The sequence below is a fragment of the Arachis ipaensis genome, chromosome B4, assembly GCF_059453495.1.
Source record: "Arachis ipaensis isolate K30076 ecotype BB chromosome B4, ASM5945349v1, whole genome shotgun sequence".
In the NCBI taxonomy this organism is placed as follows: Eukaryota; Viridiplantae; Streptophyta; class Magnoliopsida; order Fabales; family Fabaceae; genus Arachis; species Arachis ipaensis.
Genome location: NC_142439.1, coordinates 132610923 through 132682678, shown reverse-complemented (window position 1 = coordinate 132682678; position 71756 = coordinate 132610923). Strand labels below are relative to the sequence as shown.

At 38.8% G+C, this 71756-nt stretch overlaps 6 protein-coding genes and 1 pseudogene across 9 annotated transcripts in view; 2 read left to right on the top strand and 5 right to left on the bottom strand.

The window, feature by feature from the left end:
- Window positions 1–22878: 22878 nt before the first annotated feature.
- Window positions 22879–27012, bottom strand: LOC107634991 (cleavage stimulating factor 64-like). 2 transcript variants are annotated; one of them, XM_088485816.1, is made up of 7 exons: window positions 26580–27012; window positions 25528–25715; window positions 25191–25229; window positions 24578–25090; window positions 24398–24493; window positions 23310–23495; window positions 22879–23236 (listed from the first exon to the last, which is right to left on the bottom strand). In XM_088485816.1, coding segments are annotated over exons 1-7 (1149 nt in total). In that variant the 5' UTR covers window positions 26581–27012; the 3' UTR covers window positions 22879–23110. The 2 variants fall into 2 exon arrangements, with proteins under 2 accessions (XP_088341942.1, XP_016193827.1); XM_016338341.3 differs by lacking the exon at window positions 26580–27012 and having other exon boundaries at window positions 25528–25827.
- A 1698-nt stretch (window positions 27013–28710) lies between these two features.
- LOC107634992 (DEAD-box ATP-dependent RNA helicase 50-like) lies at window positions 28711–34482 on the bottom strand (annotated as a pseudogene). Its single transcript, XR_015881014.1, has 9 exons — window positions 34276–34482; window positions 33151–33343; window positions 32593–32921; window positions 31295–31489; window positions 30629–30816; window positions 29897–30110; window positions 29414–29545; window positions 29136–29311; window positions 28711–29049 (listed from the first exon to the last, which is right to left on the bottom strand). The product of XR_015881014.1 is annotated as a DEAD-box ATP-dependent RNA helicase 50-like (transcript).
- Window positions 34483–40183: 5701 nt separating this feature from the next.
- LOC148569278 (uncharacterized) lies at window positions 40184–40847 on the bottom strand. Its single transcript, XM_088484976.1, has 2 exons — window positions 40598–40847; window positions 40184–40407 (listed from the first exon to the last, which is right to left on the bottom strand). Exons 1-2 carry the CDS (start codon window positions 40845–40847, stop codon window positions 40184–40186), a joined length of 474 nt encoding a protein of 157 aa, XP_088341102.1.
- Window positions 40848–40952: 105 nt separating this feature from the next.
- On the bottom strand, window positions 40953–41852 carry LOC107637085 (uncharacterized). Its single transcript, XM_016340535.1, has one exon. It carries the CDS (start codon window positions 41850–41852, stop codon window positions 40953–40955), a length of 900 nt encoding a protein of 299 aa, XP_016196021.1.
- Window positions 41853–43603: 1751 nt separating this feature from the next.
- LOC107634993 (pyruvate dehydrogenase E1 component subunit beta-1, mitochondrial) lies at window positions 43604–48449 on the bottom strand. 2 transcript variants are annotated; one of them, XM_088483276.1, is made up of 15 exons: window positions 48255–48449; window positions 48045–48093; window positions 47894–47947; window positions 47371–47451; window positions 47213–47239; window positions 47071–47133; window positions 46699–46785; window positions 45975–46100; window positions 45698–45831; window positions 45280–45352; window positions 45099–45164; window positions 44777–44815; window positions 44575–44699; window positions 44380–44494; window positions 43604–44184 (listed from the first exon to the last, which is right to left on the bottom strand). In XM_088483276.1, exons 2-15 carry the CDS (start codon window positions 48066–48068, stop codon window positions 44116–44118), a joined length of 1083 nt encoding a protein of 360 aa, XP_088339402.1. In that variant the 5' UTR covers window positions 48069–48093; window positions 48255–48449; the 3' UTR covers window positions 43604–44115. The 2 variants fall into 2 exon arrangements, with proteins under 2 accessions (XP_088339402.1, XP_088339403.1); XM_088483277.1 differs by having other exon boundaries at window positions 43851–44184; window positions 48045–48107; window positions 48255–48403.
- A 2593-nt stretch (window positions 48450–51042) lies between these two features.
- LOC148569277 (uncharacterized) lies at window positions 51043–55391 on the top strand. The gene is made up of 4 exons (XM_088484975.1): window positions 51043–53669; window positions 53945–54350; window positions 54398–54604; window positions 54795–55391. The coding sequence occupies exons 1-4, from the start codon at window positions 51043–51045 to the stop codon at window positions 55389–55391; spliced, it is 3837 nt and encodes a 1278-aa protein (XP_088341101.1).
- Window positions 55392–69762: 14371 nt separating this feature from the next.
- Window positions 69763–71756, top strand: part of CXIP4 (CAX interacting protein 4) — a 3156-nt gene continuing 1162 nt past the window's right edge. The window contains exons 1-2 of the mRNA XM_016338339.3: window positions 69763–70141; window positions 71736–71756. The exon at window positions 71736–71756 is cut by the window's right edge and continues 1162 nt beyond it. The gene's annotated coding sequence lies outside the window, so the exon portion shown is untranslated. The remainder of the gene's footprint in view (window positions 70142–71735) is intronic.

Here is a 71756-nt window from a genome sequence, read left to right as displayed (position 1 = left end):
AGTTTTTGAAAAGAAAACATGTTGAAAACAGAAAAGTTTGTGTTGAAATTAAAAGGAAGCAATAAAATGCCTTTGACTGGATCAAAGGATCTTGAATTGGAAATCAACAATGCAAGAATGTAAATTGAACAACAACGAAGATAAAGAATACTTGGAAAATAAATTTACTTGAAATGTAAAGTTTACAAAAAGATAAATGGAAAGAATGAAAAGATGGAAGGAACTCTACAGAAAAGTTACTCGATTGCAGACTCAGAAATTTCCTAGGATGTGAGTGTGTTTGAGTGTTTTCTGAGTAAAAGTTCCAACCCTGATTTCCTAAGGTTTCCTAGTATTTATAATCAATATTTAATAACTAACAATTAATTATGATTAATTACAATAAATTACAATTTTGAACTTTTCAAAGGCTTTCCCCTTGGTAACTGCTCCCGCCACTTGACTGTAGACGTTTTCCATAATTTTTGCATGTGATAAAAGTCTTTAATTGTTCCACTACCGTGATTATTCGACCTACCTTTCGAATGCTTTATTCGATTCTCCATCTCGAATGACTTACTCGATTATTCCTATCAAATTAACAAGTCACTTGAAGTCCAATTGGCGTTCATTATTTCCAACCCACGCTTACGCGTACATCTTCTTAAGAAACTCTCCCTGACTCATTCCGAATCGATTTGCTTTTATCGAAAAATATTTTTCGATCAACAAATTGCCCTCTTGGATTAATGTGTTTGCCTTCGATAACATCATTAGAAGAAAAAATGCTTAATCCAAAACTGAAAGTGTAACAGCCCAGACCACCCGCTAGCACGATATTGTCCGCTTTGGCACACAAGCTCACGGTTTTGCCTTTGACGATAGAGATGATAGCCGAAGCCCCCCACACTCACTCGTCAAAACGCATCATGCTAGGGAGAGGTATCCACACCCTTATAAGGCATGCTTCGTTCCCCTCCCCAACCGATGTGAGACCTTACAATCCACCCCCTAAGGGAGCCCAGCGCCCTCGCTGGCACATCGATCTGGGCTCCGACTCTGATACCATCTGTAACAGCCCAGACCACCCGCTAGCACGATATTGTCCGCTTTGGCACACAAGGCCTCACGATTTTTTCTTTGACGATAGGGATGATAGCCGAAACTCCCCACACTCACTCGTCAAAACGCGTCATGCTAAGGAGAGGTATCCACACCCTTATAAGGCATGCTTCGTTCTCCTCTCCAACCGATGTGGGTCCTTACAATCCACCCCCCTAAGGGAGCCCAGCGCCCTCGCCGGCACATTGATCCGGGCTCCGGCTCTGATACCATCTGTAACAACCCAGACCACCCGCTAGCACGATATTGTCCGCTTTGGCACACAAGGCCGCACGGTTTTGCCTTTGACGATAAGGATGATAGACGAAGCCCCCACACTCACTCGTCAAAACGCGTCAAGCTAGGGAGAGGTATCCACACCCTTATAAGGCATGCTTCGTTTCCCTCCCCAATCGATGTGGGATCTTACAATTATCTATAACAGCCCAGACCATCCGCTAGCACGATATTGTCTGCTTTGGCACACAGGGCCTCACGGTTTTGCCTTTGACGATAGGGATGATAGTCGAAGCCCCCCACACTCACTTGTCAAAACGCGTCATGCTAGGGAGAGGTATCCACACCCTTATAAGGCATGCTTCGTTCCCCTCCCCAACCGATGTGGGACCTTACAATCCACCCCCCTAAGGGAGCCCAGCGCCCTCGCTGGCACATCGATCCGGGCTCCGTGATAAACCACTATTTTATGGTTTATCTTGTGCTCAATTGAGTGGATTTTATCAACTCTTTACCCACTTATTCATACTATTTGCATGAGTTTACATTCTCCTTCCTGTTTTTGTGCTATGATTGAAAACATGTTTCTTTGATCTTAATTTAGCTAATTTTAATCCTCTCTTATTACCATTCGATGCCTTGATATGTGTGTTAAGTGATTTCAGAGATTACAGGGCAGGAATGGCTCAGAAGATGGAAAGGAAGTATGCAAAAGTGGAAGGAATACAAGAAGTTAGAGAAATTGCTAAGCTGTCCAGCCTGACCTCTACGCACTAAAACAGCCATAACTTGAGCTACAGAGGTCCAAACGATGCGGTTCTAGTTGCGTTGGAAAGCTAACGTCCGGGGTTTCGATTTGATATATAATATGCTATAGTTTCTGTAACGATAAGTGACACAAACGCGTGCTCCACGCGGACGCGTCGCAGTGACGAAAAATCAGCGTGTTTGAATTCGCAACCAGCGAATTCTGGGCTATTTCTGACCCAGTTTGCGGCCCAGAAAACACATATTAGAGGCTATAAAGTGGGAGAATCCATTTATTCAAGAGAACAAGCTTTCATATTCACAATTTTAGGATTTAGATGTTGTTTTTAGAGAGAGAGGTTCTCTCCTCTCTCTTAGGATTAGGATTTTAGGATTTCTATTAGTTTAGTTCAACTCATCTTCAGTCACAGGTTCAATATTCCTTTTATTTTATTTCAATATTTCTCTTTTACTTTCAGATGCGTTAATGCTTGTATTAGTTATGTTGCCTAATTGGCTTATGAACCATCCATGTTAAGGATTCTTTTTATTTAATATTATTTGAGGTATTTCAAATTTAAGATTGTTTTGCTTTATTTATATTGATACTTTTAATTTAATTTAGATATTTTCTTCCTTTTGGCTTTGGTTAAGTAATTGGTAACGCTTGAGCTGTCAAATAAAGTAGTGGTTGAAATTGGGAGTTACTCCAATAACTCTAGTCTTTCCATAGGAATTGACTAGGACCTGAGGATTAAGCTAATTAATCCACTTGATTTACCTTCATAGTTAGAGGTTAACAAAGTGGGATTAAAATCCAATTCTCATCACAATTGATAAGGATAGGACTTCCGGTTCTAATACCTTGCCCAAGAGTTTATTTTATTATTACTATTTTATTTTTCTTATCATTTAACATACTGGTTCCTTACTTTCAAAACTCCCAATTTACAAGACTCATAACCAATAATAAGAACATACTTTCCTGCAATTCCTTGAGAAGACGACCCGAGGTTTAAATACTCGGTTATCAATTTTAAAGGGGTTTGTTACTTGTGACAACCAAAACGTTTGTAAGAAAGGTTGATTGCTTAGTTTAGTAACTATACTCGCAACGAGAATTTACTATAACTTCTAAACCATCAATCCTCAGTTCTTCAAAATGGCGCCGTTGTCGGGGAATTGCAAACGTGTGCCTTATTGTTGGTTATTGTAAATATTTGCTTTTTTCATTTGTTTTTATTTTTACTTTTTTCGTAAATTGAGAGGTTATTGGTTTTTATTTAGTTATTAAAAAAAAATTTTTCACAAAAATTTGTTCTTCGTGTTCATCTTAACCTTCAAATTGTTCTTAGTTGTTTTCTTCGTTTTGATCTAAAAATTTTATGTTAAGTATCATTTTATTATTTTTCTCTTTCTTCATTAAATTCAAAAATTCAAATTTAAAAAAATTTAAAATTCAAATCTTTTTCAAAATCTTATCTTATCTTATTTCAAAAAAAATCAAATTTCAAAATTCAAATTTCAAATTTCAAAATTTTAAATTTAAAAATTTAAAAATTCAATTAAAAATTTAATTTTTCAAATTCAAAAATTTTAATTTCAATAACCTTTTAATTTAAATTTATTTTTATTTTTATTTTTTATTTTATTTTTATTAGCTGCCATGAATTCTCACCCCTCTCGCTTTGAGTTTGGTTCTAAATCTGTTGAAAGGAGTGGAAGCTATAACAGGAATATGCATCAAGGTCTAAGCAATCAAAGATGGATGGAGCTAAGAGGATCTGATCAACCCTTTAGGCAACAACACCCTCCAAGATATCATGGACAAGGACCACTCTACAATGCATACCAAGCTGATAGATATGGTGGACCCCCTTGTAATTACCAACAAGCCCCACCCTGTGCTTATGAACCACCTCCCCAACATACCTTTGAACCACCAAACTCACAAGCCCCTTTACACCATTTACCACCATATGACCCTAACCCACATCCACCATACCAACCACCCTATGAACCGAATGAGCCATACATAGATCCACCCCAACCTCCATTGGATAACAATACACTCATCTCCAACATCATTGGTCTCACCTCTACACTCCAAAATCTTATATCCCGCATGAACCAACCCTCTACCTCCAATATTCAACCCTCAAGCTCTAATGCACTTTCTTTTCAACCACATAATGATCTTTTCATCCCATCACCACCCTCCATGGAAGAGCACCCACATCCATCAATCTAAGAGCAAGATGATCCCAATTATACTATTGATATGAAACAGGAAAGAAGGAATCATCTTCGCGAATCCATACTTCATAAAGAGCTAGAGGAGGCCCTACGAGTAAAGGTAGGAGAGACCCTTGAAGATGAAAGAGTAGTTAAAAGGAATTGTCATGGAAAGAAAATCATCGAGGATGAGTACGATTTCATACTTAAACAACTGGACAAAGCAGCAATTATTAAAAAGAAAGAAGTGGTTGCAGACTTAAGAGATGTTGTACCTCCATTGGAAAGTCCAGTCACAGAGCCTCCTTCCACGGTGTTTGATGTTGATGTTGAGGAGGGTGTACAACCTCCAAAGCATATCATAGTTGAAAACCTGGAAGAGGTTGATCAAGAGATGGAAATTAAAGAAGAAAAAGCACTACCTCCCATGCCCTTGGTAAGTAATGAAGAAGAGATTGAATTGGAAGAAATCTACTAAGAGGAAGAGGTTGAAATTAAAGAAGTTTGCAAAGAGGTGGAAGTTGTCAAAGAGCACAAGCAAGTGGAGCTTGAAATCACATTGCCAAAGTTATTGGAGACCCCTCCCCCTAAGTTGCCATCATCCTTCACAACATTCAAGTGGGTAAAATTCATATCCCTTAGCTTTCTAATCCCACTTGAATATGGGCTACTGGAGACGGATGGTCAACTTAGAGCTCTTTGTGGCATTAAAAGTAAGAGAAAGATGGCCAGTGGTAAGAATTGTCCTGCAAGGTTCATTATGGTTGGAAGCTTTAAGTTTAAACGCAAATGTTGGTGTAAAGCTCAACTGAATGGGTCTAGAAAGTTGTTTGACTGCTTTAGTGAGAATTCAGATTGCTTGCTACCCGGATGGAATCATAATGATCAACACAAAGACGGGTGTAAAAGCAAAGTTTGGGACCCCGGAATTCATTCCAGCAATCAACACTCATGGGGCCTTATCACTTGCTTCAACTTGCTTGAAGACTTTCTACGCCTAATTGGGGACCCCGGAGGTTACTGGAAGTACAAACATTGGTGGAGATTCCTGGATGAGTTCAAGCACAAGCCACCATAACAGGGAGCTTACCAAATGTCCAACTTAAGGACTTTAACTAAAAGTGCTAGGTGGGAGACAACCCACCATGGTATGATCGTTCCATTTTCAATTTTATTTAGTTTTGTTTGTTTTTGAATTTTATTTTATCTTATCCCATTGAACCTGGAATTACTCATAACATCCATATCATTTTGCATTCTGCATATTGCATAAAAAAAATAAAAAAAAACAAAATTTCGCACGCGACGCGGCAGCGTCGCTGACGCGTCCGCGTCACCAGTGCATTGGAAAGAAAAGACAGTAAACAGAAAGTCACGCGAAAGCGTGGCTGGAGGCGCGCCTTTAGCATAATTTGACCCCATGCGACCGCGTCGCTGACGCGTCCGCGTCATATGGCAAAAGAGCCTCCCACGCGTCCGCGTCACCCACGCGAACGCGTGGCTCTGTGAAATCGACGTAAATGGGTGTATGGCAGTAAGTTGGGCTAGAATGGGGCTGGACCCATGCTGGAAGCACAAGCCCACTCACGCAACCGCGTGCCCCAAGCGACCGCGTCGTTTTCAAAATATAGCGATCCACGCGATCGCGTCATCCATGCGATCACGTCACCTTAAAATTTGGCAATATGAGCTTCAAACAGAAAGTTGCGCGACCGCGAGGCTGCCCTCGCGCTAATGGAACAGATCGATCTACGCGACCACGTGGATGACGCGTCCGCGTCATTTCATAGAAGCGCTACTCGCGCGACCGCGTCACCCACGCGTCCGCGTCACATGCGGCGCACAGAATATCCAGATCAGCCAAAATATCTTATCTTTTCTTCTCCAAATCCTTATTTTTCTTATCTTTTCTTATTTCTTTCTTCTTTCTTTCTTATTTTCCTTCACTTCCATTTTATTTCATTTAATTTATTTGCATCATTTTCATTGGTGTTAGATATTTATTTACTTTGCTTGTGGATTGTTGACAAAATTGTTTGGCAATTACATGTTAATTTTTAAGGGTTGCTTGCATGTTCAATTTATTATTTTTATTAGCTTATTTACCATGCATGCTATGTGTTTGTGAAAACGCCCGTATGGCATTGTGCACTGTTTTGCAATATCTTTTATCCTACTACTCTAAAATGCTTGCTTTTCACAAAACCCTTTTTATATCATATTAATTCAACATAATTGTCATTACAAACAGATTGTTGGTATGAATAACTTGGTAATCTAACTTGGACATTAAATGCTTGATCTATGCTACTCATGCCTTTGCCTGCATGCCAATAAACACCTTGCATTTAATTGTCTTCATATGCACTGCTATATTCCCGTTTATGATTTTTCACATGTAGTCATGACCATGTGTCAACATCATTTATCTTTTCATGTGCATTAATTACCACCTTTCCTATTCTCTTCCTTGCTCTATCCCTTTGAATTCAAGTTACTTTCTTTTTTCCTTTTCAGGATGGCCACCAAGAAGGAAAGGAAAGGAACAGAAAAAAGCCCCAGCTGAGAAACCATAACCCCCGTCCACTTGCACATCTTAGCATGCACCGAGGACGGTGCAATCTTTAAATGTGGGAAGGTCGACAGTGACTTCCAAGGGTTAGTTACCTTCTTTTCAACACCAATAATCTTATTTTCTTTATTTGTTCATTGTTGCATCTGCATATTTGATTGCATGTTTATTTGATTTTGTGCATTTAGTTACTACTTGGTTAAAGTAATAAATTCTTTTTTAGGACTCTATTTTTGAAAAATTTCACTAATTTAAATTGAAAAATTTTTTTATGTTAAAACTTGTTTGGAAGTTGTATTTGGAACATGAATTATAGCTAAAGAACACACAACCTGTGAGATTTGAGCTTATTTATATGGTTATATTATTTAACCATAAATATTTTATTCTTGTGTGTTTACTTCTCTATAATTGTGATCTTTACTTTGTTTCAGTCTATATGTCCAATATTTAGTGTATTTACATGTTTGCATATGATTGAGGCCATTATTTGATTTTAGCTCACTTATCCCAAATAAGCCTACCCTTTACATCACCCTTGTTAGCCACCTTGAGCTTTTTAATCCCATTTGTTCTATATTTTACCACATCACTAGTCTTAAGCGGAAAACAAATTAATTATCCCAATTGAATCTTTGGTTAGTTTAAGGTAGTGTGTTAATTAAGTGTGAGAAAACTGTGGGAACATGGGTTAATAAGGGAATGTGTTATATTTTTAATTTGATAAAATATTTAGAATTTGGGTACCTACTCATGTGAGACTAGAAAAATTAAAAATCCATGTGCATTGATAAGTTATGTTTATTTTTCTATTTAAAAAAAAAAGAGAAAGAGAAAAAGAAAAGAAAAAGAGCAAATTAAATAAGGGGACAAAATTACCCCAATGTTAAGTTAATGAAAAAAAATCAATGCATATGTGATAAAATTAAAGAAAATTTGATACATGAGTATGTGATACAAAAGTGAGAATTTTGGGTAGCTAGGCATGAATTAGAATTATATAGAGTATATGTATGTTAGGTGAAAGTTTAGGTTAATTAAATATTCAATTTATAGCTCACTTAGCCATATATATACCATCACCCTTACCTTGGCCCCATTACAACCTTGAAAAGACCTCATGATGTTTGCATTAGTACATTAAATATTTGTTGATTGGTTAGATAAAAAACAAAGTTTAGAAAGCATGATTAGAGAAGAGTAGAGTGAATTACCCTATATACTTGAGTGATTAGAGTGCATATACACTACCAGTAAGGGTTCAATGCTTAATTCTATGTTCCCTGCTTTCATAAGCTGTCTTCTTACAAGTTTACTTGTCTTTTATTGTATGATTTAGATTAGTGGAATTTGATTTATATTTGTCTTGGAGAACTTATTTACTTTTGACCAAGTAGGTGGAAACATTTTTGCATTTAGTTGCATTCATATAGATAGGTTGCATTTCATATTAATCTACCATTCCTCTTCATCTTTATAGCTTCTCCTGAACTTAGCATGAGGACATGCTAATGTTTAAGTGTGGGGAGGTTGATAAACCACTATTTTATGGTTTATCTTGTGCTCAATTGGGTGGATTTTATCAACTCTTTACCCACTTATTCATACTATTTGCATGAGTTTACATTCTCTTTCCTGTTTTTGTGCTATGATTAAAAACATGTTTCTTTGATCTTAATTTAGCTAATTTTAATCCTCTCTTATTACCATTCGATGCTTTGATATGTGTGTTAATTGATTTCAGAGATTACATGACAGGAATGGCTCAGGGGATGGAAAGGAAGCATGCAAAAGTGGAAGGAATACAAGAAGTTGGAGAAATTGCTAAGCTGTCCAGCCTGACCTCTTCGCACTAAAACAGCCATAACTTGGGCTACAGAGATCCAAACGATGCGGTTCTAGTTGCGTTGGAAAGCTAACGTCCGGGGCTTCAATTAATATGCCATAGTTGCTCTGACGATAGGGGACGCGAACGCGTGCTCTACGCAGACGCGTCGTAGTGACAAAAAATTAGCGTGTTTGAATTCGCAACCAGCGAATTCTGGGCTGTTTCTGACCCAGTTTGCGGCTCAGAAAACACAAATTAGAGGCTATAAAGTGGGAAAATCCATTCATTCAAGAGAACAAGCTTTCATATTCACAATTTTAGGATTTAGATGTAGTTTTTAGAGAGAGAGGTTCTCTCCTCTCTCTTAGGATTAGGATTTTAGGATTTCTATTAGTTTAGTTCAACTCATCTTCAGTCACAGGTTCAATATTCTTTTTATTTTATATTTTTCTTTTACTTTCAGATGCGTTAATGCTTGTATTAGTTATGTTGCGTAATTGGCTTATGAACCATCCATGTTAAGGATTCTTTTTATTTAATATTATTTGAGGTATTTCAGATTTAAGATTGCTTTGCTTTATTTATATTGATGCTTTTAATTTAATTTAGATATTTTCTTCCTTTTGGCTTTGGTTAAGTAATTGGTAACTCTTGAGCTGTCAAATAAAGCAGTGGTTGAAATTGGGAGTTACTCCAATAACTCTAGTCTTTCCATAGGAATTGACTAGGACCTGAGGATTAAGCTAATTAATCCACTTGATTTACCTTCATAGTTAGAGGTTAACAAAGTGGGATTAAAATCCAATTCTCATCACAATTGATAAGGATAGGACTTCCAGTTCTAATACCTTGCCAAGAGTTTATTTTATTATTACTATTTTATTTTTCTTATCATTTAACATACTGGTTCCTTACTTTCAAAACCCCCAATTTACAAGACTCATAACCAATTATAAGAACATACTTCCCTGCAATTCCTTGAGAAGATGACCCGAGATTTAAATACTCGGTTATCAATTTTAAAGGGGTTTGTTACTTGTGACAACCAAAACGTTTGTAAGAAAGGTTGATTGCTTGGTTTAGTAACTATACTCGCAACGAGAATTTACTACAACTTCTAAACCATCAATCCTCAGTTCTTCACTCCGGCTCTGATACCATCTTATTGTATGGTCCCACATCAGTTGGGGAGGGGAACGAAGCATGCCTTATAAGGGTGTGGATACCTCTCCCTAGCATGACGCATTTTGACGAGTGAATGTGGGCGGCTTCAGCTATCATCCCTATCGTCAAAGGCAAAACCGTGAGGCCTTGTGTGCCAAAGCTGACAATGTCGTGCTAGCGTGTGGTCTGGGCTGTTACAAATGGTATCAGAGCCGGAGCCCGGATTGATGTGCCAGTGAGGGCGCTGGGCTCCCTTAGGGGGGTGGATTGTAAGGTCCCACATCGGTTGGGGAGGGAAACGAAGCATGCCTTATAAGGGTGTGGATACCTCTCCCTAGCATGACGTGTTTTGACGAGTGAGTGTGGGAGTCTTCGGCTAGCATCCCTATCGTCAAAGGAAAAACCGTGAGGTCTTGTGTGCCAAAGTGGAAAATATCGTGCTAGCGGGTGGTCTGGGATGTTACAGATGGTATCAGAGCCGGAGCCCGGATCGATGTGCCAACGAGGGCGCTGGGCTCCCTTAGGGAGGTGGATTGTAAGGTCTCACATCGGTTGGGGAGGGGAACGAAGCATGCCTTATAAGGGTGTGGATACCTCTCCCTAGCATAACGCGTTTTGACGAGTGAGTGTAGGGGGCTTCGGCTATCATCCCTATCGTCAAAGGTAAAACCGTGAGGCCTTGTGTGCCAAAGCAGACAATATCGTGCTAGCGGGTGGTCTGGGCTGTTACAGATGGTATCAGAGCCTGAGCCCGGATCGATGTCCCAGCGAGGGCGCTGGGCTCCCTTAGGGGGTAGATTGTAAGGTCCCACATCGGTTGGGGAGGGGAACGAAGCATGCTTTATAAGGGTGTGGATATCTCTCCCTAGCATGACACATTTTGACGAGTGAGTGTAGGGGGCTTCGGCTATTATCCCTATCGTCAAAGGCAAAACCGTGAGACCTTGTGTGCCAAAGCGGATAATATCGTGCTAGCGGGTGGTCTGAGCTGTTACAGAAAGCGTTAATTCTCAAATCAGTAATAATTACCATTTAAACTCCCCATTAATACTGACCCACTCGACACGTCTCCCAAGACTTCCGCATTCTCTTTCTACCACTTTGTCTTCTTCACTAAGTTACCTCTATTCGTATCCCTTACACAGTAACTGCTTACAGTAATACTTTAAATCCATCATTCCCTCCTTTGTTCAAAATCTTTCGAAACTCATTATCCCTTGAATTTTCTTTACATCAAGAACTTCTTCACAAAAAATCCTTAATGTTCCAGTCTCTTTTTCCTGCACTTAACCATGGCTGGTTCCTCTTCTTGTCCCACTACTCAAGATAAGGGTAAAGGCCCTGCGACAGCATCGCCATCTCCGCCTGTCCTTCGCATTCTTAATCAGGTCAATGATGAAGTCATTGACGATCCCCATTTGCAGGTCAATGACACCAGAATCCTAATCCCCTTCACAATCGGTGTAGATACACACTGTTTCCTTGGACCGATTGAAACTCTTGAGAGAGCAAACAAAAAACTTTCTTTCTTCCCTAATGCTGAAGGGAAAGATTTATTAATAAACCAAGCTTTTAATATCTCTCATTTCATCAACCAGAAACCCTTCAGAAATAATCCAAAAATAATCCTCGAGGGTTCGATTTCACAACTTGGTACCAACGCCTCGAACCCTCAAAGAGCACTATCTGGGGAGCCCTAGGAATACAAGAACTACTAAGACTTTCTCATTTCTCACTCACTACATACCCTTGGATGATTGGGGCGGTGACTTGTTTCTGGAATAGGACAACCAACAACTTCCACCTTCCTTGCGGAATGGTCGGAATGTCTCACCTCGATGTAGCTTCCATTACAGGACTCCCAATAAATTCTCCAGATTGTATCCCTGACATGAAATCTAAGCACCAGTACAATGTTGTCTTCAACACTTATTACAATGAATTTATTGCCCACAACATGGGTGAAGATGGTACAGAAATCACAGACAGTGAACATGTAGCCTTCTTGTTTTATTGGTTAACTGCAATCTTGTTCTGTTCTCGAAGCGTACAAATGTCAAAGCTCTTCCTTCCCCTGGCTACTCTTTTACATGAAGGGAAAGTTCTCAACTTGGCTAAGCTTCTTCTGGGGCACATTTTTGAAAAGCTTGGTCAATTTGTCTGTGACCTCCGAGACAATAAGATAATCAATACAGGAGGTCCACTCTGGCTCCTTCAATTATGGCTTAATGCCATTTTTTAAAATTTTACGACAAAACCTGAAGGTGGCAGTACTGATAAACAACATATCGAAGGTTTTCGATTGTCTAATTACAAACCCAATTTTCCAAACACCCAATCAGATGAAGCCAAATTCTGGGTTGTTTTCTCCCTTTTTCACTCTTGCAAGGATTTTGACAAAGATCAACTCAACTTCACCCCTTTTTTGCATCGTAATTGTGGCCCTGCCTGGCTTGATCGTTTGCTCTTTTCTAACACTAATAAGGAGAAAGAACTTGCAAATCGAACTTGGAAAAACCTGTTGGCTATTCAGGTAATACCAATAGGGTTACCACAGTATAGAAAAGAAAGGTTCAAGATAACCCTGTACGCTCCTCACTTAACTGCCAGACAACTGGGATTTTCTCAAGCTATCCCAACACCACAACCTCGACACAGTGATCCATTCTGCCACATTACTCTGTCATCTCAAGAAGATTTCAACACTTTTCTCTTAAAGAATAAAAAACGTATGGACCGCTTCAACTTCTTGATCTATGAACATAGTTCATTCATCACTAAGTCTTGTTTCGAATGGTGGACTACTTATTATTCAAGGTACACCCGTACCTTAGAAGAAATTCAACAAACTGCTATTTGAACGGCTGTCACTGAGAGTTCCCCAAAAAGAACTCACAAAAGGAAAGCTGACACTGCTCGACCACCACCACATAAAAGCAGAAGGACTCCTACCAGAACCTCTCGAAAAGTACCTAGTTTACTCATAACTTTTCCTTTTAACTTGAGATGATTTAAATTGTAATTTCTTAACCATACTTAATTCTGAACTTTTTATCAGCTACTGCTGCCATCATCAAGCGAAAGCGCTGATGAAAGTGAACCAACCAATAAGGACACTCTTGCTGCCTCCCCCCAATCAGAAGATGCAGCCGATTCTGACCCTGGCTCTCAGCTAGTACGAAGATCCAGACTTCCTCAGGTAACACAATTATCTCTACACACATTTTTCTTGGTTTAAAATAAATTTTAAACTCATAACTATGTACCTTTTATACTAGCCTATCAATGTTGCCCATTCAATTTCATCTACTGGGGCTCTTGATCAACCAATTCTGCAACAACAAAATGACCCAGAGCACTCCACATCACATGATTCAATCCAATTCACAGGGCCCATTCAGCCAATTCCAGCTGTTTTTCCACCTTCTCTTCATACAACACAGGTGGTTGATCTGACAACAGATCCCTTGCAGCACTCTCCAGAAGATACTCATATACTTGAGTCAATTTCACCAAACAATCAAGCTGCATTGTCTGCAGAAAATCAGGTGGCCCTAGACTCTGACTCTGCTTCTAGAATTGCTAACACCACCAATTCAGATTCTTTTCGATCCAGGGTCTTAGAAACTCCTCCCAAACTGCCTAGTCTTTCACTCAAAGTTGATCTTCAAACTTCTCCTGGACCAAGACCTGGAACATGGAGTGCTTCTACTACCCCTACAAGTGCTACCCTGGTCGATTTAATTTCTGTTTTAAAAAAATTTATCCAAGAAAATAAAGTACCAGTGCCTGTGCCAGCAATCTCGAGACCTGCTACATCAAGGCCTTCACTTGAATTAGATCCTGGCACTCGAGAACAGCTCCGATCACTCATCAAGCTCTTAGATCATCTACCTACCACATGGGTTAATGACCCAATTCTTAACCAACTCCTGGCTGATCTCTTGAATTCTTCTTTTGAACTCCCAGCTAACACCAAATTCTGCCTCAATTCAAGAATTCAAACAACTTCTTGATGAGAGCGTTGCATCTCAATTTCAACTCCAAGAAACTGAGACTGAAGAAGCCAATATCAAAACTAATATAGAAAATTATTTTGCAACCGCTCAACCAATCTAAGCTTCTTGTGAGGAATTTGATCTGAGAATTTTCCATGCTATTTCTATTCAAGCTTTTCATGACCAAGAAGAAGCAAGACTTGAAGTAGAATTAGCTCAGATTAAAGAACAGCTTGCCACAATACACCAAAATCGAGCTACCATAGCCATACCTCTGGCAGCATCCCAACAAGAACAACACCACCTTATTCAAGAACTTATTTCAATTGATACCAAGCGAGGAGAATATGAAAAACAACTTGAAAAAGTCTATGCTGACAAGTTCAAACAAATCGAAATACTTTCAATTCTGGACAATAAAAGGGCAAAGCTACACTCCGATTTGGCAAAACTAGTGGCACCTTGAATTTCTTTTCATCTCAAGTTTTATTTATATATATTTTGTAATAGTTTCCATCTTTTCTAGACATATGCATGTTGAAATTCTACTTTTGCCAACAATAGTATTGCTTCAAGTATTTTCCATTAACCGAAGTAATTACTCTTTCTGATTCAATATCTTTAATCTGGTAAGCATTTCCTGAATACGTTCCCATCACTTGGAACGGACCTTCCCAAGTATGGGACCATTTACTAAGAAATTTCGATTTCTTTTCCATTGGCAAGATAACCTTCAAAACCAATTCACCTACATTAAAATACTTTCCTTTGATTCGACGATTATAACTTCGAGCAATACTTTCTTTTTGTCGAATCATATTATCGAGTGCCAAAATTCATTCTGAGTCTAATTCATTTAACTCATCAAACATTGCATTCTAATAATCATCAACTGGCAAATCATTCTGTCTTGATACTCTTAAAGTATTCAAATTAATTTCTAATGGTAGTATTGCATCATGACCATATTCCAATTTATATGGCGAAGTACCTGTCGAACCCCTTGGTGAATTTCGATAAGCCCATGACACTTGGCTTAAAGTTTCATGCCATGTTCGGGGCTTATTTCCGATATACTTTTTAATCAAACTTATTAAAATTTTATTTGCTGCTTCTACTTGCCCATTAGCCTGTGCATAATAGGGAGTCGATGTAACCATACTAATATTTCTCGAAGCTGCAAAATTTTTAATCCGCTGACCAGTAAACATTATTCCTTGATCAGTACTTAATGTTTGAGAAATTCCGAATTGATGGATAATATGTTCCTCAACAAAATCTATTATCTCACTTTGACTTACTTCTATCAGGGGAATTGCTTCAACCCATTTTGTAAAATAATCAATTGCTACTAAGATAAACTTATATTGTTTTGATGAAGGAGGATGAATCAACCCAATTAAATCCAGAGCCCAACCTCTAAATGGCCATGGCTTTATTATCGAATATAATTCGGATGCTGGGATTTGTTGAATCAAACCATGTTTCTGACATTCTAGACATGCTATTGCATAATCAATACAATCTTTAATTATAGATGGCCAATATACATGATTGCAATATAACACCCATCTCATTTTCTTTCCAGCCTGATGAGCACCACATATCCCACTGTGAACTTCACCCAAAGCAATATTTTGGTCATTTTGACCTAAACATCTCGATAGACTCCCATTGATACCTTTCTTATACAATTCATCAGCCATTAAAACAAAATTCATTGCTCGCAATTTTATTTTTCTATCAACTGAAATGCTAGAATTTTTCAAGTACTGAGCAATAAGCTTCCTCCAATCAATGTCCTCCCATTCATCAACACACAAAACTTCCCTCTGACTTGCAGGTACTAAAATCTGATGAATACCTACCAAAGATTCAAGGGTTCCTGGGCCAATTTTATACTTCGAAGCAATTTGGGCTAATTCATTAGCCATTTCATTCCGAATCCTTGGAATATGAACTAGGGAAACTCTTCGAAAAGAAGTTAACAACTCCCAAGCAGTTGTTAAATACTTCTGTAACCTCTCATTATTACATTTAAATTCTTTGGACAACTGCTTCAAAACCAACTGGGAATCCCATAATATCTGAACTTCTGAAACTCCCTTATTAATTAAGATTTCAAGGCCCAAAATCAATGCTTCATACTCTGCCTCATTATTCGAACAATGATACTTTATTTCAAATAGAAATTTTGATAAAATTCCTTCTGGTGAAACAATTAAAATCCCAACTCCTGCACCATCTTTATGTTTCGATCCATCAAAATACAACTTCCAATAGTCGATTTTTACTTCGACCACATTTGCCCCCTGGTCATTCAGATCTTTTGAATTATCCACAAGAAAATCTGCAATGACCTGTCCTTTCACAGCCTTGGCTGGGACATATTGTAAATCAAATTCTGTCAACGCCAGCATCCATTTCCCTAATCGTCCCCTTAACATAGGGAAACTCAACATATACTTGATTAGATCAGTTTGCGCTATAACTTTCACCGACTTAGCCACCATATAATACTTTAATTTCATACAGGCATGATATAAAGATAAACACAATTTTTCGATTGGAGAATACCTTGTTTCGATATTAGTTAAAACTCGACTAAGGTAATAAACTGCTCGTTCTTGCCCATTTTTATCATCTTGGGCTAACATACACCCTATAGTATCTTCAGATGCTGCAATATATAATTTTAAAGGTTCAAATGGTCGAACATTTACCATAATCGGAGCTTTAGACAAATAAGTCTTAATCGAATCGAACGCCGACTGATGCTCAGCTGTCCATTCGAAATGTGAATTATTTTTTAATTTCACTAAAGGTGCAAACACCCTGGTTCGATCTGAAAGATTTGAAATGAATCTTCGAAGATAATTCACCTTAACCAAAAATGATTGTACCTCTTTCTTCGATTTTGGCGCAGACAATGCCAATATCGCATCTGCTTTATTTTTATCGATGGCAATCCCTTTTTTATGAACAACAAAACCCAAAAAATTTCCAGTCGACACACCAAAAGCACATTTTAAAGGATTCATCTTTAAACCCTTCTTTCTCATAGTAAGGAATGCTTTCCTTAAATGATCAATGTGCTGACTTACCAAAATCGATTTAACCATAACATTATCGATATATACCTCCATAAATTTCCCAATAAACTCATGAAAAATAGCATTCATTGCCCGTTGATATGTTGCTCCAACATTTTTCAAACCAAAAGGCATAACTACCCATTCATACATACCCAATGCCCCAGGACAACAAAAAGCAGTTTTAGCCACATCATCTTCTGCAATAAAAATTTGGTTATACCCAGAATAACCATCCATAAAACTAAGTATTTCATTTCCTGCTGCAGAATCGATCAACATATCTGCAATAGGCATGAAATATTCATCTTTTGGAGTAGCATTATTTAAATCTCGAAAATCGATGCATACTCTCAACTTCCCATTCTTCTTCATAACAGGTACGATATTCGACATCCACTCAACATAGCGTGCATTTCAAATAAATTTTGCTTTAATCAAGCGTTCGATCTCTTCTTTAATCTTTACATTAATTTCAGGAGCAAAACGTCGTGGGGTTTGCTTCACAGGTCGAGCATTGGGTTTCAATGCTAATCGATGTTCCACCAATGAACGATTGAGACCAGGCATCTCATGATAATCCCAAGCAAAACAATCTTTAAACTCATGTAAAAGATCAAAGAGTTTAGTTCGAAAAGGATCAACAAGGTTTTTACAAATATATGTAATTCGAACATCATCGAGAGTTCCCAAATTAATTTCCTCTAAGGGATCTTGAGATTCAAACCCTTTATAATAATCACCATCATTCACTGAGCATTTCTCAAAACCCAATGGTTCAAGATCATAAATGCAATCAAAAGTGAAATCAATAGAATTATCAGAAACAGAAGAGACTTGATCATGAATAAAAACATCATTACTTTCATTTTCTACATAATGAGCCTCTGATATTAAATCGGCAGTCTGGCTTGCATCATTATTTATATTACAAGAAATGGGGAAATCATAACTAAATTCGACATGTCGAATTGGACACATTATAACTACTAAGATTACTAACCCTATGTGATTCAACTTCATCAGAAGAACCAACTTTATTTTTTAACAACTAAAAATCATTTAAATAATTATATAATGTTACCAGGTAGTCGGAAACTTCCTCAACCTGGTCCATAGAGCAGTTCCTTCAAGGTCTTCAAGAAAGACAGTCCCAACCAGTTGGCTCTAAACCCAACTCTGGATAGCGTAACTTTACCGAGAGACCTTCCGAGGACAAGTAGCACCCTTCACAATTATAAGGGCTCAGTGATCGATCAACATTTAAGGGCTTCAACTTACGATTATATATCCTGAAATCGACATGCATTTGTTCGACATATAAATTCGAATCTGCCTTGACGATTTTAGGTTTTCCCTCCTTAGTCCATAGGAGCACGCTCTGATGCACAGTAGAAGGTACGGCTCCCACACCGTGGATACAATCTCGCCCCAACAAAGCATTATAACTTGCTCTTGAGGAAACCACCACAAAGACAGTATTACGCTCAGACGAGCCGACCTTCACAGTCAAAGTAACCAATCCTCTAGTTGGGGTCGAAGTCCAACTGAAATCTGTCACAGCAATGTTTGTAGGGACTAAATCGTCAGGATACTTTTCCACCTTGATTAACATCCTCTCCGGCAACAGACTAATTGCAGCACCACCATCAATCAGAACTTTATTTACCTTTATCCCACTCAAAGTAGTTGTTATATGAAGTAGGCGGAGATGAGACATTTATTTTTCAGTAGGCCGCAAAATGTATCCTGGCTCATCTTCAATTCGAATAAAGAAAAAAGCTTCCTCATCCTCCGAATCATAGTCTTCATTGGGGTCACCTTCATACTCCCCCAAATATTCAGTTGGAATGATCGAAATTGTCCCAACCATGTCATCATCATCCTCATCAAAATATTCCTCATCAACATCAACATTTTTATTTTTATCGATTCCAGAAGACTGGGCTACTGCTTTGCCCTTTTCCATCTTCGCAGGTGATGGAATCTCTTTGGGGTAAGTTTCTCCATCAGAAGGAAAAACAATTCTGGAATGCACAGAAGGCGTTGCCCCCTTGCTTAGCTCTTTGCTTGTCTCAATCGAAAGTTTCTTATTCTGATTGAAACTTCTCCTTCCACCTCTTCCTCGCGGATAACCCCTGGCGCGACCTCGATAATAGGAATACTGATTTCGAGAAGGTGCTCGATGCCCCCACTATGGATTACGTCGATACAGATGATCACGTCTCTGGAATTCTTGGCAATTCCTAATCCACTGAACACCAATGGCCTGGGACCGGCTTAAAGGTGTGGTCACATTTTCTTGAGGAGTCTTTGAAATAGAACCCTCCATACGCCTAATTGGCTGCCTCTGGCGTGCTTGCTCTTCTCTATGAGCCAATTCCTTCTTCATTCTTTCCTTTTCAAAAATTGTTGCTGCTTCAGCATCAAAGACAGCATTGCACTATGGACACAAAGATACGTCCCGGTCCTTAATCTTTTGCTGAATCAAAAAATCCAGCAAACCATCCCTTGTCTTGGGGTATACAGATCTTACCTGTGACTCGAAATCATCAAGAGCCACATCAAAGTCATAGGACATGCCAACCATGTTCACTTCAAAACAAGGTTCGACATAACTGGCATCAACCTTGAAGGGATCCACATCAACCTTCATCTCTTTCTTGCCATCGTCGAATTTCAACCATCCCTCCATTATCGCCTCTTGAATTAAGTCCCTGAAACGGACACAACTATTAGTCGAATGACTTGTTGCTTGATGAAATTTACAGTAAGGCTTTCCTTTTAAATCTTTTACGGAAAGTAAAGTTCTACCCTTAGGCAGAATTAATTGTTTATCTTTAAGCAACACATCGAAAATCTTATCAGATTTTGAAATATCAAAACTATATTTCTTTACACCTTTCAGTTTTGAATCATTCGACTTTTCATTACTTGGAAGTTTCTTCAACAAAGAACAAACATATGAAGGGCCTTTCTTAAGTCCGGCCAAATCGACTTCTGTTTCAAAATCGAATTCCTCCTCTGAGGACTCCATGGTCACATAAGCAACCTTTTCTTTTCGAGTAAAGGGTTTACTCTTTGATCTTTGTTCATTTCTATACTTTTCTTTCTCTTTTTTCATGAGTTTGGTCTGTCGAACCTTCTCAGCCAAATGGGCTAAATCAGGAATATGCACATTGAGCAGTTTTCTACGCATATAGAATCCTAACCCCATAGTTGCTATTTTCACTACCTCACTTTCGGGCAATGACACAAAGCATCTACTCCTAGCGTTTTTGAAACGTATTAAATAATCATCGATGGTTTCACCATCTTCACGTTTCAAAGCCACTAGATTAGTGACTACTACATTCATCTCCCCTCGATAAAATTGAGCGTGAAAAGCAGTTTCTAACTGATTCCATGTTGTGATCAAATTCGGTCTGAGATTTGAAAACCAAGTAAATGCATTCTTCGTCAACGAAGAAGAAAAAAACTTCATTTTCAATTTTTCATCATTAGCCAAGTTCCCAATCTCGACCAAATAACGAGCAACATGTTCAGTAGTCGATTCTCCGACTTCACCAGCAAATTTTGTGACTATTTTTGGATTTTTCACCCCTCTTGCACCTCAGCCATCTGAACAACTTGGGGAAAAGCAGATACAAAATATGGTCGATTCATAAAACCAACATTGAGCCCAAATCAATTTAAAACTTCTTCCACAATTCTAGTGACTTGATAACGTTCACCACCATGATTAGCACGTAATCTGGCTAAAACATCATCAGCATTTTGACCTCGGAGAATTACATAAGGGTTTTCTTGATTCAAAACATTGTTTTCATTTTGAAAAATATTTTCTACTCCTTCGTTATTTCCCCTGGCATCATGCCTTTCACCATCATCATAATCAACAATTCGAGCAATCCTCTCGACTTGTCTAGCAAGACGCTCAAATTTTGATTCGTGATCAGCCATCATATAATTCAGAATTGTAGTCATTTGTTGGGTCAATAAATTGACTAAGTCATGGTGATTTTTCTCCACTTGTTGTCGATATACTGCCATCGAATTAGCAGCATTCGACGTAGAGTCCACATTATAATCACGAGAATACTCAGAATATTGCTGTGGGTTTTGAGTATTATTAACTCCATTTGCATTCCCAAAGCGGATAGGCGGGATAAAACCACCCATCGGTAGGGTATAACCAGGAGGAAGACCATAGGGAGGCCAACCAGCGGTTAATGGAGGCTGATACGGTGGCGCAGGGCCACGTGGACGGATATTACGTCCAACATTTTCAATCTGAATAGTTGTAACTGCTATACTTTCAGTTCCAATTGCAGCCTCTAAACGTGAAGACACGTCGGCCTGTTGCACAGATACTGGTATGCTATCATTAGTGGATGAACCACCATTCACAATCGATATCTCATCAGCCATGTGAATGATTTTTCCACTCCGTAATCACATACACTAAGTGATACTGCAAAAAAGTTATTTGACGCACTTCAATTTAAAAACTGTCCCACCGGGCGTGCCAATTTGTTTTTTCGATTTTTAGCAAATCGATGGTGGTTCGATATCTAGTGGTCTGGGAGCGAAACCTACTCCTCTTTGCAGGTACCAGTTTTCTAAAAGTGCATCAAAGCGTCTTCGATTAGACTGGAATCGGGAATAAAAATAAATTAAAATTGATAAATCAAGAAAAAGAATAAAAAGGAAAGTTTTTGAAAAGAAAACATGTTGAAAACAGAAAAGTTTGCGTTGAAATTAAAAGAAAGCGATAAAATGCCTTTGACTGGATCAAAGGACCTTGAATTGGAAATCAATAATGCAAGAATGTAAATTGAACAACAACGAAGATAAAGAATACTTGAAAAATAAATTTACTTGAAATGTAAAGTTTACAGGAAGATAAATTGAAAGAATGAAAAGATGGAAGGAACTCTATAGAAAAGTTACTCGATTGCAGACTCAGAAATTTCCTGGGATGTGAGTGTGCTTGAGTGTTTTCTGAGTAAAAGTTCCAATCCTGATTTCCTAAGGTTTCCTAGTATTTATAATCAATCTTTAATAACTAACAATTAATTATGATTAATTACAATAAATTATAATTTTGAACTTTTCAAATGCTTTCCCCTTGGTAACTGCTCCCGCCACTTGACTGTAGACGTTTCCCATAATTTTCGCATGTGATAAAAGTCTTTAATTGTTCCACTACCGTGATTATTCGATCTACCTTTCGAATGCTTTATTCGATTCCCCATCTCGAATGACTTACTCGATTAGTCCTATCAAATTAACAAGTCACTCGAAGTCCAATTGGCGCTCATTATTTCCAACCCACGCTTACGCATACATCTTCTCGAGAAATTCTCCCTGACTCATTCCGAATCGATTTGCTTTTATCGAAAAATATTTTTCGATCAACAGTTATATCTATAGTAGAACATTGGGAGTCTCCAGTTTCTTTTGTTTGTTCCATATATGAACACCTATATGTTTTTTTCATTTTATAAATGAAATTAACTGACTTTGAAAAAAAATAGTAAAAAAACAAAATTTAAACAAATAAAATGATATCAACTATATTTAGGAGTTTTAGTTTTTAATGAAATGTGCAAACTCATTAATTTCAACTATATTGCTTCTTTTTTTTTCTTTTTTTCCCACCATAATAGTCATTGTTTATTACTCGTATAAGAAATGCCTAATATGGAGTTATGGACTATTACTGAGACTGAGAAAGAAAAGCTTATAAAGTTAAATTTCTTATCTAAAAGATGGTATCGAAGAGAAGTGATGAAACAATGGTTTTTAGTTACGACGACAAATTGAGTATCTGCTGATTGTTATTTCCAGGATGAGCTTGAACATTCTGATGGTGATTGGTAATGAAGACAGTGATTGGGATTTCGAGTATTCTAATTTCTAAGTTTTCAAACACTTAATGATTTGCATTGAAGTTTCTGAATGACATAGGCCGTTACATGCAGCCAGCAAGAGATAGCTTCATCTCTGCTATTCAATTAAATTCATTCACAATATGATTATACGATTGAATTCATTCCTATTTAATTATCAACCTCTACAAAACTTCACTGAAGCCAATCAATTTGATCATAGAATAATGCCTGCCAAATTGCATGGATTTATGTGCACTACATCATTGACGCAACATCTGTTGAAGCTGCAGCACTTGATTTCTTTGTTCTGGAGGAAGTAGATTTATCTGCTCTGGTGTGAGACTCATGACTTGTTGAAGCAGCGCCTTCTCCATCTCCGGTGTCAACTACACACGCTAGAGAATATCAAAACACTGAAGAACCATCCATACAAAATAAATGTTAATTCACAAAAATTACCGCAGGAGGCCGAAGTGGCTGATTAGAAGCGCCCATCAGACCAGGCACTACAGATGGTGGTCCTGGAGGTACAGAATGCGGTGTTGGGTTTTCTGAAGGACCAGGCATCCAAGAAGACCCTCTATCAACTTGCATTGCACTTCCAGCTTGACTGCCAAAATCAGGCCCTAAAGGCATATTCCCAACCTGATATGCAAACATAACTTAAAATACGAAAAATTCAACTATGTTTAATTTCAAATTCAATATACATGATCATAGCATCATGTGACTCAATACTGGGACACTAATGATATCGCTAGTGTAATAGAATTTTCCGTATCCGTCGGCTCACCCCCCCCCCCCCTTGCTCTCAGTTACTCATCAAATGGTACTCAGTTAAATATAAGGCTCCCAAGTACTTTATTTTGGTATTTCTTCTGGTAAAATCTCAACAATCAACTTAGGTTTAAGGATCATTATGTGCACAAACAAGAGTCACATGTGGCAGAAAGAGAAAAATCATAAAATAAAAGAAAAATGAATTAAACAGGACTCCAACTAGAGTAAATCAAACCATTACTTCTGCTAAGAATTGCTTTGACGATATCTTAAATTGTCTAGTGAAGTAAACTAGAAAATATAACCATTTTACTCTACATGACGTACTCTGCAAGTAATTGGTATCAACTTTCCTATTCAATAATTCATTTGAGTCCAAGGCATATTTTCCCTTTAAAACAAAGGAGCAATGTTTTCTACTTTTCTTGTAAAAGCTACTGTACATATAACCCAAACTCATTTGCAACAGTTCTATTACTATACATATAGGTTAATGCCTAATAACACCTTATACAAAGACTTAGACTTAACATGAGACATGTGGGATCTGATTAGCCAAATAAAATTGATTCTAGTCAGGCATGCCAATGAACCAAGTGTTAAATTCATAAGGATGACAAAAAAATCATATAAATAGAAAGCACAAAAGAATGAATACCAGATAGAAACAAAATGTCAAAAAACCAATCAAGCCCCAAATATTTTTATAAGAATTCATGGTGCCCAAGCATGGTCATATGTCCTAATCAATTATAGTATGTGCATACCTGAAAACGTGATTGAGATGACTGTTGACTTGGAAGCAGGGGATTCTGCCCCTGTGGAAATGTAGGTCCACCACTTGCAGGAGGTTTTGTACCTGGCTGAAAATTTCATCAATAAAACAACATTATTACAATTCAACAAGTCATTGGATCATAAATTGTAAATTGAAATATTCAACTCACAAGAAACAAGGATTGCGAAAGATTGTGAGGAGCACCACCGTGTTGAAAACCTATATTGGCACCCGTTTGTGGAAGGTACTGGGAATGATAATTGGTTACTGAAGGTGGTCGGTGCTGTGGCGGCAACGGCGGTTGCGGAGGCATATGTGAAAATCCAGGTGTCTGCAAAGGTTGTGCAGATGAATGGGGCGAAGGGGTCAGTATGTTTGGAAGTTGTGATGATTGTGGAAGTGGCCCGGAAGACACTTGGGGAGCCAGATGTCCCTTGGGTTGCTGTGGCATTTGAGAAGAGTGTGCGGCCATCGGCTGAGATTGATGACTCATTGCAGGAACAGCAGTTGATGAGACCAGCGGCGGAGGTTGGTTCGGGTGTTTTCGTAGAGGAATCTGGGGTTGCGATACACCTGCTTGATCCTGAAAACCACCTTGCCCGGGCAATAAAGGGGCAGGCTGAATGTTTGGCTGCACCGGCGGCTGAGTGTTCTGCGGTAAAATTGGCTGAACTTTTGGAACCTAGAAGCAAACATTTTTCCACACCCTCAATGAACGAATTTCTACCAAAAGACGATTGTGAAACTGAAACTGAAATCGGAAAAACAAGTCGAAAGCATACCGTTTGAGGTGGTTGCACCATTCCTAGCATAATTTGTGCCTAGTTAAACAAAATAAAATGGGTAGTTTGAAGTTAAACAACGAATTGAGCTTGAAAGAACCACAAAGTGAATTGAAGAACTAGCACGAGTACACTTCAAAGAAACCTAGGGTATAATGTGAAGAGTCGAAAGTGTTCAAGATATCGATAATCCATTCTTGCAACTAGTATAATTAAATATAGAGTTTCATGTTATAAACCTAAAGCGCTCAATTATGAAATTACGTCAATAAGGAAAAAAGAGTTGCCATAATCAATAGAAACAGCAAAGCAATGAAATCAAAGGCATGTGAAGAACCTGGAAAAGAGCTTTGGTTAACATAGGGTTCTGGATGAGGATCTGCCTGGCTTGTTGCTGGTTCTGTTCGATGAGATTCTTCATCTGAGACATTATATCGTAAAGTTGGTTCTTCGACATTCCGGCAAGGTTGGCTGTTAAACCGTCGCCGCTGATCCGTTTCTCCGACATTCCTGAACGTGGCAGCACTGACCAGCTCACCACGAAGACGACAACAGACGATTAAGAGAGTGATGAGGATAATCTTAGGAGGGTATTTTTATTTGAAAAAGATTGTTGCGTGGGATCCGGAGGTTAAGTGAAAAGTACACTAAAAAAATATATTTAGTTCGCGTTTTTACCAAAAATTTTAATTTATATGTGTTTTAGTATAGGACATCCCTTCTAAAAACGATGAGTGTACTTTTTATGTTTGCAATAATAATTTTACTAGAGGAGATTTGAATGTTTGCAATGAGGCAGAGAATAAGATGAAATTATTCCATCATGTTGGTAAGCTCCATCAATAGTAGAGTATATTAAAAAAAAAATTCAAAAATAGATTTGGATCTGGTCTGGAGATAAATATTATCAGAGGTTAGAGATTTATGGCCAATCTACTAATATAGTTGTTCACTTAGAAAAGAGTATTTACACTTGCAGGTTCTGAAAAATAAAAGGTAAAATTTGCACTTAAATAATTGTTAGATTGATAAATTTGTAGCATGGTTGTTGTGTTATCACTAATTAGTATTTTTCTTTATAGATATGCCATGTATCCATGCAAGTGCAGCCATATCTAGGATTAATCGAAATCTTGAGAATTATTATCATTATTGGCTGATTATAGAGATCTATAGAGCTACGTATATACACTTTTTTAATCCAATTTCAGGATAGGATCTTTAGAAGAAATCTCAGTATATAGGCCTCTTGCACCCAAAATCAGAAGAAAGCCATGTCCATTAACCAAAAACAGAAAGAAAGATGTCGATGAAGAGTCTTCTGGTAGTAAGAAAGCAAAAACTTTCACCAAATTAAAAAGGCAATACAAAAAATTCATTTGCACTTACTGTGATATTAAAGGACACACCAAAAAGAGTTGCTCCCATAAGAAGGCAAATGATATTGCCGGTGCTCTTGTTGCTGCTGTAGCAGCTATTGTTGCCTCCTCAAAAATTGCGAATGCTAGAGTTATCCGAGTATAACCAACGCTGTCACTGCTGACCATCAACTTGGTGAGGTTGAGGCTAATATTGTTGATAATCCTCTTGAAAATATTGATAAAGCACAACTTTCAGAGATTAAACTCACCCAACCCACATATTCTCAACTAGAAATTCAGGAATAGATAATATTAAGCTTGTTATTTGCATTTTTACATGTCTTAATATGCATAATGTGGTACTCAACAATCTCACACATACAATTCATTTCTAGATGTGTCCATCAGACCCATCTTCACCTTCACCTTCACAGCAGGTGATAAGGTTTCCACTCCCTAGCAACTGACAAGGCTTGAAAAGCTGCCACTTAAGAAAAAAATAATACCGAGTGGACTCAATGCAAGGCGCAAGTTCTAGGACAGTTGCACACTTGGCAGAATTTTTAAATTTTGTTCCCACTCCAGGCTTCAAACTACCATGAAAGAAAAAGTTTATAACTTAAGGTGTTTGGAACATATTGTGTTTCCAATATTTTGTACAAATCCTTTTCAAACTATGTTATTTTGAGATTATATTATCAGGTGTTGTGTTTTGATTTGGAAAAACTTAATTATTATTGATGATATTCTAAACATCACTTTTGATGTATTATAGCAGTTAATGCTATTGCTACTTGAATACTATGATTAATTACTATGACTTTTAGTTAATATGTTTAAAGTTTGTTTGTTTAATTATTTTGGTATATTACAACAATTAATCTATTACTATGATTAATATATATAGCCAATGAGTTAACTTATTTGTAATTTGCATATTTTATTTTTTATTTCAGAAACACAGCTTTCACAATAGACATGGTTTATCATTTCATTGCAAATAAATATATCTCAAACTTTAATTATCATTTTCTCTTTCATAGACCATAACCTACATCCATATAAATAAACCACACCATCTCTTTCCAATGGTCTGAAACACAAAAAAAATCAGAAAAAAAAAAAATTTGAAAGGAAAAACAATATAGAACTAAAATAGATATTCAACTAACTCACATTATAATTAGGATATCCATAAAATAGTTTTTCTGGATTCACGTTTGTACTAGACCAACGAAGAATGGGTTGCATCCCACAATCACGGAATTTTTCCTCCTCGGCCATGATGTGCATTCCTCACCCCACTACCATGTGAACGACATCTACTAGAGCTTTAGGAAGTTTCGTGCTCCTCCTCAACATCCTCCCTAACTCACCACAAACAGGTTCAATTTGGAAGATTTGGGTTACTTTCTAGGTTTTAAAGTTCAAATCCGATATTCCTGGAGGCTAAATTGATGCCTATAAGAATTTCGTCATGTCATATAACAATTAAAAGTATCAGGTGTTAATTAAACGTGACACATTCACTCCAATGTTGGAGATGGACGAAAGAGCTAATTTGAGTCCCACATTAAAATTTGAAAGTACAATTTGAATCATTTAAAAATTTGAAGGCTAAACTTAGTTAGAAATCAAATTTCAAAAATTATTTTGAGTATTAATTTCTAATTACAACAGATATGATTTATGAATAGTGTGTGAGGATTTGATTTTAATGATAAATTTAAAAATGAAAAAAAATTAATCATTAATTATTTTAACAAACCATTTTTATGTAAATAATTTATTTTATTAATTAACTAATTAGTGATAATGATTCTTAAGAAGTTAGATATGACTTAAATAAGTTTTAATTTTTTAAAAAAATATGCATAATTTAGAGTTTTAGACTAAAACAAAAAAAAAAACATATTTTAGTCAATTATATATTTATATTATTGAAATAAACATAACTATATAGTATAAATGTATGAATATTAAATTAACATAAAAAGTAAGACAATTGAAAATTCAGGATTAATTTGAGACCTAAAACAAATTTACTCCAAAGAGAAATGGTAAAAATTCAACCAATTCTTTTAGAGGCTCACTTTTTGCCTTTTACTGTGTTGCCGGATAAGATAGGAATATAAGATAATAGGAGCAGAGAATAAATTAGTAGTTCTTTTGGATTTTGCACATCACCATAACTAACAAACGTGAATTTTTCTTCATTCATACACTAAAAATGAGTTTATGCATTGCAAAGCATCGGCGAGGTGAAAACTAGAAGGTAATAGCAGAAGGGACATCGTGTAACGGATGACCCTTCCTATTTCTTTCCATGATTTTGCGTGCAAGCGATACTTGCTTGCCTACCACGAATATGAATGCCTTCCCCACACCCTTGGCGCCTCTCGCCGTTCTTCCGACACGCCTCACATATTCGCTTGGATCCCTCGGGAAGTCGAACAGTATCACGTGCTCCACTCCCCAAAAGTCTATTTCCCTTGATGCTTTGCACTCAACAACCCTCCTTACTTACATCATTATCAGAATAAACAACTCTAAATGCAAGACTTAGTTTAAAATAGATGAATACCGGTCCGTGCAAACCATAAACTGGGACACTTGTTTTGACGGTGAACGTGCAAACTCCTTCATACTGGCAAGCCTTGATTCCTGTGTCATGGCAGCATGGAAAGGTAGAACTTGTATAACTGCTCCCTTTCTATCTATACGCTTTAATGCATTCTCTACTTTTCTGCATGTTTCAATCTGCAAATTATTTCCAGATAATTATAAACCAAATAAAATAAATAAAAAGAAAAAGATAATCGTAACAAACATTCAATATTGTATAAATAGGAATTGAAATACTTTGTTGCAAAACACAATAGTTCTTGGAACAGGCCGTTCCTCTGCAAGCTGCAGAAGAGCAGATTTCTTGTTCAGAAATGCTGTATCAGTAGTTTTTTCTTGCCCATCTTCTCCACTGCAATCTACTATGATCTGAACAAATGAGAAAATTATCAGCATGGCCATTTACCGTGAATTTTATGATTCTTTAAAATGGTACAAGATTCAATTATCAATTCTGTTTATATTGGAAATATCACTTGCATTATAAGTTTATAATATGATTTATAAAGGGCATTATATGTTACATGGCTTTGACACCAAAATGAACAAGCATTTCTAGAATATAAAGAAACCAATTTTATATTTTTGAAGCTGCAGTGACATATCCTATATCACAGAACAAAGTAAATAAAGCTGAAGAACAAGTCACAGTCCAGCAATGGTTTCTCATGCTCAACTCATACAGGAATACTGATTCCAGTTTTCTCAACTGGAATGTACCTCTTCAAGGCGTGGGCTTATTCGGTGCATACTAGGTCCCATGATCATTTCACAATCGGGGAAAATTTCAACCAGTTTGCTGTAAACATCTCTTGGTAGAGTTGCAGTCACAAATAAGTATTGTGTAGTTATGGGTGAGGAATTGATCAAGCTTTGAAGAGCCACTTCGAAATCCTCATCACCATAGAGAATATCTACCTCATCCAAAACAACACTGCAACAAATTATTATAGTTAGGTCAAATTATACAATTGGAAAACAAAATATCATTAATTCTACAAATATTCAGAGTGGAACTAACGGGCATAGAAATCTAGTACATGTTATTAGGGACTTCGCTAAAAGATATTCCAAGGGTATTTGTTAAGAAGATGATAATGAAAATTTTTTAAGGTTTTGAAGTACTCAATGTATTGGAAACAAAAAATTTAATTGTTGAAATAGAAAAGTTTGTTATCCCAATGGTTATATATCTGCAGTAGCTAACATCTATTCCAGATATCAAACATTGTTCAAGTTTCAACACCAACAGAATGTAAATTCCACATATTGGATGCTTTATGCATGTTGATAGCAGATTAAGCTAACTCCAACCGTGGGTTAGGTCAGCAAAATCATAATTATGGCATTAATAATGGCATCATTGTTAGTTTAATGATAAAACAAACATAGCAGAATATTGACATTACCAACGGTATTTAATAATTCAATCCAAACGAGATCAACTTTTACCATCTTAGATTTGTTAACTACAAGAAGCCTTCCTTCATAAGAAACAAAAAACGGCCAGGTGTAGCTATTAATACATCAACACCCTGTTGTAAAGTTTCCAGTTGAGTTCTTTGTCGAAAGCCACCTGTGACAACCATAGATTTAAATGGAACCCCAGATCTAGACAGTGATCGACAATTATCTAAGACCTGCAAGCAATTTTTGACAAACAAAAGTTATACCACTCTCCAAATGATGAAACTGCACATCTTTTTCTAAACTTGTGTTTGTGCAGTCAGATGATTGGCATGGTCCTGCATACTCATAATCCACGAGTATTATGATTTTAGGGCTTGAGTTTCAAATGCTAAAAAGTAAATACTATCATGTGAAATAATGAGACATACTTTGAATCCCAAGTAGAAACTATTATTGGATTTCTTGTAACCTCATATTTTGAAATTACCCAAAAAGTAACTAAAAATTTAAGACAAGTCCTTGAATAACCAACATGATTCTAAACAATAATGTAGAAACAAGGTAATCTTCCTTTTTGGTTTCATGGGCTACTTTCTTGTTCTCCTATTCTGTTATGTTCTTTAACATGGTAAAAAATGTTAAAAGTGGTCCAATGACTTGAAAGTGAATATTTGTTTTAATGGGGCTCAATAGGAGAAGCAAAACAACCTGGGAATCTAATTCAGCTGTTGGTGCTAGTATGACAACTCTAGGAGCTTGAGGAGTGGATTTACTATGTCCTTCTAGTTCTTCTTGCCTAAGACGCTGAATTATTGGTGCAAGATATGCTAAAGTCTTTCCAGAACCACTTTGGTCAGCTATACTACAAGTCTTTCCAGCAATAACAGGTGCAAATGCCATGGCCTACACGAAATCAAATTATAGAGTATAGAAATCAGCCACAGCATAAAAACTAAAAAGCAATCACACAGTTTACAATTTATATCATAGTTACATGAATTCACTAATTAGATAATCTAGAGTTAATCCTCAAAGTTGTCCTTGAACTTGCAGTCGAGCCTCAATGTCATCCCTAAACTTAAAATTGCCCTAAATTTGTCCCTGAACTTAACAACGGTCGTCCCTGAAATACTTTTCGATGACGAAATGATGACGTGGTTGGACGGAGGCCACGCTGGAAGCTGCGCTGGACTGGTAAAATAATGTGTTTCATTTTTTGCGCCCAAATAGAACATCAACGACATCATTTAGGGTATTTTGAGGAGTTTTAACATGTTGGAGATAAAACCCGGAGAAAACGAAAGCTAGCCCGTTCTGGTTGTTATGTCTGGCAAGAATGTCTAGGTTCCTTAATCCAAATCCAAATTTGGGAGAAGCTAAGCTAGCTGACCTTTTGAGAGAAAAGGAAATAGCTACACCGAAGGATTCGGTTCGTCTGTTCATTGAAGTAAAGCAAGCTTCATGGATCGACCCGCTTTTTGTCTTTGATCCCCAATATGAGTGAGACCAAGATGGTTGATTGGAGTGCCACAATTTCGCTTCCTCGGGGCCTGATATTTTGAGGGGTTTTAACATGTTGGAGTTAAAATCCCTTAAAATACCCTAAAGGATGTCATTTATATTATATTTGGGCGCCAAAAATGAAATGGCGACATTTTACCATTGCAGCATAGCTTTTAGCATGGCCTCCGTCTAACCACGTCATTATTTTGTCACCGGAAAGTACCTTAACAACGGTCGTTGTTAAGTTCAGAAATAAATTTAGGACAATTTTAAATTTAGAAACGATGACTCGGCTGGAAGTTCAGGGCCACTTTGAGTATTAATTTGATAATCTATTGCATAAGAATTCGTGCGTACCACGTACTGTTTCATCTGCGTAACTGAACATGTGTATATTTTTCACATAAAATATTTATATCATATCCCATGCCAGATTTCTATGTAACTATGATTCACATAACACTGAATAAATGAGAGCCACACTCCAACAATGAAAGAAGTACCTGTACATTGGAAGGGCGCGGGAAAGAGAGCTTTTGGAGTGATTGGATGAGGTAGTCAGCGCAGCCTAGTTCCCTGAAGGACTTGACACTGAAGAAGCTGGTGTCGGGAGCGAGCTTCTGAGAATTAAGAGAACGGAAGGATCCTCCAGCGTCCCCTCATCCTCCTCTTGAACGAGGGTTTGGCGATGAATCATGTGGTCGACCATCGTCAGTGCTTCTGTTTTTGTGCTGCTTAGACCTGTGGACGAGAGCTTTGACTTTCTCAGTTTTCAGTCTTCCGAAACTCCGGCTTATTGAGGATGAGGACGAATCAATGCTTGTTGTGATGCCTGCCAGTGTCCAACCATAATAACAAATAAAATAACAAATATATGTTAGCAAAAATGTCATCCCAACCACATGTTTGTATGAATGCATGAGAGGGAGAGGGGGAGAGAGAGGATGCCTGCCGCTGTCCAACCATAATAACAAATAACAAATATATGTTGGCAAAAATGTCATCCCGACCACATGTTTGAATGAATGCACGAGAGAGAGACAGACAGAGAGAGAAGAGACCATTGTCTTGTTGCTGAGAGGAGGAGAAGGCGGTGGCAATGGTGGCGATGGAGGGAGTAGTGCGCCAAGGAGAAATCAGCAAAGGCCTTTGAGAGAGTGATGGCCAGTACCACCACCACCATCGTCTGGAATTGTAATTGGAACTGGGACCAAGGTTGCGAGAACCGAACCGGTTATTGAACCGGTCGAGTGACTGGTTCAATAGTTCAATGATCTTACCGAGATCGAATTTTGGTTGAATCGGTTTAATTAAATATACAATAAAATTATTAAAAATTTAATATACAATTTCAAATATTCAAATTCAATGATTTCTAAACTAATAAAATTCAAAGTTTTACAATTTCACATCATAACTTATTCATATTTATCATTAAAAATTCACAAAATAAAAATTTCTAATTAACTTCTAAGCTCTAATCAAGTAAACAGCAGCAATATTCATCACATCAGCAACAAAGATTTAGAATAAAAAATTTCAACAATAACTTTAATAATCAAGTAATCACCAACAATGAAAAACACAAACTTACACAAAAATTCAAACCATCAGCAATAAAGAATTCAGAATCACAAAAAATTTCAACAAAGACTTCTAATTAAGTATCAACAACATCTCAGAATCCAAAAACTAAAAAACTAAGCAAAGAATCCAAACTCAGCATCGAAACTAAATTTAGAATCACATAAGCAACCACCCCAACTAAGAACACAATCTCAACTCATAATCTAGTACACAAACTCAATTCAGAATCTTAGAATTTGAAATTGAGAACTCTGTGATTCTTCCATCTTCAACATACAACCAAAAAAAATTAGTCATCAACAACATTTATTCGGCAAAAAATATTCAACCGAATCATTCAATTCAACTATTATTCCACAAAATCAGCAACTCCGAATCAGTAAACCCGGCAACTCAGAATAGGTATTATCAGAAAAAGTACAAAACAAAAAAAAATTGAAACAGCAGTGCCTACCGGTGGCGAGGGAGGAATGGGAAGTAACGGCGACGAGGAAGGGAAGTTAGCTCGGAGCCTCGGACAGAGAGCAGACCTTCGCGACAGAGACGACCGAGCTCGAACAGAGAGAGAGAGAGAAGGGATGACGACCAAGCAACCCTACGTTACGGCGACTGCGAGGCGACGAGCTGGATGTAGACTTTCGGGCAACGGCAAGGAGAAGAGGAACGATGCGATGAGGGCCGAGCTGCAGACCTTCCACAAGCAACGACAGCACCCACGGTCTGTCCCCGTCGGCGGCAACAGCTCCTGTGTAAAACTGGACAACTGCAAGAAAGACAAGACAATCGCTGAATTTTTCAAGAGCCATTGCATTCAAAGTTGATTTGCAACTCTTGCATCTAAGAGTAGCATTCCATGAACACAAAGGAAATGTGTTGGGTACACTCAGAGATTGTCGTGCCGCACTCTCTGTGGACCCTAACCACCAAAAATGATGGAATCAAGGTTACGAGAATCGAACCGATCATTGAATCAGTCGAGTTACTGGTTTAATAGTTCAATCGGAGTCGAACCATAATTAAATCGATTTAATTAAATATATAATTAAATTATTAAAAATTTAATATATAATTTCAAATATACAAATTCAATAATTTTTAAATTAATAATCCTCTCAAGTCGAGAAAGAAGGGCAAACAAGAAGTGGCACTACAAACCAACTTCTAAAAACTAGAGTTCATGCATGCATGGGTTCAAACACCTGACAAAACCCTTACAATCAAGATGATGACTTTGGTCTTTTTCCCATTACACACAAACTGAAACATCGGTCAATATTCAGCAGATAGAAGATTATAGGAACAGATAAACAAAGATAATACATAAACATGTTCCTCTTAATTAGACTCATTTGTTTCAAAATAAATAAATATATAGATAAAGTAGTTCATCGAAAATTCTATGTATATAGACAAATTATCTAAAATAAATTAATTTTTTAATTACTACTTTTTTTTAAATTGATAGTTATTTTGAAACCAAGTTAAACTAAAACGAATTAATTAATTTGCAAGAGTGAGATCATTCATCTCTCGTAATTGAAGGAATGCAACTTCAACTCCTTACAATGGCTCATTTTTTTGGTCCATTTTGTTTTTCTTCAGCATAGCTTTCATGGCTTCAGCTTGGAACAAAACAGGAAAAGCAATACCATACTTGATGAACATAATACAAGCATTCATGTAATAGAAAACAACAAAAGCAATACCATACTTCCAATTAAGTATTTAACAAAAGTCTTCCAATCAAATATTCAACAACACAAATCCAGAATTCAAAAATAGAAAACTCAGCATCAAAAGTCAGGAAATCCAAAAACAGAAAAATTAAGCATATAAGCAAGATTCATAATCATATAAGCAACAACGCAACTCGAAACAGAAAAATCCAAACTCAGCATCCAAACTAAATTCAGAATCATATATAAGCAACAACCCAACTCAAAACAGAATCCCAACTCAGAATCTAATACACAAACTGAACTCAGAATCAAGGTTCAGAAAACTGAACCGGTCATAATCGCTCTAGCTATTGGTTCACTGGTTTAGTGGTTCAACTGGTTTAACTATGGTTTAACCGAAATAACCGTTTTATAGTAAAAAAAATAAGTAAAACATAAATAAACACACTAAAACATAACTATAGTCTAATATAAACTTTAAAATATCATCCAAATTAAAAGTACTACATTAACCACAATGTTGTAATCTCATCTAAGTACAAACTTAAAAGTCAAATAAATAGCAAATGAAACAACCAAACATGAAATGTCAACATCGAAGTTTGTCATTAATAATTAAAATCCGCAAAAATTTGCTCCAGATTTACCGACAACCTAATAACAGCTATAGAAGATATAGTGAATGAAAATCCTGTGAGCAAAAATTTAAAGGCTGAGGAGAGCTATGAAAATAGCAACAGAAGGCTAGAGATTAATGATGAAGGAATTAGCCAAGCTAACCAAACTCACCCATCTGAGGTGCCAGAAGAAAGCAATATTGTTGTTCAAGACCATGAACTATTGGAGGAAGATCAAGATAACACCAATAAACTCCAAAACACAAGCTGTATAGGTAGTGAAGATCTTAACATGAGCAAGGAAACAAAGCACCAGACAATGGAGCAAGATGATGAGCAGCTGAGAAAGATTAAACCGTGAAAACCAAATTTATTCCTTAGTATCATCTTTCAACAACACATGATTTCACAATTTAAAACCTTATTCACCAGCTTCTCTTCTAACTCATCTGGAATATGCGCAAATGCACTTCACAGTATCCAAATATCCAAATACAACAACCCAATAATCTCAAGTTCTCAACTCTCAAGGACAACAATAGGTATACAATAAAAAAAATTAACAACGGAAGACAAAAGCAGAACCATAACAGAATCAAACAAAATCAGTCAATCACTGTAAAAACTAAAATTCAAAATAGAAATTAAAGAAAATAGAACTACAAACTATCAATCCTAAACTACAGACAACAATAATTGAAGAAGAAAAATAAAAAATCAGTACACAAATTAAAAATAAAAAATTATTAATTAACAATAATAAAAAATTATTTAACCTAGGAATTCACAGATTAATTAACAATTATTCAACCCATAAAGCCATAACAAGTTCCAGATTATTCAACAATTATTGTTAAAAAAATAGTAAAATGCCTAGAAGAACAGAGCTGGCAACGGAGGCAGGAACAGAGCTTACGACGGAGGAACAGAGATGGCACCGGCGAAGGTAGAACAGAGCTTCGCTATGGAGGCAGGAGGCGAGCCCGGCGACCGTGCTTCCACTGCTGAGAGTCTGAGACGTTAGCTGAGTGAGGGACTGAGTGAGCTTCGAGGCTCTAACCGGCGACGGCGTCAGGAGCAGTTCGACGGCTAAACGAAAGGGAGGGACTGAGCTCGCCGGCGTTGCAGCTCGAGGGTGATGGGAGGGACGAGGGAGGGAGTGTGTGCTAGTTAGGGTTGGTAAGGATTTTTTTGGGGGGGGGGGGGAGGACTCCAAAAAACCGGACCGATTCATCCGATTTACTGGTTAATCGCTGATTCAATCAAATTTTCACTAATTTTGGGTGTCAACTAGATCGATCTAACAATTGATTCTCAGTTAACCTAATTAAATCGTCCGATTCGATTTTTAAAACATTGGTTGGAACTGCACATCAGAGTTAATAGCCATGATGACATACTTAAAAAGTCAACAACACTTTTGTGTGTGTATTTTTTTTGGAAATAGAACATGTAATGTAACATTAGCTTGTAAGAAATAGTGATCAGTTTACACACCATGAAGAAAAAGAGAGAGAATATACACATAAATTTAGGTATAGCAAAAATTTGTGTGCTGTGCTTTAAAATTTTGTGTGTTATTGTTCAAAAATTTGTGTAATATGTGCAAAAATTTGTGTGCTATATCGATAAATTTGTGTGCTATATAAAGGGCTTTTTTATTGAAATAAATAAAGAAAAAATATTAATTCTTTAAATACGCATGCATGAAACTAATTTCCAAAATACGCAGCTTCATCTCATGCAAATCACCCACGAAATGGGTTTACCCACCAATTCCGAGCAGCCGCCCACGAAATGGAGACATTGCCTGACAAAAGAGGCGTTAAAGTCCAACTCAACCATGGCATCCGCGAGATGGGATATATCAATGGCGGCAGAAGCGAAATGGCCATGTCACCTGCGGCGCCCACGAATTGGACCAAGGCGTGTCTGGCACATGCGAAATGGAGCATCTCCTTTGCGGCACCCACGAAATGCGCACACCAATGGCGGCAGCTACGAAATGGTATGGGTTTCAGGTGAAGGCTGCAAGGTTTCAATGCTCCAGTCGTACAAGCATGCATTGGGTGCATGGGGTGGCATGGTTGGGGTTGATGAATTGGTGTGTATATAAAGGGAAGACGGGTAGGGGACCAAGTGTTGCATGCATTGAAAATTAGTGGAAGAGAGGGTTAAGAAGTATAAACCGTGGAGAAGAAAAAAAAATAAAAAGTTTGTTTGGGTTAATATTTTTGTGTTGTGATTTGAATAGAAAAGTGTAACATAGGCAATGGTGGTGGTATTAACGTGGAAGAAAATCTTAATCGGTTAGATGAAGTTCACATTGCCACGCATTTGATTCATAAGGTTAGTTTCAGTGATCATGTGTGGTTAATTTTGTTATTAGTCTTTATCATTATTTAATATTTGCTAATGTAAATTTAAGTGTGCTCTTCCTGTTTCGATGTTGCAGCCCGCACGTGTTCTGACACCGCATGGCACACTTGTTGATGTTTTCACGTCGGAGTCGACGGATCCGAGCATGGATCTCAGGCGGCAGAGACTTGAACCATATTTCTGACGAGCAGGATTTTATTATGCATCATTAATAAAGCGTTTTGAGTATGACAATCCGCTGATAAGTGCATTTGTTGAACGATGGTGACCCGAGACGCACATATTTCACCTCCCATGGGGTGAGTGTACCATAACACTAGAGGATGTGGCAATGCAGTTAGGGTTATCCATTGATGGCGAGCCTGTTAGTGGTACTCTAAGGTCATGGAGCAAGTTTCACCAAAGAGATATATGGCAATGGTGCCAAGAGCTACTTGGTGATGTTCCACCCGGACATGTAGCTAGGGACAACGAAGTACAACATAAGGTTGAAGTGGATCAGAACTCGTCTTCAACAGATGCCGCTTGACGTACTACATGATGTCCTGATTCAATATGCCCGTTGTTACATTTTGTATTTGTTGGGCGGCGTGCTACTACCGGACAAGGCCAACAACACGGTCCACGTTCGTTACCTACCTTTGCTGGCCGATTTTGATGCCATCAGCACTTATAGTTGGGGTAGCGCATGTATTTGTTGGCTATATCGAGCCATGTGCTTGGCAACAGATTACACCGTCGAAGGTATGGCTGGCTGTCATACGTTGTTAATTTCGTGGATTTATTACAAGTATCGTTCTGGGCACCAGATGTGGTGACGCCGCATAGTTTTCCATTAGCTACAAGGTGTGGTAATTTTTGGCATATCCTGTTTAGTTTCGTTACGTCATACATTTTCATTTGCTGTTTAGTATACGACTTATTTGCACATACTGGATTTCCATAAGGTGGGCGGGGAAGAAGGGACACAATGACTACGGTGAGCAACGTCTTCTTAGGCACCGCCTGAGGTTGGACAATCTGCAAGTGGACGATTTACGGTTTATCCTTTGTTTTTATTTATCTATGGTGTTCTTTTTAATATGTGTTTACGTTATATTCTGCTGCTTGCAGTTTAATTGGATGCCATACATGGATCTTTGTATTCTATCGAGAGTGCCTGCTGAATTTCTCGGCCATCCTCACGGAGACTTCTACCACTCGGTTGTACCTCTAATATTATTCCGGTGGATTGAGATTTTCAATATCGACAGAGTGTTGCATCAATTTGGGGAAAACAAAGGACCGCCCAACCCTCCATTGAATATCGATACATTCCATCGACAGTCGGCCCGAAACGATGATGGGTGGTGGCCCGTCCACCTGTCAACTTGGTTTGAGATATGGGCTAGCCGTCATACTGAGGCATATCATCTGCACATTGATCGGGCCGACACCTTACGTCCCAGCCAAGATTACTATAGGTGGTACTGTGATAGGACCCGGAGGTTTCTATCCGCCCCGGAAGCATTGCATGATCCGTGGACCGATGACATTCCTGCTAGTGTACCGGCAGAGTATGGGAGAGCATCGGTGGTAAGGTTACCTGATGTTCCACAAGACCGTAGGCACCAACGAACGCGACGAGAAAGACATCATGGTGCTTATGGGGTGGGGTTCGAGAAGGCAGAATTTCCCGCACAAGATCGGCCACAACATGAGCCAGAGGTTGGACCACATGATTCACAGCAACAACCTCAACATCACAAAGAGTTCTACTACCCTCAACCTTACATGACAGGAGACCAACCTCAGACACCTTCCATGCAGCAATTCATACCATACTAGAGTAGCTATGAGGTTGGTGGATCATCCCAAGGCGGTGGTTGAGTCGCTACATGTCTCCTTAGATTCGATAAGAAAAAGAACCACAAATCAGTGTTCTCCCTTTCGACAATTGCAAAAGACAGGATGTTGTTATTCCCGTCCTGTGCTATGCCCATCAACAACGTCCCTGCGTACTTGCCATACAAGTGTGTTCTATCCATTGAGACAAGTGACTTGCGGTTCCTGAAGGCTTCAACACAGGACGGAAAAGACCAAAAAACCTGATGAAACATGACACTGTGACGGTCCAAGGTGTTGCCGACATAGTTTGGGCGCGTTTGGAGGTCAACGATTGTTCCTGACACGACTACACTTAATTAGAACCATGCCGTAAGGACTCCAACTAATAAATTTACATAACTTTCAATTGACAAGGTTACCTGGAATGAAAGCTTGCAGTGCGTTGAAATATCTTCGTAGCTGGTCATATAACTCCTCCCAATCACCATAAATTTTGGCAATTGCCTTCTGCTTTGCATGCCATACCTTCTTGTCAGAAACCTTGTACCCATATGCTGACTCGACTGAACCTTGCAACACCTTTATGCAAATAGTAGCATCTGCTTGTACCATTGGATATATATGGTGGCAGATGACGTCGCTATCAAGTTGAGCATGATCTTGTGACATCGAGCTTGCCAAACAACTGTGAGGCCCTTCGTATTTTCGAATCACCCAAAATATGGAGGCCCTTGTCTTTGCAACTCGAACCAACCAACGGCGTTGGCCCCCAAACTACTTGCATCGACATACATACCTAGCTTGATCCGACTCTACAACCTTGTATTCCGCACTTCTACGATTGTTGTAGTTCTTTACGGTAAGCATAGCAGTTTCTCTATTGAGAAATTTAAGACCAACCTCCAGCTCCATCTCACCAGACAAAGCATAGTTGCTCGGTGTGTCTTCAACGGTGGTCGAACCCATTGCACCGAAATTTAAAGACAGATAGCGGCCTGGAGTACCGCTAGATCCACCAACCGATTTGACACGACTCAGAAGATCCCTCTCGCAGTAAACGGGTTGGGTTTCAGGAACCACTTCTGCTTCTTCACCACTATCATCTTCGATCTCATCTTCGTCAGAAGTGTCTGCCAACCCATCAACAATACCTTCTGGGGATGCAACTTGGTTAGAAGGGGGAGGACATGCACAACGATTTCCTACAGTTTGTCTGTGCGTCATAAAGGCATTGAAGGTTCTCAGAGCTCTAACAATCTCCTGGAATGGCATCAAATCGGCGGCACCGAAATTCCCAGGTTGCACCACATTATTGGAACTAGAGGAGCTTCCACCAACATCCTGGAGACACACGCATAGCTCCAACGAGTAGATACTTCCAATGCTCCGATGATAAGAAAACATCATCGAAACTTGTTGGTCAAATTTAATCTGTATTTTCTGATACACAAACGAGTTGGCAACTGCAACTGACATTCTGTAAGTCAACTTCGTGATGTCCTTCTTTCCGACCAGACCAGTATTCATGAGGATCACATTCTTCAACTCTTCCAACGACGTCTGCGGCGGGATCATTATCCACAGTGGATCGTCACAAATAAATGTAATACCTTCAGATGTAAGAGAAATGTCTCCGTTAAAATATACGATAACGTAGACATTTTCGATAGCCATAGACACAACAAAATACCAACTACAGTATTTTACAAAGAAGAGGAAGAGATGGAGATAGGAGAGAGTTGTTGGAGATGAAATTTTTCGTGGCACAACAAAGATTTCCAACTATGGTTGCAAACTGCCTGCCACACCCCTTTATATAGCGAATTCCGGGCTCCATTTCATGTGGAGTACAACTGCTTTGGGTCCATTTCGTGTCTGGCCTGCTAATGTTGTCCATCTGGTTCCAATTTGCGTGTACCATCATGGTCTTGGCCCAATTCGCGGACGCTGGGCATGAAATTTCCATTTCGTGGGCACCATACCTGAGGTGGAGTGTATATCCACTTCGTGGGTGATGGACCTGAGATGGAGCTGCGCATTTTGGAGAATATTTGCAGCCGTGCGTATTTAGAGAATTAATATTTTTTCTTTATTTATTTCAATAAAAAAGCCTACATAAGGTATAAAAAGGCTTGTACATGTGGCTATGTTTGGTTGGAAGGAAAGAAATAAAGAAGAAGAAAGTAAAAAGGAAAGAAATGAAAGGAAAGAAATTGAGTGAATTTTTATGTTTCTTATATGTGTTTGGATGAAAGAAAAATAAGAAAGAAAGAAATGTTATAAAAAAAATAACTCCATCCCTGTATTATAAAATATATTAAAAAAAAGAAAGAATAATATTGAAAGAAGAGAAACATAATAAGTTTTCTCTTCCTTTTCTTTCTAACATGAGAAAAAAATTGGCAGATCCCATCCACTTTTTTATACTATTCAACTTTTCGTCTTTAATTTCTTTTTTCAACCAAACAATAGAAAATAATCATTTTTCTTCCAATTTTCTTTCCTCTATTTTCTTTCCTTCCCATTTTCTCTCAAACAAACATAGCAGCAATGCCTTCTTTGAATTGTGCGCTAGTAGATCACATTTCATTTTGAGAGTAATTTTTATTGTAGTTGGACCAACTTGATTAAATTTGATTGACAAAAAAAAACTTGTAAATATAACATCACTTTAAATTTATTCGTTAATTTAAATTATATTTATTTAAATTTTAAACTAAAAAAGATAATGCAAGAAGCTAACAAATTAGTGGGTAACCTCTATAGCTATACCCGATGGATGTGGCTATTTTCCTTTTATTCTTACTTTACCATTTCTTTAGCTATTTATCTTCTAGTCCTTTGTTGATGATTTTGAAATACCCGGTATCTTTTATAGTCCCTTTATGGAAACACTTATTTTCATAGTAATAAAATAACATTTATTTTAAAAAAGAAAACCTAAAAATATTATAATTTTAAATTATGTAAATAAAATTAAAATAATTGAAAAAATAAAAATATAGCGATACCATCCAAATCATATCTAATGTCAGCAAATTTGCCAAACTCAGGCAAATTTTAAGCAAATAGACAAGTATGCCGATGTGATGGACGAACTTTGTAGACATTGCATAAATTTTCCTATCTGTTAAGCAAACTTCAAAAACCTCAACGAAAAAATAAAAAGTGTCTTTTAATTTGTTTTGAGAATTAAAATTTTTTAATATTTTATACAAGCAAAAAATCCATTGAATTTAATATTTTACGAGTTCCTTGTGACACTTATTAAGTTATTATATTTTCTTGGTCACATCACTCATCCTCTTTCCGGCAACTCAAACATAAAGGCCCTCCAAAGCCTCTTCACACATAATTTTGGCAACAATTACTCATTCCCACCGGTTATCCACACAATAAAAAATTGAAAGTAACCCATTAGACACTTTTCGGCCCATCAACCAAAAAGCCTGCTAATCAACTTTTCTTAGCCGCAGTAATCCCAAACAAATGCTGAACCAACCAAACACCACCTAGGCACCATGACCAAAAAAAAAAAAAAAACACCACCTAGGCACCTACTATTAGTCTATTACTGCCTCGTTCGGGCTTCACGAAACCCTGCAAAAGCAGAGATACCAGAGGCGTCGAAGAGAACATCTAGGAGACTAGGACACGTAGGATCCATGCGTATGGATGTTTAACTTGCCATTATTATATACCATCTGTAACTCGTGAAAATTAAGGCTGCACTATTAAGTATACATCATGAATCAGAATATTTTAAACCAACGCCTATGTAGTCCATAAGTGAAACCAGCACTCGCCGCTTGCTATTTCTTTCTGCTGTTTTATGGTGAAATATGGAGGGGAAAAAATTGTTTTTGGTAACATCTAGGATTACCGAAGAACTTAGCATAACCAAGACATGAGAGAAATTTCCAGTCCTCAATAAAACTCAAGCTGTTGCAGCCAAGGGCACAGATCTGTAACATGCTCTCTTTGCGGCACGAACAATATCTTCAACCTACAGATTCACAATACACGACACGTGTACCAAAACCTTCAGTAAATTAGAACTGATTTCAATCAGATGCAAACTTATACCACGCCAATCATCTCAGAGCTATTATTTCATCTTGTTTAGATAAAAATATATATTACTGTATTGGATCAGGGTGGGAAATTCACAGAAAATAAGATTAAACTTTAGAAGAATCACCTGTGGGACAGCCATTCTCTCCAAATTGGCTGCATAAGGCATGGGAACATCGGCCCCAGCAATTCTCTCTACCGGTGCATCAAGATAACCAAAACTCTCCTCGATTACAGAGGTGCTGTTTAAGAGATGCAAGAGGTTAGTATATTTCCAAGAATTAACAGTTGAAGACTAAAAGGTCAATGCAAAGAGCTAAACCAAATTTCGGCGCCAACACCATGCTGAGGAAATCCTTCTTCAACTGTCACCAATCTATTGGTTTTCCTGACTGAAGCATTAATTGTGGATCTATCAAGCGGCCGAATGGAACGCAGATTTATAACCTGTGTAGATAAATCCTTTTCTCATTATTTTTCTCATACTAAAACACAGTTTTGCTAGGGAGAAGAGGGATGCTTACCTCAGCACTGATTCCTTCCTTTGCCAGTATCTCTGCAGCCTAGAGACCAAGAAAGAGTGTTATTTATACCCTAAATCTTCTTCGGGTATGAAAAAGGTTCTGAATCTTTAAACCATTTAAATAAAGGGATTCTGATTGTTCTTAAAAGGTTTGTATAACACCACATGACGGATTAATACCTTCCAAGCCTTATACTACCTGTTGGTGGTGTAAGGAAACCTATTATCTATTTATCATATCTATCTACAAATAATAAGCAATAAATTGGATACAAAGCAAACAATACATGTCTACAAACCAAAGGATTTTAGGGAGAACCAACCTTGAGAGCATAGCCAACCATTTTTGAAAAGGCTGTAATAGTAACATCTTTTCCTTCTCTCTCAATCTGTTAATGGTAAAATGCATTAAGCAAACAAGGATTCAGAGTTTATAGCATAACAAGTTGTGACTCAAACAAGCATTAGACAAGTATAATTCATATATTTTAGATAATAAATTACCTTTGCTTTTCCTATGGGAAGGCAAAAACTGGAATCAAGAACTTCGGCTGAAACAGGGAATGATTCACCATATCTGAAGGCCATAAACAAACGAATTAGATATTTTGGAACAATAAATGAAGCTGAAACTTTCAAATATTCATTTTCAGTTTCCCTTTATATCTGTCACTTTGCTTGAATGCAGAATTACTAAACTTAGAGAGTAATCCAAAAAAATATTACTAAACAACCCTTAATTAATGAAAAGAGAAAATAGTAGAATAAATCTTAATATTTTTACATATTAAGGGTATAATTGGTAATTCCATAATAAATGTTGCATAGAAAAATGAGAATGACAGATATTGTGAAACAAAAGAAATAAGCTAAAGTGACAGATAAAGAAAAATAGGAGTACTAATCACGCAGCACAACTTACAATAACTCATTTTCAAGAAAAACAACAGGGTCAGGGTCCCTTATAGCCGCTTTTAGCAAACCACGAGCATCTTCAGATGAATATGGTGACAATACCTTCAATCCCGGGCATGAAGCATACCAAGCTGCATAACACTGCACAAAAACTAAGTTGAAGGATATATAATAAGAAATAAAACCCATAATACCTATGCTCAATAGGTTGTAACCAGAGCAAAATTCTTCAGAAATGCAAAACTAATTGAAGTTCGTGCTTAAAAGTAGAAATAGATCCATACTTGAGAGTGCTGAGCACCAACTCCAGCAGCAGCTCCATTGGGTCCTCTGAAGACAATAGGTACAGATATTTGCCCAGCAGACATGTAGTTTGATTTTGCAGCAGAATTAATAATGTGATCTATTGCCTGTGCATACGTTAAAATAGAACAAGTCAATAAGTGGAATCAATTATAAACCTAATGAAGAAGCTAGTAATGTGATCTTTCAATTACGTGCATTGATACAAATATTTTTCTCAACATTGCTGTAATGAAGAGGAAAGAGATTTTACATTCTAACATAATATGTAACTATGACATTAAAAGAATTATGCCAAGCAATTAAGAGTTAATAAGTAACAAAATTCCAACAATGAGGTCTAAAATTGGTTAATGCATATGGCCATGGGAGTCAAGTGACATTCAAACTACAAGTCAAACACCACATATCAAATATCTGCTTAGAATGTATGTCTACTATGATTTACACAGTTAACAATAAATTCAATCTATTGTTCCAATATAGAGGTCAACATTTTGCCTCCATTCACCAGTGTATTATTTATCTCTAATTCAGATTCAGGTGGGAAATCAATAATTTCCATATCATATCATGGGACCTTCTAATTGTAAAACATAAAAGATCAAGAAGAATTTGGCCAACTTCAGAAGACATCACAGCAATTTAATTATTTGGTGCTTTAATTAAAAAGTAAAATACAATTTAATCAAGTTCAACTCTAACCTGCATGGAGAAGTTAAAAGTCATAAACTCGACAACCGGCCTTAGACCATAGTAAGCAGCACCAACTCCAATGCCAGTAAATCCAGCCTGCAATATATTTAGCAAACAAATTAGTGCCATCTCCTTACTAATAGAAAACAGAAACAGTGATAATGATGGATAGGATTTATCCCCTCATGTGATAGTTTAATTTTTGCAATCTGCCTCTAGTCCTCTGGGCTTTAAACTGAAAATCTTCCAATATAAAAATATTTGTTCTTGTCAGTTGTGATACAAACTATTAAATTTTCTCTTTCAGTTGCAATGACTCTTCAATAGGATTAAACAGTGATAAGACATCAAAGAGCAAGGAACTGAGTGAAAAAAAATAACCTCGGTAATTGGAGTATCAAGAACCCTTTCAGGACCATACTTGTCCAGAAGTCCCTTAGTAATCTAACATGTAAGAAGAAAAACAGGTTAAACATTTGATAGCAAAACAAGTTCACGGATACACAGCTGGCAATAAACTAACCTTATATGCACCCTGGTATTCCCCAACCTGCACTTACATACACCCAAAACCATCATAAGAAACGTGAAAAAGTGAAGAGACCAACAAGAATTCATTCTTTGAAAAACAAAACAAAATAAAAATATGATAGTATGAATGGAGCTGAGTGTGTAAGTTACCTCTTCACCCATCAAGAAGACTTTAGGATCAGCAGACATTTCCTCATCAAGAGCAGAGTTCAGAGCCTCTCTAACTGTCATCTGTGATATTATTTACATTATATATTAGATTAGATCTATGAAGCGCAGATACTAACATGGACACTTGACACAACAAGGATATGGACACTACACACACCAAACTTCTAAAATGATAGTACACGGATGCTAACACAAACACAGGATATACCTATATGCATATAATTCAAAGTTTATAGGATATTCAAGTATTTATACATGTCAAACTACCTACATTCACTACTATTAATATTCAATCAACCAATAGGGGCGATTCCGAACCCTATTAACAGTTTAACACTACATTAATCAACTAGTTGAGTGCTGGATACTGACAAGTGTCCTACACACGCACAACTCGTTTAGTTGGTGTGTTCTTACTCAACAGGATTAGATAGATATTTTGTGTTTCAAAAGCAAAAAACAAGCATGGAGTTAAATGTGAAATACTGAAATGAAAGCATACCTCTTTAGCAGAAGAAGAGAAAGCTCTAAATGCAGAGAAGGCAGGTAGAATATTCTGCAAAAAAAAAAAAAAAAAAGAACCAAATATGAGATGCTTCCAAGCACAAATTGAATCAGTGAAACGCACGTAGGAGATGCCACATGGCACGTACCTTATGCCTTATAGCACGCAACATCTTGCTATGTTGAAACGAAGCAAGCCTATTCACAGAAACCTTAATCCATCAACAAACAGCATTCTTTACAAATCAATTAAGGAACATGAATCTAGATGAGAGGAATCATACAGAGAGGCGAGAATTGAATGAATGAAACCCTAAAAGATGTGGAATAGTAATAAGAGGAGGAAGTGGAAGATGTACCCGCGTCGATCTCTCTGTGTCTGATAGAATCCGATTCCGATCTCCGCTCGCCAAATGGAATGAAGCCACACCAAATCCCACAAGCTCCTAAGTTTATTATATATTTATTAAAAATGTTTTCTACCCGCAGCTTCATTATCGCTGTATATAGTATTAGTAATTTAGTAAATATATTAAAAACAATAATTTAATTTTGATATGTCGCATTGTCGCTAGTTTTTGTTTTTCCCGTGCATCTTCCGACAATAATTTCAATACATCAAACTCTAAAAATAATTTTTTTTTGAAATAAATAAAATAAATATTTTATTAAAATATATTTTAATTATCTCGTTTACACTACGAAATAAGAGTATATGCATCTCGTTTACACTATAAATGAAATAAGACACAGAATGAGATACGTGTATATTTTGTTTACAGTGTAAATGAGATACATGTATATTTATGAGGTTTATAGTGTAAACGATATACGTTACGAAAATTTTCAGCAACTATAAAAGGATGTGCAACCCTTTATATTCTCCACACACATTTTACTTCTTCTTCTCTACCATTTTTCTTCCGAAAAATAAGCCAAAATGTCTCGTAGTAGTAGTTATCTAGTTGTAAGTGTGTATCTCAATTGACATATGAGAAATAGTGATAATGAGGTGATATTTGAGCGTGAGAATCTCATTCTGTTGCGTATCCGGCGAGTAAGTTCTTTGTGAAACTGAAAAATTTGATATTAAGTAGCGTCGGTGATAGTAGGAGAAAAGAGATCGGAAGGCTGTGGTATATGTCAAGGTTCTGAAAATCGGACCGGACCGGCCAGTTCAACCAGGTTAATCGAAAACCGGTCAATTAACCGATCCGGTCCACATGTAAAACTGTCCTGCAAAAAATTGGCAAAAAAAGTCGGCCGAATCGGTGGTTAACCAACAAATCGGCTGAACCAACCGGGTTTCAACAAGTGCCGATTTTTTCCCCAAGTCACGAAACGACATCGTTTTGGCTGTTGAAAAAAAAAAAAACAAGCTGAAGAGGGAAGACTGAAGTAAAATAACGTTGCTCCACTCTCCTCTTCGAAGAACCCCTCCTGGTCACCTCCCAACCCTAACTTTCTCTTGAACCTTCAACCCTACAAACGCCACCGTCACCTCCAACAAACGCCGGAGCGAAGCGTCACCGTCGGGGATCGAGCCAGCTCTCGCAGATCGAAGCGTCAAGGTCACCATCATCGAACCGTTGGCGTCGTCTAGTCGTCGACTTGGCGTCGTCGTGGTCGTCGGCTTGTTGTCGTCACCGTCACTAAAGCATTGGTCGTTGTCTGGCTCTGGCCTTCTGTGCTCTCCCGCGGTGAGTACTGAGTTCTTCAATCTTTTTGTTTTTCAATTAATTTTATTTATTTGGTGACAAAACTGTATGAATTTGGCATATTTGAGTTCATGGGTTTTTTATTTTTTCAATTAAATTTTTATTCATTGAAGAATTTATGGTAAATTTGAGTTCAGAACCTGAATTTAGTTTGGATGCTGAGTTTGAATTTTTCTGTTTTGAGTTGGGTTGTTGCTTATATAATTCTGAATCGTGCTTATATGCTTAGTTTTTCTGTTTTTGGATTTCCTGTGGCCTTTGATGCTGAGTTTTCTATTTTTGGATTCTGGGTTTGTGTTGTTGAATATTTGATTGGAAGGCTTTTGTTGAATACTTGATTGGAAGTATGGTATTGCTTTTGTTCTTTTCTATTACATGAACGCTTGTGTTAGGTTCATCAAGTATGCTATTGCTTTCCCTGTTTTGTTCCAAGCTGAAGCCATGAAAGCTATGCTGAAGAAGAATAAAATGGACTAATGAAATGAGCCATTGCAACGAGTTCAAGTTGCATTCCTTCAAGTTGGTTAATTGTATGGACATAGGATTCTGAATTAATTTTATGGATATTGGAATTTTAGATTCTCTTCTCAAGTTTTTGTTGTTTCAAGTTGGTTAATTGGATTTCTTAGCCCGTTTTGAGTTTTGAATCTTTTTATTGGTCTTTCTTTAATTAATCTTTTTCAGTGAAATCTTGAAATTGTAAGATAGATTTTTTTCTGAGTTGTTGATTCTGGGTTATTGATTTTTCTGATTTTAAGTTAATGCAGTGTTTCAATGCATTATTTATGTTGTTGTTATATTTTTTTATTATTTTTATGAAATTGGAATAACTGTTAGTGGTATTATATGCATTTTGATTTTTGTTAGTTATAAATGTTTATTTTTAAAATTGTTTCTGAATTTTTAATGGATAATTTATGATATAAAATTATAAAATTTTGAATTTTATTAATTTAAAAAATATTGAATTTAAATATTTAAAAGTTGTTACGGCCTGGCCCAAATCATTTGCGGGCCAGCCCAACCCGATCACAACCCGACCCTGATGGTCAGGAGTAAAACGGTCAGTAGCCGACCCGGACATGCATCCCAGATAGCTCCGCTACAGCTGTGCGAAGCATCGAAGAAGGTGGGCTTGTCCTTACAGGGCCCACATCTGACACGGTATATATGGGGAAGGTCCTACCCTTCCCCCAAGGTACGTCACATACCACTCATCCCTTTTTCACCTGCACTCATTCTTGACTAGAGCGTCGGAGTGTCTTTGCAGGTGACACCCCCCTCACACGAAGTGCTCGGAACGTCGTCCATTCCTTCCCGGCAACTTACGACCAGGTGAGCCCCCATCTCATCATCAACCAGGATATTAATCCGATTCGTCCGGTACCCGACCAACCGAACATTGGCGCCATCTGTGGGAACCGCCAGAATGGAAGTAGTACAAGGCCCTGGAGGAGCAGGGCGAGAAGCCGGGCAGAGAGGGGAACCCGCCGTGGCGTCCTCGGGGGAGCGCACGAGATCCCCTCCTCGACGAACCACACGATCCCAAGAAAGACGCCCCTTAGGGGGAATTGGCGACAACAGCGCCAGAATAATGCAGGAACTGGGTCACAGGATGCAGGACCTAGAGCGCCGGCTGGCAGACCGGGAACATCGCCAGCGAACCCCCGAATCAAGCGACTCCCGTTCTCCCCTGAGAAGCTACTCCCGACGCACAGCTAGCCCAAGATCCGAGTCTGAGAGCCCTAGGGAGGAAGGACGCATAAGGAGGCGCCGTGACCCCATCATATATGTCAGGCGCAGGAGGAGGCGCACCACAGATCGTGCCACCACAGATCGTGATCGGGAAGATGGTCGACGGGAAGACGACGAAGGGAGAACAAGGAGGACGCGCGGACCAGTCATAGTAGGCGCGACCCCATTTCATCGTTCCATCCTCGAAGTCCGGCTGCCAAAGTACTTTGAGAAGCCAACGGATATGATGTACGACGGAACCCAAGACCCACAGGAGCACCTTACGGCCTTCGAGGCCAGGATGAACCTGGAGGGAGTAGGGGACGAGGTAAGGTGTCGCGCTTTCCCGGTCACCCTCGCGGGACCTGCGATACGGTGGTTTAATAGCCTCCCGCAGGGCTCAGTGGCCAAGTTCTCGGATATAAGCCATGCCTTCCTAGCCCAATTCACCACCAGAATAGCCAAGGCAAAGCACCCAATCAATCTGCTTGGAGTGACGCAGAGGTCCGGAGAACCGACAAGGAAATATCTAGATCGTTGCAACGACGAGTGCCTGGAGATCGATGGGCTGACCGACTCGGTTGCCAGCCTATGCCTGACGAACGGACTCCTAAACGAGGACTTCAGAAAGCACCTCACGACGAAGCCAGTGTGGACAATGCAGGAGATCCAATGCGTAGCCAGAGAATACATCAATGATGAAGAAGTCAGCCAGGTCGTAGCTGCCAATAAACGGCAGCCCTCCTACAGTCAAAACCGACACCACGGAAGCGAAGAAAGGCAGAAGGAACACGCCAGAGACGGCGGTCCGAGTAAGATTCCCAGGCCGTTTCCTCACGTCGGGAAGTTCACTAATTACACTCCCATCACCGCGCCGATTATGGAAGTTTACCAACAAATAGCCGAGAAGGGGATCTTGTCAAAGCCCCGACCTCTGAAGGAACGAATAGGGGGGAGCAGGAGCCTTTACTGTGATTACCACAAGGGCTACGGGCACAAGACACAGAACTGCTTTGACCTGAAAGACGCACTAGAGCAAGCGATCAGGGATGGAAAGCTAGCTGAGTTCTCCCATCTCATTAGGGAGCCGAGGAGACGGAATCGCGATCATGAGGGTGAAGACAAGACCCGGACAGCAAAGCGACGCCAAGAGCTGGAGGACGATGACCATAGCCTTACCATAGTGAATGTAGTAACAGCAAGGAACGCGGCGCCTAGGTCGAAATCGGCACATAAAAAAGATGCCAAAGTCCTGGCGGTTTCCACATCCTCTGTGCGAGGCCCCAAAAAACTTCTATCCATTTCATTCGGCCCGGAAGAATCATGGTTTGACGAGGTCGCGGAAAGCCCTCCCATGGTCATTACGGCCAGGGTGGGAACCGGCCTCGTCAGGCGGATCCTTGTAGACACGGGGACAGACTCGAACATCAGGTTCCGCAATGTGTTCGACGCCTTAGACCTAAAGGATGCCGACTTAAAGACTCACCAGCACAGCGTCGTAGGGCTCGGCGACCACTTCATCAAGCCGGACGGGATAATCTCCCTGCCGACCTCCATAGGACAAGGCCAAGGGAGAAGAACGGTAATGGCAGAGTTCGTGATCCTACGAGACTCCACGGCCTACAATATCATCCTAGGGAGGAAGACCATCAACGACCTGGGGGCAGTCATCAGCACAAGGATGCTGATAATAAAGTTCATAACTGAAAAAGGGTCAGTAGGGTCTGTAAGGGGAGATCTAAAAACGGCAGTCGCTTGCGACAACGCCAGTCTCTCGCTGAGAAAGAAATCCAAAGAAGCATCAGGAGTGTTTCTTGCCGACTTGGATGCCAGAGTCACCGACAAGCCGAGACCCGAACCAGAAGGGAACCTGGAAAAGTTTAGAGTCGGCGACACAGAGGAGAAGTTCACCTTCGTGAACAGAAACCTCCCTCACGAGCTGAAAGAACCTCTGATGGAAATGATCAGGGCCAATGGTGACCTATTTTCCTGGACACCGGCCGACATGCCAGGGATAGATCCCCAACTCATGTCGCACCACTTAGCCGTCAAGCCAGAAGTTGTACCGGTGGCCCAAAGGAGGAGGAAGATGTCACAGGAAAGGGCGAAAGAGGTGGCCAAGCAAACGGCCAGCCTCCTCGAGGCAGGATTTATCCGGAAACTTGACTACTCGACCTGGCTGTCGAACGTGGTCCTAGTAAGAAAACACAACGAAAAATGGAGGATGTGCGTGGATTATTCTGATCTCAACAAAGCATGCCCCAAGGATTGCTACCCCCTACCCAACATTGACGCACTCGTCGACGCAGCGACGGGGTACCGGTATCTGAGCTTCATGGATGCCTATTCCGGCTACAATCAGATACCGATGCACCGGCCAGACGAAGAAAAAACGGCGTTCATAACACCAAGAGGAATCTATTGCTACAAGGTAATGCCCTTTGGCCTAAAGAACGCGGGGGCCACGTACCAAAGGCTGATGAACAAGATATTCAGCAACATCATCGGCAAAACGGTGGAAGTCTACGTGGACGACATCCTTGCCAAGACTACCCGACCCGAAGACCTTCTAAGCGACCTGGGAAACGTGTTCGCAGCTCTCCGACGACACGGCATGAGGCTCAACCCTCTCAAATGCGCATTTGCCATGGAGGCCGGGAAGTTCCTGGGATTCATGATAACCCAAAGGGGGTGGAAGCCAATCCTGAAAAATGTCAAGCAATACTCCAAATGGAGAGCCCAGGCTGCGTCAAAGACGTCCAGAGACTGACGGGAAGGCTCACCGCCCTATCTCGTTTCCTGGGGGCGTCGGCAGCGAATGCCTTGCCTTTCTTCAACCTAATGAGAAAGGGAATAGCATTTGAATGGACCCCGGCATGCGAAGAAGCGTTCGACCACTTCAAAAAGATCCTTGCAACACCGCCTGTACTCGGTAAGCCTGTGGTCGAAGAACCGCTCTACCTATACCTGGCTATAACGGAGGAAGCGCTGGCAGCGGTCTTGGTACGGAAAGAGGGGAAAGTTCAACAACCGATCTACTTTGTGAGCAGGTCGCTGCAGGGAGCAGAACTCAGGTACAGCAAGTTGGAGAAACTGGCACTAGCGCTCCTGACCTCTTCCCGCAGACTACGACAATACTTCTAAGGTCATCAAGTAATCGTGAGAACGGACAAGGAAATTCGTCAGGTGCTCCAGAAACCCGACCTAGCAGGAAGGATGATGACCTGGGCCATCGAGCTATCCCAGTACGATTTAAGGTATGAGCCTCGACATGTAATTAAGGCACAAGCAATGGCAGACTTCCTGGGGGAGGTAACTGGAGACCCAACTGAGGACACGGGCACACGGTGGAAGCTCCATGTAGACGAAGCCTCCAACTAGACGTCCGGCGGCGCCGGGATCATCTTAGAAAGCCCAGTCGGGGTCATCTATGAACAATTGGTCAAGTTCGAGTTTCCCGTATCAAACAACCAAGCAGAATATGAAGCACTTCTAGGCGGCTTGGTCTTAGCCAGGGAAGTCGGGGCTACGAGGCTAGAAGTAAGCAGTGACTCACAGATCGTCACGTCGCAAGTAAATGGAAGCTACCAAGCCAGAGACTCGTTGTTACAGAAGTACTTGGAGAGGGTCAAAGAACTGAGCAAACAGTTTGAAGAGATCACGGTCCAACACGTTCCAAGGGAGAGGAACACACGGGCAGACATCCTGTCCAAGCTAGCGAGTACAAAACCTGGAACCGGCAACCGATCCCTCATTCAATGCATCTCAAAAGAACCTGCAGTTGCCCTCCACCTAACCAGGATAAGCCCCTCCTGGATGGACTCCATCACTGATTTTTTGCAGAACGGCAAACTCCCCGTAGGTGAGAAGGAAGCTAAAGCGTTGAGAAGGGAGGCTGCCAAATACACAGTCATACAAGGCCAATTGTTCAAAAAGGGACTCAGCCAACCCTTGCTGAAGTGCCTGCACCCCGACCAGACGGACTACGTGCTCAGAGAAGTCCACGAGGGGTGCTGTGGTTACCACATCGGGACAAAGCCCTAGCGAGGAAGCTCATTCGAGCTGGATATTACTGGCCGTCAATAATGGAGGACTCCAAGGAGTTCGTGAAAAAATGCGTTAAGTGCCAAGAGAACGCTAACTTCCACAGAGCACCAGCCACCGAACTGAGCTTGATGACGTCCTCCCGGCTCTTTGCACAATGGGGAGTCAACCTCTTGGGACCTTTCCCGGTTGGCCTAGGGCAAGTCAAATATCTCATAGTTGTTGTCGACTATTACACCAAATGGATAGAGGCCGAGCCACTGGCCACTATCTCCTCGTCCAATTGTAGAAAGTTCATGTGGAGGCAGGTGATAACTCGGTTCGGCATCCCAGAGGTCGTCATCTCAGACAACGGGACGCAATTCACCGATAAGAAGTTGGTAGAGTTCCTCGCCGGCTTGGGCATCAAACAGAAATTCTCCTCGGTAGAGCACCCCCAGACAAACAGACAAGTCGAGTCCGCAAATAAGGTCATCTTGCTGGGCCTCAAAAAGTGGCTAGATAACAAGAAACGAGTATGGGCTGACGAGCTCGCCTCAGTCCTCTGGTCCTACCGCACAACCGAGCAATCCGCCACAGGAGAAACCCCCCTTCTGCCTAACATACGGGGTAGACGCAATGATACCCGTAGAAATCGGCGAACCGAGCCCACGGTTACTTCTCAAGGGGGTGGAAGAAGCTGTAGAGAAGGACCTAGTAGATGAGATCAGAGAGATGGCCCACCTGTCAGAAGTAGCACTAAAGCAAAGAATCGCCCTGCAATACAACACCAAAGTGCTCAAGAGGGATTTCGAGCAAAAAGACCTCGTCCTACGGCGCAATGACATCGGCCTACCGACCCAGAGAGATGGCAAACTGGCGGCAAACTGGGAAGGCCCCTACAGGGTCAGAAAAGTGATTGGCAAGGGCGCCTACAAATTGGAGAGGCTCGATGGAAGGGAGGTCCCGAGGACTTGGAATACGGGTAACCTGAGAAGGTTTTACCCCTAGATCAAGCAGGCCGGCCAGGCGATCTAAAAAACTTAATCACTTACCTTTGTATCTACCATGGTAACAGACTTATTTAATTACCGGTTAATGTTTACTTGTCATTTCTACCAATTTTACTCCTATTTGTTCTCTTTCCTACTTAAACATCACGCGACAACAAGTTCCACGACGCGTTAAACGGAACCACGATACGGCACCCCGGGACTGATCACCCCAGGGGCCACCTAAACCGAAGCCATTACAAACGGCTATAGCGATAGCAAAAGGCCACGACCTGGCTTCACCGAACTACCAACACAACGGTAAACAAACACGAGTGCAAAGCTCACACCAACAAAACGGTAACACGACAAAGCGAAAACGCTACCAGAGGCAAAGACGACGATAACAATAAGCTGACCAAGCGACTTTTAAAGTATAACAATATAAACAAGTTCTACAACAAAAACCATAAATCCATACAAAAATATAAGGCACAAGAGCTCATTTCTTCGGCATGTCAACAATCTTGCCATCCTTGATCGTCTTGAAAACTCCAATCGCTGATGTGTCAAAGTCGGGAGCCACGATCTTCACCTGAGCCTTAAGGGCCTCCTCAGTCATGAAGATCGCGTTCCTTCCCTGCTCTCTAGTCACCTTATGTTTCTTCTTAAGCTCCTCAACCTCAGCTTCAGCAGCCTTAGCCGACGAGACGGCCACGTCACACTCTTCCTCCAAGGCCACCACCCGACCTTGCGCGGCATTAAGTTGGCTCTCCAGAATCATCTCCCGCTCGGTTAAACGGGAAACGGTCTCATCGAAGGCCTTCAACTTCTCCTCGGCAGACGCGGCCTTCTCCTTAGCAGCCTTTAGTTTCTTCCCCGTCTCAGACAATTGCTCCTGAAGAGTTTCAACTTGAGTTTTGAATTCGTTATTGGCCTGGACAGCAGACTCGAGCTTCCTGTGCAGCGACTGCATCCCCGACAACTCGAATTCAGCCTTCCAAGCTATTGCGGCACCACGGAGAAGGGTACGGTACATCCACCTCGCCTGCCCCATAAGCTCGGTGCTAAGGAAATGATCCTCTGTGCCGAGAAGCAGCTGCGAATCTATGAAGGTCCCGGCATCAAAGTTCCGCTCCATTATGGTGAGAACCCCCTCTGGGCTGGAGGAAGACCTCTGCCTTTTGGGGTGGGAATAAGCTTCAAATCTCATCTTCTTGTTGAGCAGAGGACGAGTGCTCGGGGCCGGCCACTTCCTCACGAATCGGAGAAATGCGCGCCCCGTCCGAATTCTTCTCCATCATCTCGGTATCCCGAGGAGACGGTGTCGCCTGATCCTTGTTCTCAGAAAGGCCCTCCAATTTTCCGTCAACCTTCTCGTCGGCTTTCTCCTCGTCACTGTCTACCAAGAAGGTCTTGAACAAACCCTCAAGTCCTGTCACTGAAGCAGACATCTCCACTGCAACAAGCAAGTAAACAAGTCAGTCGTGAAACCGGCACAATCAAGTGAAGTAGTAGCAACGCAAAAGAACAATAAAAAACAATATACAAGGCAAAACAGCTCACAAATATAGTTCCTGGCGACCTCCCGGTCACCCATCAAAAGGTGGGGGTTCACGTGATTCTTCCCAAAAACAGCCAACAGTACGTCAGCAACCTTTTTGTCCACGGCGAACAGCCCCTTATAAGACACCTTAATGAATGTGTTAGACCCTGCCCCAAAGCTCCAGTACATTGGAATGAGGCGCTCCCCTTCTAACGACAACCAAAAGGGGTGACGACCCTTGACCGGACGCACCTTAAAGTATTTATCTTTAAGCCCATGGTAAGAGTCCTCGAACAAACCAAAGATCCTCCGCCCCTGGGCAGAGTGGAAGGACATGAACCCTTTTCTTGCTTTCCCCTCCTTAGAAGGATTCGTGAGGTTGAAGAAAAAGAGGAAGACATCGACAGATACCGGCAGCTCCAGGTATTCACACACCATCTCGAAACAGTGGATGAAAGCCCAACTGTTCGGATGCAGCTGTGACGGTGACACGGATATCCGGCCAAGGAGCATCATTTGAAACGCAGAAAACGGAATGCGAACCCCCACCTGGGTGAACATGGCTTTGTAAAACCAGATCCAGTCGGCGACTCAGGGGGAGTGGAAATTAATTTCGTATAGCCGTTCGCTGGGGGCAGGAACAAAGACGTCGTAATTGGCTTCCTCGTCTGTCCCCCGCACAAGCACTCGCCTTGGCAGAACTCCGTTAGCTCCTCCAGGCCCATTTGATTAGGAGAGTCTTTTAAGTCGGAAACAACCCAAGCATAAGGATCTAGCTCGCGGCGGAGGTAGAAGTCCGTGAGACGACGCGAGGCATACCTACAGTGGGGTTACCACTCGGTTAGTCTACCAGGTCGGGAGCTCGGAAAAACCCAGAAACTACACTTAACCTATCCAAATGACTAAAAGAAAGAATGGCTAAAGCGCAATCCAAGTAAAGAAAGTGGACACCCTAGAATGGTAACCCCCTAACGCACCTATTTAACACTAAAAGGTCACTTATCATACAAAACCAAGCAAACAGCATGCATACAGAAGAACAACAAAATAAACACGAAGCAAGGAACGAAGAAGAATGCTTACCTGGACTGATTATGGAGATTCAAAGGGAGAGGAAGAGGAGCGTATGCGCGAAAGTGCAGAAGTGACACTCTGGGAACTCAGAAAGAGAAGATGATGAAGACGGTGGGAGTGAGGATATGAGAGAAAACTGTTTAAAATTACCACTAAAGAAGCGCGAAAGGCTTGGGGGCAAAATAGTCTTTACACGCGGGGTTTTCAACCCATTATGAGCATTTAATGCTCCACGCGAGGAACGAGGCGACAAATGGTCATCTCAGCAACAAACAGACACGCGCGCATGGGGCACGTCCCCTCCACGGGCGGCCGACCTGGCGACAACACACGAAATAAGAGATAACACGCCACCAACAACCCTCACGACTATTGCTGGCGCATTGGGGGCACTGTTACGGCCTGGCCCAAACCATTTGCGGGCCATCCCAACCCGATCACAACCCGACCCTGACGATCAGGAGTAAAATGATCAGTAGCCGACCCAGACACGCATCCCAGACAGCTCCGCTACAGCTGTGTGAAGCATCGAAGAAGGTGGGCTTGTCCTTGCAGGGCCCACCTCTGACACGGTATATATGGGGAATGTCCTACCCTTCCCCCAAGGTACGTCACATACCACTCATCCCTTTTTCACCTGCACTCATTGCTGACTAGAGCATCGGAATGTCTCTGCAGGTGACACCCCCCTCACACGAAGTGCTCGAAACGTCGTCCATTCCTTCCCGGCAGCTTACGACCAGGCGAGCCCCCATCTCATCATCAACCAGGATATTAATCCGATCCGTCCGGTACCCGACCAACCGAACAAAAGTATATATTAAATTTTTAATAATTTTAGTTTATATTTAATTAAATTGGTTGAACGCTGGTTGAATCCCTGTTGAACCTCTGAATCATTGAACTAGTTACTCCACCGGTTCGTTGACTGGTCCGGTTTTTCGCAACCTTGGTATATGTTGCTAGCACCGATGGAAAACAGAATTTTTCAGTTTCGTTTGTTTTGACTCTGTGGCGACGAGCATGTGAGCCTGATGTTTGACATTCATGGAAGAATCATGGTGGAACAAGTGATAGAGCTTTCTGCGGAGGTTGGTGATGTCGGTGACTGTAGATCTAGCTAGTTGAATTTTGTGCAGGATAACCCACCTCTCGCACCAAAACCACTACACATTGCTAGTCCAGTGGAAGACATGGACATTGATGATGAGGACTCTGACGATGAGTATGTTGCGGATATCAATGAGAGCAGTTCTTCTGAAAATGATGATGAGGAGGAGGAGTTTGTACCAAATACCCCGATCGAGGCATCACGTCGGTATCTTCTGCCTGTCCCGCACCCAATTCCGGTCTTGTCATCTATACTCAGTCACTATCATATATTGGATCTGGATGCGATACAATAGAAAAATCTATTTTCCAACACGGGTGAAGATAATTACAACTTAGACGGCGGTATGGAGTTTTCGGTTGGCCATAGATTCAAAAGCAGAGATGTAGTAATGCAGGGTGTGAAGAATTACAGCATTCGCAGAAGTGCTGAGTATCGAGTCGTGGAGTTGAATCGAATAAAGTACCATGTGCATTGCCGATAATCTGAAGCAGGCTGCCCTTGGCATCTCCGTGTTGCTCTCCGACAGAATCTTGGATATTGGTAAGTTTAAATTTATTTGTGTTCTATATTCTCATTTATGATTGTTATGCTTGTTGTACATCTCAACCTTGGTTATTCTGTTTCTTTAGGGAGGTACGTAGGGTTAGAGGAGCGTACACATGTTTAGCACCCACCATTTCTCAGGACCACCGACAGTTGGACAGCAGCCTCTTCTGACGTGTCATCCTTCCGTTGATACAATCCTCGCCATCCATAAGCATCTCTATCCTACAAGGTGCAGTTAGACAAAGCTATCACTCCAAACCCTCGTACAGAAAGGTCTGGATGACGAAGCAAAAGACAATTGCCCAGATATACGGTGATTGGGAGAGGTCATACAATAAGGTGCCGAGGTTGCCACAAGCACTGCAAAATTGTTGTCCCGGAATGATATGCGAGATTAGGATTGTACCGTACTATGATGGACACTTTATGGTGCATGATTGCAGCATGTTTGAGAATGTATTTTGGGCCTTCTCTGCCTATGTGGAGGCATTCAAACATTGCAAACCGTTCTAATCCGTCGATGGCACACATCTTATTGCAATGGCACAAGACGATAACAACAATATCATACTTGTAGCTTTTGTAATTGTTGAATTTGAAACCACGGAGCCCAGATCTTTGTTTCTTACCAATCTGAGACGACACGTGACCCCACTTAGTTTAAAGAAAAACAAACCTAAGTAAATATTTAACTAACAAATCCATTTCAAAGTATGCCTAAAATAATACCTTATCATGTAAAATATTGCTAACAATATATTCAGTCACTTAATATATACTGCATACTACTTCTATAAAAATACCCTAAGTATGGGTACACATGTATGCTTTAACATAAATAAAAAATGAAAAACAACAACTTCAAAGTTGACTGCTCCAATGATGTGCCATGTCGCGTTCAGTCGGTTGATCTTTCCATCGTGTGCATCGGCGCGCGTCATAATCTCGTAGTAACTCGAAAATTTGATTAAAAAAGAGTCAAAGTGAGAAAAAAAAAGTCGAAGAAATAGATGTGATAAGGACTAAAGAGGCGGTGTGGATGAAATATATATATATACCTCATTCACTCTTATATCGTTTACACTGTAAACGAAAGAAAGTCGTTACACACTATGTGTACAAATGTGATACGGCCACGTCGTTTCGTGTCTTATCTGATTTACAGTATAAACTATATATGTGTACTCTTATTTCGTTTACACTTAAAACGAAATAAGTAATAAAATACATTTTAATAAAAATGCTACAAATTACATATTTTAATACATAAAAAATTTATTTTATTTATTTAAAAAAATCTAAAAATAAATGAATTAACAGAATTATTATACTAGTGATTAAACCACTATAGTATTAGTTGAATTATTAAATTAGAGTGTTTTTTTATAGATTTATAAAGATGACAATAAAAGTATTAATTGTCTTGTTAAAAAGAGCATAGATTTAGAAGAGAATTTTTTGTTTTGGGACCAATTTCCTCCAAATTTACTCCAGAGTTAGTCAGAATCTCAAAGAGAATGTTAGAAAAACTACTTTATTCCGATTAATTTGTGTGCAATTTTTTTTTTTGGCATTAGTCCCATTTCAATACCCAAAAATGTAACACCTTAATTTTTAGCATCTCATGATCGCACTAAAAGTCCAAGCGTCACTTACCTCTAAATCTTTATATTTTATATTATCTTTATTTAATATTGAGCTTTCGCGAATACGAATCGAAATTTTTAATCAAGAAATCGAAAGGATATTCTATTTTAAATCAATTAACTACAGAAGTATATATTCACATAGCTTTATATACATAGACATATTCAAAGATCGTCAAATACAAGTTCTGCCCCTCTAAAAATCAAAACAACCAATGGCGAGGGAAAAATAGAATCTATGACTAAGCCAAATACAGGAAATACGAATACATTAATTCATATATATATATAAATCTCCATAGCTCGGTCGCGGCTCCACGCCAAGGATTCCTGAACCTGTCGCTGAAAAGAAAATCTGTAGGGGGTGAGAACGTCGTCCTCGCAGGTTCTCAGTAGGGAAAGTGAATTCCGTACAAGTAATAAATAAGATTGTGAATAATTAACTTTACTCAATAAAGTTATTTTTTATCAACCTTCAAAAATACTTTTTGATTTTACTTTAAATAATTAATTGCTTTCTTTAAAATTTCTGAACTTAAAACAAGTCTCATTCACATAATTAATTCTTAATCACATTAATACATAACTAATAGCACAAGAGACCCAATTGAACACACAAGAAAGGCAGAGTAAGACAATCAGCACAATCACAGATAAGTACAACAAGCAAACACAACCAAATATAAATGCGCAAACAAAATGATGCATGTCTATCCCCTACCGCAGATAATGAGCTCATTTGTCGGTTTCGACCCGCACCCGACGCAATCCGACTTGCAAGTTAGATAAGGCATTTCAGCGGTATAACCTCTGCAAGGTTCCAAACCTTTGCAGGTACTGATTCTCCAGCTGAAGTATAAGGTCCTACATCGGTTTGGGAGGGGAACGAAGCATGCCTTATAAGGGTGTGGATACCTCTCCTTAGCATGACGCGTTTTGATGAGTGAGTGTGGGGGGCTTCGGCTATCATCCCTATCGTCAAAGGAAAAATCGTGAGGTCTTGTGTACCAAAGCGGACAATATTGTGCTAGCGGGTGGTCTGGACTGTTACAGATGGTATCAGAGGCGGAGCCCGGATCGATGTGCCAGCGAGGGCGCTGCCGCGCTGGGCTCCCTTAGGGGGTGGATTGTAAGGTCCCACATCGGTTGGGGAGGGGAACGAAGCATGCCTTATAAGGGTGTGGATACCTCTTCCTAGCATGATGCATTTTGACGAGTGAGTGTGGGGGGCTTCGGCTATCATCCCTATCGTCAAAGACAAAACCGTGAGGCCTTGTGTGCCAAAGCGAACAATATCGTGCTAGCAGGTGGTCTGGATTGTTACATGAAGCATGTGACTCATGTTCCTGGAAGTCATTCCACATTTACGGGCATCCCCGTACAACCATTCACATATAAAGCCCGCGGCTTAACATTTTCACATTGGCACCATAACTATTTACTTTCCGTCACCCTCTCGTAACCTTTTAATCATTTCATAATCACACGTGTTGTGTTCTCTTTTCCCTTCCTTTCTCTTTCTTAAAAAACCGAACTCATATCGTAACTTAAAAACAAAATCTCTTAAGAAGATTGAATTAAAATATTATACTTTTCTTGATAAATCGAATTGGAAACAAACTATTTATGTAATAAATCGAAATCAAATAATATTCATAAATCATATTTTCTTTTAAATAACGCCTTAAACAAAGTCTTGGAGTTTTATAAAAAGTTCAATAGTATTTCCTCTAAAATTCGGACTATGACACCCTTCCAGGGTCCCAACCAAACAATCTCTCAACCATTCCAAATACTAAATCATTTTCAATAACCAAACCATTTTCAAATATCAAATAATTCTCAATAATCAAATCGTTTTCTTTAAAACTAAGCCATGTTCTATTTCAATAAAATTTGGCTCCCTCACTTTTATAATTTCTCAAATCAATAACCCAACTAAGACATTAACATAACCAGAATTTCCAACACTAATCACAGCCTCAATTCATAAAACTAATTTCATTTTTCCAATTCAACAAGCAATACCAAATCTATCACCATTTACAACCACCGTACAACCAACAGCAACTACAACAATATCTTCATTAATAACAAAATCACAATTTAACAAACACACACCTAGCTAATCTAATCACTCAATCTTTTATAGCACCATCAGACAAACCAAAGATCAACTTCAGCATATTTAAACATACTTATTATCACCAACAATTTTCAACTTCATCAAAAGTCAAACAAAGCATTTGTAAATTATTTGTAATTACTCAATAAACTTTTGGCATTCTTAAATTAAAAACTCTTAATTTTAAAACGAACCCCCTACCTTAGTTAGTCAAACCAACGCGTTATAGAAAACCTTTTACCCTCGGCCCGAAAACAACAGCGTCAACTCCGACTATGTTCCGTAGTGGTAACAGCAACAAAGGGACCAGCTACAACAATAACTCAACCCTGACATAAAATCGTCGCGCAAAACTTAATAATCCATAACAGAACAACAACAAAGAGAGGTTTTCAGAGCAAAAAATTTACTGTACCAAGAAAGAAACCAGGAACGGAGCAGCCGCAACACCAGCAGCGAACTCCGACAGCATAAATGCTGCTCCCGGCGGCCATGCACGGCAGCAATAACCACGGCAGCAAATCCCCAATCGCGTTTTCTCTCTCCTTTGAGAGTTATCTCTCTCCCCTCGAGCTCCTCAGCAATGGCGGTGATGGAGGGTCAGCGGTTGCCTCTGGTGACATCCTAGGCCACTGCGACGACGAAGGAGGCTTCGGCGACGGTGACATGCAGTGACGGCGAGCTTCAGCCCTGACGAGGAACGGCGGAACAACAATGTTCTTCTCCCCTTCTACCTGGCAGTTCGCATCTCTTCCCTTCCCCCTGGCCTCTAAGTGCGACGGCGATGGCTGCTGCATAAAATGACTGCGACAACAACCTCGACAATGGCAGCGGCATACGGCGACGGTGGCACGACGATGACTGGTGGCGGTGCGTCCCTCTCTCGGATCTCCTCTCCGTGCTCTCTCCTCTCTCTTTCTATGGAAAATTCTAATGATGTCGCTGGGTTTGATAAGAAAGGAAACATTGGTGGTTAGGGTTAGGTTAGAAGGGGTTAGGGTTTCAATTTGGGGATTAGGGTTTTGTGTATCAAATTGGGGATTTTGGGTAATTTAGTAATTTTAATAAAATTAAAGGATAATATAGTAATTGAAAACTAATTTTAAATCCAATAATAATATCTATAAAATTATCATTTAATCATCAATCTACAAATTATTTTTAGCTCAATATTTTAATTCAATATTTGGAGATAATCAAATTAATTTTTTTTAAATTCTAAAATAGAGCTAAAAATTTAATTATTCAAATAGTGCTAAAAAATTTAGCGGACTATACTTCACTATTTTTTCATAAACCGCAATAAGGTGCAGTGGTTTATGGCTTGTATTTTAGACATAATCTGCTAGAGGGTATAGCTGATTATTCTTGTGTGTGTTTCAAACATAATCCACGATAGCCTGTAACAGATTACATGTAAATCTTAAATCGTGATAGGTTATCGCGATTTACATAGAATTAGTTTAGGACACAAATGTAACCTGTTTTAGAAAGTTGTATTTGTGTAAATTTGATCGCCAAATAATTTATTTATGTAAATTATCCTTTTTTCAGATAAAAAAAATTAAATTTCATTAATAAGAATCAATCAAGTATATATATAAAAAATTCTTGAACCGAGGACACAGCAAAATTACCTTTACTAACAACTTGTGATAAGAGCTTTCAACTATACCAAATTTAGTGGACTAAATTCCCAAAGTGGTTCTCGAAATTCGATCCGTGCACCAATGTTACTCCTCAGTTTTCAATTGCACTAATTTAATCCCCAGATTGAGCTTCGGACTACATACAAGTTCTTCAGCCTATTTCTGGCGTGAGTTAGTAAGCGGACTACTAATGTGGCACGACCACTGCCACGCTGTCAATTATAATTCCCTAATTTAGTATATGTCCCCATTTATAAACCCTAACGCTTCTTCTTCTTCTTTTTCTTCCTTTTTTTTCTTCATCATCTTCTACTTCTATCATTACCCATCTTTGTTGCTCATTGGTGGTGGTTCGTATGGAGTACCTTGCTCCACCTCTTCGGTTTCTCGCCAATGCATGCATTATACTCCTTATCATTCAAAGTTTGGATAAACTTTTTCTCTGTTTGGATTGTTTCTGGATTCGATTTAAGAGGATCAAACACATCCCTAAAGTTCAACTTGTTGATTCAGGTACTTGATAATTCTAGAAAAAACCAGCACAAAGCTAAAAAATGATTGGGCTAAATCGGCGTTGAATTTTCAGAAGTCAAGCTATGATGAATCAGAAGCAGGGCACGAAGAAAAAGAAGATGATAAATAAAAAATTTATGAAGAAATAGTGAATCCTGCTGGTTCATCATGTAAATTAAGTACTCATCATGTAAATGGTGATTTTGATGTAATTTGTTATAAATTATTATGGTGAAAAGTAACTAGCAAATAAATATATAAAGGGGGAGTTGGATGAGGTGAAGTAGTACGGAGGGACTTGTGAAAATGTGGTGGAGATAGCAAGGAAAAATATGGTGGCAGCCCAAAGAAAAGCACCAAGAACGATGAGATGAGCACAGTTGTGATGCTTGGCAAGGTAAGCAGCAAATGGGTAGCATAGACATTAAACAAATGATCGATAGAAAGTGAGTGTGCCCAGAGCAGTAAAATTTTCTTGAAAAGTAGCACTAACTTCTTTGTATACTACTGAAAGCAGAGATGAGTATGCATTATTCATTATATTAACTATGTTAATCATCACCAGTATCACCGTTACACTCTCTCATTTCATCTTCATCTTTTTTTTATTTTCAACTAAGAGCATAAGAATTCGTAGTTTGCATTTTTTTTTTTCTGTGTTTTCCACGATTCAAGAACGGATATGAGAAACTCAAGGTTGACTTGGGAGGAAAATGTGTGCCCATGAGATTGACTTGGACTAATTGTGAGAGTTGAGACACCACTTTACAGAAAGAAAGGAAGAAAAAGAAGCGTTTGGGTTTATAAATAGAGGTAGGGACTAAATTCGAGAATTATAATTGATAGCGTGGTAGTAGTCTGCCATATTAGCAGTCTGCTTATTCACTCACGTTAAAAATAGACTGAAGGACTTGTATGTAGTCCGGAGTTCAATCTAGAGGGCAGTGGCGGAGTTTAGTTCAGATAAGGGGGGCCATGGCCCCCAAACTTTTTATAAAAAATTTAGTAGTACTTTTTTAAAAGATAAAAAATAGTTCAATTGACTTAAATACTTTGCTATGACTTAAAATATCTAATAAGTTCAATAAACAACACTCTCTCTATCTTTAAGTTCAAATATAAAAAATGAGATATTTTTATATATTTAATTTAATATTTAATTTAATTTTTATATGATAAAAAATAATAGAATATTCAATAAGTATTAATATTATTGTATTTGTATAAATTGACAAAAAAAATTCAATAAATATTATAAATTTTAATATTTGTCCTTCTAACTTCTTCTTTACATATTTTACAAGATATATATTTAAATTTTTATATAAAATAATAATGAAAAATCAAAGAATTAATACATTTTTTAAGAGGAAGGCTAATATTTAAGAAAGAGAACATATAACTTTTACAATATCAACACCTGTAGATAGTTCTTCTACTTTAATGAATCACGAAGAAAGTGAGATATAACCTTCAAAAGTTCAAAAAGTTACATATGATGACTTTAACCTTAACTTTTTGGAACGAGATCTTGAAAAACTGCTTTAAATTTGGCAATATCACCCAAACCAGAGAGATGAGATTAGACGAGCTTATCTTAAATGGAGTCTATATCAAAAATATTTTGACAATTATTTTCTATCTGACCCCTCCAAAATTTTGTTTCAAGTTCCGCCACTGCTAGAGGGGGCGAGGAGGAGTAAAATTATTGCAATTAAAAATTGAAAGATAAACATTAATAAATCTAGAGGATCACTTTAGAAATTTAGTCAAATTTAGTGATATTTATTTAATGATATTACTTTTTTCTTTTTCTATTTTTCAAATTTAAATTAATTAACGTTTATGATGGTACTTTTTAATTTAATTTTTAATTTGTTTATCGTGACTCCATTTACAAGAACTAGAAAAGTTATCACAAAAAATTGATGAGAATATTTTGGATACACTAGTAGATGAAATTACAAACCATAATTACAATCACAATAGTTGATCAAACAAACTCAACTAATTTTTCAATAGAACTAAAGTGTGAAGAGATCACATATTAATATTATAGTCATAAAATATTATATTTTTTTAAAGAGGATGGTAAAAAAAGGGGAGAAGATGAGTGGTAGTACCATTAGTAAGAAGAGAAGCCTCCAAAAAAGTTTGTAAGGCTAGAGATACGAATATTAAAAAAAAAAAAATTATACTGAAATAAAAAAAGAAGTGGAAGAAGAGAATTTAACTAAGTATAATAGAGTGACAAAAGAAAAAAGAATGGTAGTAGGTTGTGGAAAAAGAGTAACAATTGGATTGAGACTTGGCACAAGATGAAATGATGAGATATGATAGAGCAGGTTGGTTAGGATGTAATGGTGAGAAAATACTCAAAATAGTGATAAGAATGGTGGTGGTAATATTGGTAATTTAAAAATTTAGACTAATTTATTAGGATAGGATATTTTTATTGAACCACATTACTTTTTATAGGTATAAAGTTAATTTTATTTTTTATTAAATAATTTTGTTAGCGTTTTAAATTTTAATAAATAAAAATAATATTTTTTACTTCTAAACTGTTACAGGAAATAATGAAATATAATAATTAATAACAAATTTTCTTTTAAATAAATATTTAAATTGATACTTCAAAAAATTTTAAATTGAATATTTTAATCCTAATTAATTTTTATTTTTTAAAAGTTCTCCAAATCTCCCGAAGAAATTGATTTCTTTGTTACTTTCAATCAAATTAGTAATACATGTTGAACAAATAAAAACTAACTAAAATCTTATGAAATATGATCACTTTGATAGCATAAGATTATGTAAGAAATTTAAAGGTATGTTTGGGCGCTATTATTTTGTTAAAAAAAGATTTTTTTTAATAAATTTTTTTTTTATTTTTTAATGTATTTGACAAATTTTTAGTAGTAAAAGTAAAAGTACTAGTAAAATAAAAAACAAATTTTTTGAGAAGCTGTAATTTACATCTTTTTTTAAAAGATCTTTTTTCTTTAAAAAAAAGATGTTTTTTCATGTAATAAATAAACAAAAAAGTATTTTTATATTATTATACCCAAACATAATTGATAAATAAAAAAACTTTTTTACATGAAATATCCAAACATAAAATTACTTTTATTTCTCTATAAAATCTTTTAAAAAAAATAACTCGAAAAAAAATCACCCAAACAAGCTATAAATTCTTCACAAGGACCTCTATTAATCAAGAGCACATTCTTCTTCCAAAAACTCCGAGAACGCTAAAAATCCCTAATCCCCAATTGCTATGTCATACGCTTGAACCGCAGCCCCTTCTTTCTCCAAAAGCTCCCATCTCTTCCCTTTTTCCCCTTCTTCCCTCTGTTCCATTTTTTCCTCTTCAGCCAGCCAATCTTACAAGTCACCACCACGAATCAACGTCGATCACCGCGTCTCTCACCGCGCCGTCACCACTCGCCCCACCGGATCTCTCTGGTGCTCTCATCTGTCAGATTCTCACTTTGCCACCTCCCTGCCAGTAACTTGTTGCCGTCGTCGTTCATTTCCCGCAGCGAAGCAACCTTTCAGCACTGGTAAACCTTGATTTTAATTCTAAAAGATCATTGTTGTTATTATTGTAGAATTGTTGTTGTGAAATAATGGTGGTGTTTGGATAAATCTTTATAAAAAAAGAATAATTAAAGATAAAACACAAAAGCATGAGCAGAAGCAGCTTCTAACCTGCTTTTGTCTTGTTGAAAGGCAATATTAATGATGTTCTTAGTATAAACTTTACATTTCAAGGCTGAAATTTTTTCTTAGTATGTGACCAAGATATCTAACATTTAGGAGCGTGAAGGTAATTTTAAAGAGAAGTTAATTATAGGATATCTATCCTTTTCAGGAGCTGCTTTGAGTGTATATTCTTAGAAGTATTTGTTTTTGTAAAACTTTATGCAAATTGATGCGTTGAAATTGAATTTTTGTGGGATGAGTAACTTAAGGGAGCATTGGCATCTAGAAGTACCTTGTAGCTTTTTGAATTCCACTAAAGCGAGGGATTTGTACCTGGCTAGGTGCAGCACATTGCTATAGCTCAAGTTTCTTGATCCCTTATTCTTGATGTTCAACAGACCTTCTAGATCAAACTTCAACCATTTACTTCTTCACAAAAACAGATTTCTTCACTTGCTTAATCAACATGGCATGCATGACTTGGACTTTTGACTGTTTGTTGTTTTATAGAATGCCAAATTGCATCTTTCTAGTGAAGTTCTTCTTTTTATTTATAAAATTTAGAAAATGTTGCTTACTATGATATGGAGGTTTTTATTTTATAAAAGAATAAATTAATATTAAGCGGGAAGGGGAAATGGAAGGAAATAAAGAGAGAAGATGGTGTTTATCTTGGTGTTCATCACATATCGGATTCTCGGTGTTCATCACTCGTCATGTGTTAATCTTCATGTTTTGATGGTAATGCCAAAGTGACGTGTTGATAACCAAACAAGTGGTTCTGTTTCTTCTATCTGCAGCATTTTTCTGGCTTTCCATTTTGGTTTGTCGTCTGATGGTTTCTGGTTTGCTCTCTTCTGTTTTTCTGTCCTGGGGATGTGATGCTTCTTCTTTGCTGCAGTTCTGAGATGTTCCTGCATTTTTTTCCAGTGTTTTTTGCCTGTATTGTTCTACTGGTTGGCTGTGTTCATGATCTTCTGCTGCTTAGCATGCTTTGGTTGCTGATTCTTTCTACTTGCTGGTTTGATGTACTTTTACTGTTCTTTTGATCTTTCCATGCTCTTTATGGTTGTGTTTGTTAGGAATCTGTTAGATTGTTTGTCCAAATTTTGGTGTTTCTACCAGATAAAACAGTTTATTTTTATATAACTTGTACGGAAGTATTCAATGGCATGTGCCATTGTATTGCAGTTAGCTTAGCTTGGGTAGCTTAGATAAATTCTTTAAGACGTCGTGCTGGACTGCCTTCTTTGGCATGGTGCAGTCTTTGATGTCATAAATCAAACCTTAGATGGGAGAACTTAGACACGGGATGTGGTAACATTTTCTTTCCCTTCATTTATTGGATGCAATTAAAATCACACAATCTTGCCGATTGCTATTTCTTGGCTGGTTGATTGATGCCTCTTGTAAGTTATGCTGATTTTTTTTTTTTTTTTTTGGGATCTCCAGGTTAGGGATTGAAATCTAGAT

Bases quoted from the DNA above. Each gene is read 5' to 3' on its own strand.
- LOC107634991 (XM_088485816.1), bottom strand. The intron at 25,230-25,527 runs GTTCTTCACATG...TTGTTTAACTAG, and splicing joins TAACCAAAGCTCTTTTCCAG to GCACAAATTATGCTAGGAAT. The intron at 23,496-24,397 runs GTATGCACATAC...TTTGCATATCAG, and splicing joins CATCTCAATCACGTTTTCAG to GTTGGGAATATGCCTTTAGG.
- LOC148569278 (XM_088484976.1), bottom strand. From the start codon at position 40,847: ATGTCACAAGATCATGCTCAACTTGATAGCGACGTCATCTGCCACCAT. The intron at 40,408-40,597 runs GTAACCTTGTCA...CCTGTGTTGAAG, and splicing joins ACTGCAAGCTTTCATTCCAG to CCTTCAGGAACCGCAAGTCA.
- LOC107637085 (XM_016340535.1), bottom strand. From the start codon at position 41,852: ATGGCTATCGAAAATGTCTACGTTATCGTATATTTTAACGGAGACATT.
- LOC107634993 (XM_088483276.1), bottom strand. From the start codon at position 48,068: ATGTTGCGTGCTATAAGGCATAAG. The intron at 47,134-47,212 runs GTTAGTTTATTG...CTTACATGTTAG, and splicing joins AATACCAGGGTGCATATAAG to ATTACTAAGGGACTTCTGGA. The intron at 45,353-45,697 runs GTAAGTTGTGCT...TATGGCCTTCAG, and splicing joins TTTCTTGAAAATGAGTTATT to ATATGGTGAATCATTCCCTG.
- LOC148569277 (XM_088484975.1), top strand. From the start codon at position 51,043: ATGGAAGTAGTACAAGGCCCTGGAGGAGCAGGGCGAGAAGCCGGGCAG. The intron at 53,670-53,944 runs GTATCTGAGCTT...ACGTGTTCGCAG, and splicing joins GACGCAGCGACGGGGTACCG to CTCTCCGACGACACGGCATG. The intron at 54,605-54,794 runs GTATGAGCCTCG...CAATTGGTCAAG, and splicing joins CTATCCCAGTACGATTTAAG to TTCGAGTTTCCCGTATCAAA.